The 72,089-nt window shown below is 47.5% G+C and overlaps 1 protein-coding gene across 1 annotated transcript; it reads left to right on the top strand.

Moving 5' to 3' along the window:
• Window positions 1-24,778: 24,778 nt before the first annotated feature.
• LOC138301636 (putative nuclease HARBI1) lies at window positions 24,779-57,261 on the top strand. Its single transcript, XM_069242150.1, has 3 exons — window positions 24,779-24,934; window positions 56,190-56,823; window positions 56,927-57,261. The coding sequence occupies exons 1-3, from the start codon at window positions 24,779-24,781 to the stop codon at window positions 57,259-57,261; spliced, it is 1,125 nt and encodes a 374-aa protein (XP_069098251.1).
• Window positions 57,262-72,089: the final 14,828 nt, after the last annotated feature.

The raw sequence follows: 72,089 nt of genomic DNA on the forward strand, positions 1-72,089 counted from the left end.
CCAGTGGAGAAAGGCATCCACTACCTCTGTCCTTGGCAGGATGAAGCACTCTGGGCACAAAGCCCCCTCCAGTACCAGTGGAGAAAGGCATCCACTACCTCTGTCCTTGGCAGGATGAAGCACTCTGGGAACAAAGTCCCCTCCAGAACCAGTGGAGAAAGGCAACCACTACTGCTGTCCTTGGCAGGATGAAGGACTCTGGGCACAAAGCCCCCTCCAGAACGAGTGGAGTATCACATCCAGTACCTCTATCCTTGGCAGGATGAAGCACTCTGGGCACAAAGCCCCCTCCAGAACCAGTGGAGAGATACATCCACTACCTCAGTCCTTGGCAGGATGAAGCACTCTGGGCACAAAGCCCCCTCCAGAACCAGTGGAGAAAGGCATCCACTACCTCTGTCCTTGGCAGGATGAAGCACTCTGGGCACAAAGCCCCCTCCAGAACCAGTGGAGTATCACATCCACTACCTTTGTCCTTGGCAGCATGAAGCACTCTGGGCACAAAGCCCCCTCCAGAACCAGTGGTGAAAGGCATCCACTACCTCTGTCCTTAGCAGGATGAAGCACTCTGGGCACAAAGCCCCCTCCAGAACCAGTGAAGTATCTCATCCACTTCCGCTGTCCTTGGCAGGATGAAGCACTTGGCCACCATATCCCCTCCAGAACCAGTGGAGAATGGCATCCACTTGAGAGACTGTGGCTTTGCACTCCCCAGGATAAAGCAGTGGGCAAACCACCCACTGGAGAGACTTGAGAGACTGTGGCTTTGCACTCCCCACGATACATCAATGGGCATGGAGCCCCCTCGTGGTGCAGTGGCGTCGTGCATTAATCTGGCTGAGGTGCCCCCCCTCCCCCTGAGGTTCCTGTTTCATTTCGATCTGATGCCCCTGCAGTGTTGTCTCCGTTTGAAGTCTGGTGTCATGTGTGGGCCTCGCCCATGCATTTTGGGCCCAGTGGTCCACGGACAATAATTGGTGTATTACCCGGACTTGTGTATTTGTTGTACATAATTATATGTACTGTATTTAGAGTTATTGAGTACTGGATTTTTATTGATTACAATCGTTCAAATAATTTCCTTTTGTCCTTGCTTTCTTCCAGTGGGGGTGGGGGTGTATATGTAATGTTGCAGCATGTATTTGTGTGTATGGTGTTGTGAGTGAGGGTGGGGGTGTTGTGATTGTTGCGTGTGTGTGTCACTCTCTTTTCCCTCCCCCTCCCCTGTGTTGTAGGTGCAGTACTCACTGTGGTCGTCGCCGCCGTCTTTGCAGCTCCTGATAGAGGAGCAGGAAGACTATCGCAGGGAGTATCTGGAGTTCTGGCTCCATGGTGTCCTGGTTCCTTGTGGGCTGTGGTGAGGTGAGTGTTTCCCTTCCAAGTCCTGTTTCCGCTATGTTTTTGATCGTGTTGGTTCCGCCCCGGAAAAGGTGGTGGATTGCCGTGTTATGATAGGGTGGGCGGTATATTGTCTTCCACCTGTCTGTTGGCTGTGTCCGCCGCGCTGTTTGTTTGGACCGCCGTGGCGGTCGGAGTGTTAAAGTGGCTGTCTATGTTGGCGGTTTCCACCATGGTCGTGATTCCATTTTTGTTTCCGCCAGCCTGTTGGCGGACTTAACACCGACCGCCAGGGTTGTAATGAGGGCCTTAATGCTTATTACCGTCTTCTAAGAGGATGGTATGGGACATGGTATTTGGGGATATTTTTCCCAAAGATTTATCAGATAGATGACTTAAAGAAGTTTCCGAAATTGACTGAATTACATCAGAAGGCGACAGAGGAGGGAAACCTCTTCTGCAATTGTGGGAGATATTTTTGGTGCGCTGATTCCTTAAGTGGTTGTCTTCCTGAATTCGATGAAGATACGAAAGTTATCTACTATTGTGGATAACATGCTGACTAATTTCTCAGGAGCAATACTCCTGATAGATACTGAATTAGCTGCGTATAGAGCTATGACGCTTCAGAATCGCCTTGCTTTAGACATCCTTTTAGCAAAGGACAGCGGAGTCTGTAAAATGAATAACTCTAGGCATTGTTGTTCTTACATTCCTAACAATAGTAAGGAGATAAGAGACTTAGGGCCTGATTCTAACTTTGGAGGACGGTGTTAAACCGTCCCAAAAGTGGCGGATATACCACCTACCGTATTACGAGTTCCATAGGATATAATGGACTCGTAATATGGTAGGTGGTATATCCGCCACTTTTGGGACGGTTTAACACCGTCCTCCAAAGTTAGAATCAGGCCCTTACTCACTAACCTGACTAACTCAAGTAAGGATTTTAAAAAATTGAAGGAACCAGGTGTTTGGGAAAAGGTTGGAAAGGGTTTGCTTCAGTGGGAAATTGGCTTTGTAATATTTAGAATGGGGTGTTATTAAAAATCATACATGGAATATTAATTGTGATCACTTGCATATTAGTATTATGGGGTTTATGTAAATTGTGTCAAAATATCCATTTGAGAAGATCTAAAAATAATCAGAGGAGGGAAGAACGAAACAGGGAAAGAGAAGATGTGAGAAGGAAACAAAATACAGAAGAGATGGAATTGTGAAATGATGGAAAAGATAGTGTGATGAAATATTTAGTCATCAGAGGAGGGACTGTTGAAGCGGATATGTTAATTAGAAATTATTGATGAGTTTATGAGTATTGATTAACAAGAAAATGATAGAAAAAGTAAACATAGAAAAATTAATGTGTACGTTTGAAAATATGCCCATGAAGAGTGACCACCAAAATACACGAGTTGTACTAAAATTATAAAAAATGTGTGAAATGTTGAAAATGTGTAATAATAATGCAGTAATATGTCATATTAAGATGTATAATGTATGTTTTGCAATATATTGTAGAGCTAACTTAGCCGAAGTTGTGGCCTAGTTTTGCCAGGCCTCATGCAGCAGCAGAATAATCATGTAATGTAGAGAAGCCAATGTGTCGAACTAACCCTGAACTACTAGCTGTTAATAAAGTCTGCTTAGCTAGAGTTTTCTAAAATGTACCAACGGACAGGAGATGAGGGAATCAAACTTGCAACATATACTGTGTAGAGCAGACAAGATATACTTTCTCAGGACTCGAACAATAGAGACACTGACTGGAGAAGAAGATGCAACATTTTCTTTTTTTTATTACTTTATTGCAAACACTGCAAAATGACACAGAACCCAAGAGGGACCAAAGTCCCAGCGTCTAGAAACAGTGATACATAATAGATCAGATAATATGGAAAATGAATAAGACATTAAGATATTGCCAATCGTATTTTGAAAACATAACACATTAATCAAAAAGAGAAGATAAAATATAAAAGATGGGGAATAAGCAGAGTATCATGTTATAGGGCATTTGAGAAGGGTGAAAAATGGGGGGAAGTAAACAGACTAACAGGGTGGTGAGGGCATAAATACAAGGTCATTTGGCCACCCGGAGGTAGAAAAAGTCACTCCTCAATGTGTTGAAACCTAAGTTGGGAGCAAGTTGCGGTGCATATGTACAGTAGGACACCAGTTTTAGGCCGGGTACTGTTACATCGGAGGTCAGAGTATCAGGGTAATAGGGTGCCGGGACAGTATACTGTCAAAATAGCAGACCAATCGGGGCATTGGGGCCTGGGTCTTCTGTCTTCACTCAGCGCAGTTCATGCTTAGTACTCTGTTTCACTTCAGTAACTCAGAAAGGTGGTACTATGAGAGGAGCATATTGAAAGAAATAGGAGAGACCAGGATCGAATCCAGGAGGAAACTGAGAGAGGAGGAAAAGAAAAAGAAGAAAAAGAAACTAGTGAAAAGAGAGAAAAGAAGAGGGGGTGATGGAAGGAGGGGGGAGGGGGAGAAGTGGGGAAGGGGCGAAAAGGCTGTTGGGAGCTACAGGAAAAGGGGTGAATGGGGGGCAGACAACTTCGGGGGGTCTACGGTCATCCTACGGTGAGGAAGGGGGCCCACACTTGATTGAATTACTGAGCTTGGTCTTGCAAGTTGTAGATAATTCTTTCATGCATGGCAATGCGGGTCATAGCTATGATCCATTCTTCCGGGGTTGGGGAGGTCGTCGACCGCCAATGACGGAGAATACAGATTTTTGCAGTGGCTAGCGCTGTGTGTAACAATTTTTTGTGTGGTCTAGAGAGGTCTGGGAGGGAGGTTGTATCTTGTAAGAGTATGAGAGAGGGGGGGAGTGGCGACGGAAGTAGCATGGATTCGACCAGAGTGGTGCCCACCACATCCCGCAGGGGTCGGACCATTGGGCAGTCAATTAAGATATGTTTCAGGTCACAGCATGTCTCTGAACATCCCCAACACTTCGCGTGCAGATGGAGTCCGTTTTTGTGTAGTTTTGCTGGGGACCATTACCAGTTGTGTAAAACCTTATAGAGGCAGAACTTTAAATGCGCCTCCCGGGTGCCTCTGTCCAAAGCCTCTAGAATGTCCTCCCAGTCTTTCGGGGCAAGTGTCTGTTGTAATCGGGCTTGCCATTGAAGGTGTAGCTTATCTAGGAGAGGTTGGGAGTAGAACTGTCGGGTAATTAGGTCGTAGAGACCCGCCATAACTCCCCTATGTTTGCCCCCACTTCTATAAGCAGGCCACCACGGGTGAAGACTGGAATCCCTGTCAGATAGTGTCGGTCTCCTGGCACATGCAGTGCTTGAGTTGCAAGTATCTCCACTCTTGGCTCGGCTGGAGATCAAATTCTTCCCTCAGCCTGAGGAAAGGTTTAAGCGTTTTCATTTTCCAGGATCTGAGAAAGAGTGTGAATGCCGGGCCTCTTCCACTGCGGCCAATTGAGCACATCACCGCCTATCCGTAGTCCGCTGTTGCGCCACAGAGGTGCCTGGGCGTGAAAGAGAGGGTGGACCCCGAGCAGACGGTGGGCCCTTTGCTAGGCTGCCCGAGTCTCCTTCAAAATCGGATTCACTGAGTTAGCGGATGGGAGGTCATCGCGGTAAGGCCCTCCTCGTCCCTCATTCGCGGAATGCAGTAGCCTTTCCAAAGCCACCCACTGTGGCGGATCCGACACTTCAGACAGAGTGTGGGACAGTTGGGACAGATGTAGTGCTAGGGAATAGTGCTCTACCGACGGAAGTCCCATGCCCCCATGGGAGCGGCAGGCTAGGAGCTTGGCGGGCGATAGGCGTGGTCGCATAGAGCCCCATACAAATGATCTGATGAGTGCATCTATACTTCGCAGAATAGAAAGGGACACGTGTAGGGGGAGGAGCCCCAAGATATAGGTGAAGCAGGGTACCGTGACCATCCTGACCGCCTGTACTCTACCCCACATGGAAAGGCCCAATTCATTCCATTTTGCAAAATCAAGTTTCGTCCGTGCAATGAGGGGATCTATATTGTCCGCCACCATATGCACCAGGCCCGGATTGACTAGCACTCCTAGGTATTTGAGGCGTTTTGGTGTCCAGCGAAATAGGAAGCCTAGGAGTGCTGCTCTTGTGGTCACCCGCGAAAGGGGGAGTGCCGCACTCTTATCCCAATTGATGCGGTAGCCGGAGAGGGGTGCGAATCTATCAATGACCTCCAGTAGAACTGGTATGGATCGTTCTAGGTCTGTGAGAGTTAATAGGACGTCATCTGCATATAAATAGATTTTAGAAATACCGTACGGTAGCATAAGGCCTGTTATGGAAAGGGAGGAGAGGATGGCTGAAGCAAGGGGCTCAATTGCTAGCAGGAACAAGAGGGGGCGAGAGGGGGCATCCCTGTCGTGTACCTTTGCGGATAGGAAAGAGGTCTGAGAGGAAGCCTCCACAATTAACTCTTGCCGTAGGCTGATCATATAGTAGCCGTGCCATTGAAATGAATCTGTTTCCCAGACCAAATGTCTCCAGTGTCGCAAACAGATAGGGCCACTGTATATGATCGAACGCCTTTTTGGCGTCCAAGGACAGAGCCAGTGCAGTCTCCGGTAAGTCCTTTGAGGTCCACAGAGTATGGCACAGGGTGTGCAAGTGGTTTCTAAAGATGCCGCCCGGTACAAACCCCACTTGTGTATGGTGGATCAGGGATGGTATAACTTTGCGTAGTCTATTTGCCTGGACACTTGCTAGGATTTTGATATCACCGTTTAGGAGAGATATGGGCCAGTAACTGCCACACAGCAAGGGATCTCTCCCAGGTTTTGGTATAATGGCTATTGTGGCATTGTTGGAGACGGCCCCTAGGGCTTGCACTGTGCAGGCTTCATTCAGGGCCGCGTGCATGATGTCAATCGCCTCTCTCCCTACCCATTTGTAGAATTCCACCGGGTGTCCGTCTTCCCTGGGTGATTTGTGGTAGGGGAGGTCGGAGATGACTCTTTCTATTTCCTGTCTGCTTATTTCCCCTTCCAGAAGGCTGCGTCCATCTTCTGACAGTGAGGGTAGGTCAAGGCCCGCCAGAAAAGCTGTAATCTGGGCAGGGCTGGACGTTGTCTCTGGTGTTTAAAGGCGCCTATAGAAAGACGCAAATTTGTTTGCTATTGCTTGCGGGTGTGTTAGTATTTCTCCGGAGGAAGCACGGATAGCTGGGATAGCAAGCGCAGCTGTCCTCTGGCGAAGCTGGGCTGCCAGCAGACACCCTGCTTTCTCGCCCTGATCATAATGTCTCCCTTGCAACCTCTGTAGGGCATACTCGGCCTGGGAGGTGTATAGCTCATTAAGGGCCATTTGGGCACGCTCTAGGTTCCTGCACCCTGAGAGAGAAGGGTGATTGGTGTATTGTGTAGTGAGCCGACGAATGTCAAGTTCCAGTGCCGCCTGTTGCTCTTTTCTGTCTCTGTTCGCCAGCGCAGCATCCCACATGAGCTGTCCCCGTATCGAATCCTTGGCTGCAGCCCACATTATTCGGCTTGAATCAACAGTGCCCAGGTTATCTTGGGCAAAGGCGGATGCATGGTCCTGTAGCTGTAGCTTACCCTAGGGGGAACAATAGCGGAGGACTGCAAATCCCAGGGCTTGCGCCCATGGATACTAGGCCCAGTTGGATAGCTACACTAATAGGGGAATGGTCTGAAAGGCCACATTCTAGTATGCAGTCGTCATGAGTATGGGCCACCAGGTTATGGGATAGGAGAAAGTAGTCAAGTCAGGACTGGGTTCCGTGTACCGGTGAGAGAAAGGTAAATTCTGTATCTTTTGGGTGTGTCAGCCTCCAATGGTCCACTAGGCCGTTGTCCGATAGTATGTCGGACTGTAGGGCTCTATCTGCATTATTGCTTACGTCCAGGGATCCCGTTCTGTCCAGTACTGCATCTCTGGCTATGTTCCAGTCACCCCCTATTGCATAGCGAGATGCCCCTATTTCAGTCAGAAGGCGGTTCATTTGTAAGAAAAAGAGGCATTTTGGGACAGTTGGTGCGTAGACAGAGCCCACACACAGTGAGGAGTCGTCTATCTTTAGTTTAGCGAATACGTAGCGACCCTCAGGGTCAGTTCATGATTTAATCACTGCATGGGGGAGAGTTTTACGTAGCAATAGTGCCACCCTACATTTTCTTGGAGTGTTCTCCATGCCAGGTGGGGTTGGGTTGCAACTGAACAGAGTGGTGCCCACCCAGTCTCGTCTTAGTTTATCAGATTCCAGTCCGTCTAAGTGCATCTCTTGTAATAGGGCAACATCAGCCTGTTTGGAATTGAGATAGGATAGGACTTTTTTCCGCTTTATGAAGTGGGTGAGGCCATTTACGTTCCATGATATAATCCGCAGAGGCGCTGCAGGTGATGTGTTCGGGCCAGACATCCCTGCGCCTTATGAAAGCCTGCAAGGGTGTGAGGACACTTGGGGGTGAGGCAGAGGGGGGGAGGAAAGGGGAGAGTAGGGACTTGGTGCTGACTCTAGGGGCGGGGAGGAGGGATGGGAAGAAAAGAAGGTGGGAAATAAGTAAGGAAAGAAGGAGAAAAGGAAGAAAAGGGGTAAGAAAAGAGAGGAAACAGATGGACAAGGCCAAAAAAGAAAAGGAAGATTAAGGGATTCGGGACAAAGGCCCCGGCGTTCTTGAGCTGTAACCTGAAGGTCTACACCCAGACCTAAAGAGCTCCTATGCCCGCCCAGTGTGCCCCAGGCCAAGGGAGGTGGCGCACGTGCGGCACCTCAGCCCCCCTAATCTGGTTCTCCTATCTGCGCACAGATCTAGGCGACATGAAGGGGAGGTGGGGGGTATGAGGAAGGGGCGACGCGGAGAGTATGTTTGACTCGCTTGGTAGCCTAGGTCCAAAAGCGGGTCGGTGCTGTACCGCAGGAAGGGGGGAGAGAGCAGAGGATGGGGGAAAAGTACTGCATGGTTCTTAAAGGGTTTGGGAAGTGAGGTCAGTACCTTGGTCACATCCAGGAGGACATAACTGCAGGGACAACGTGTGTCAAGTTTGACGAAATCAGAGGGAGAGGGGGGCGGGAGGAATGGGGAGGGGTGGATGGGCTGAATCAGTGAGGGTAGAGTGGAGTTCTGCACTACCGTTGTATGTTGGCCAATTGTGACAATACGTTACCGCATCTAGTGAGCATTGAACAGCAATCATTGAGAACCAACCAAAGTTAGGACAAATTGCTAACAAATGAGAACAATGCAGCAACTCTGAGGAGGTGTCTAGTATCTTTAGGCAGATATAATGAGAGTTAGGCTACTGAAAAAGGCATGTCGCAGAATCTCCCAAAAATATACGGAAACATGTGATAACAAGCAGAAACAGTAAAAAACAATCAAAGACAGTCAGGAGCAATGGCCCCCAATAGTAGTATGTCTATGAGGTCACAAAATCAGGTACTCATCTCTCCGCTTTGTCTTCTCCACAGCAGGGACCCTTTGGCTTTTCCGTGAGAGCCCGTGGCCAGCGATAGCGAGGGTCCGTAAGGGCACAGTGTTTTCCCGTCCTCAGGTGGGGGCCACCGTGGGCTTCAAAGGGGAGCGGGATTTGTCTCTGTCCGATAGCTGTATGTGCATTGCCACCGCCTGGAGTACTTGGCCCCTGTCGTCGTAGCTTTTTGTGAGCCTCTCTAGGTCTCTTTCCCTGGCCTGGGGATCTATAGTAAATCTTCCCCCAGATTCAGATGCGGATGCCGAGTGGGCGGCTCCCAAGGGTAGTCCCCGTAAGTCCTGGGGCATCCGGGCTGTCATTTCTATGGATTGGGTCTGGTCCTGGAGTCCCTCCAAGAATGTTCTCAGGTCCTCCAGGTCGTAAAAGTTCCTTGATTCTCCGTTCTTGGTGATCACCATCCTGGCTGGCTCGATAAGGCCGACTTTCATGTCTAGGTGACGAAGGTGAGTACGTAGAGATAGGAAGGCTTTCCTACGTTCGGCAGTCTCCTTGGAAAAATCAGCCGAGAGTCGGATTCCAGGGTGCCCGACCGAAATGGTCCCTGCATTCTGGCTGCCTGTAGCAGTTGGCGAGCCTGCATGTGGCGCAGCATACAAACTATAATTGGGTGGGACGGCCATTTCCGTCTTGTCTCTTGGGACCCAGTCTGTGCACCCATTGAAATTCCAAAGGAGGATCAAATGTTATATCCGTTAGTTTGGGTAACGTCTCCCGTAGAGAGGAGAATATGTCCGCACCCTCAATGCCTTCCGGGAACCCAAGGAGGCGAACATTGTTCCTGCTGCTCCTGTCCTCCAAGTCTATCAGTTTTCTACGAAGGTGCAGGAGTTCTTGGTCTCTGTCGGTCCAGGAGGCTACTTGAGTTTCCACTGTTGCCACTCATTGGTCTAGTCCAGAAATTTGCAACTGGAAGCCCGCTATGTCCAGGCACATAGATCTTGTCTCCGCCGTCAGCGCAACCATGGCACTGTCCATACCCTCCAGCTTGCGACTTACCGCCGATATCTCCTGTGATATGCGGTCCATTGTCGCACCTTGTGTGTCATCTGCCATGCTGGTACGGGGAGGGGGTGGAAGGTCCTCTGCGGGAGGGTGTTTCTGTTGACGCAGGGCTTTGGAGAAGAGTAGTTGGCAGGCTGGCTTACCCAGTGTTTTGCCTGCCGTCTTGCCCCTGGGCATTGCGGGTTCCCCCGTGTAGGGAGAGATCCGAGGGGTGCCTATCTTTAATGCAGCAGATGTATGGGGGGGACAGGTAGCCGATAGTTTCGAGTGGGTACTATGCTAGCACTCAGAAAAGTCCCCGCGCGCATCAGAGCATCCCGTGTGCCGCCGGTCATCGGCGCTTGCTCCGTGAATGGTAGGGGTGCCACCAGTGCGTCCCCGGTGCCGCCGCTCTCGACTCAAGACCCGCCGTCTAGCAGAGCTCGGCTCCTAGGCGGCCATCTCTATAAGTGGCCAGACCACGCCCCCCCAAGATGCAACATTTTCGATACCTGATGAGCCGGATGATGAGGATATCGTACCATGAACCAAACGACAACCTGAGAGCGATGAAATATTATAATTCAGAGATTTGTAGAATAAAAATTATTGGATAGAGTCATGTCGGGTGACTAATTGACCAATTAAAACAGTCATTAAAACTTCAGGTGTAGAGGGAGAACTGATGCAGATGTTAGATGTCAGAGGTTAGGCGTGGATATTCGAAGAGATTCAAGACTTTGTCATTGGGCTCAAGCTCTTGCTGATTGATTGATGACATGAAGGCGAAGACTAACTTTGTTGTTGATCCATTCCGAGGATAGGTAGCTATGACAATGTGACTGTTTGACTTTTGTTCCTTTTCTTTCTAGGTACCAACTGCGCTGTTTAAATAGTTTTTCTCCTAACTAGATGTTTTTCCAAATTCATGTTTTCACATGAAGTTCCTCATGCTAATGATAATCTGGGTTCGGTAAGGTTCTTTTGGGTGACAGTGACAATGATTGACAAACTGGTTGCTATTAATGTTGTTATATTAATCTTTGTTGGCTTATGCTGAAGCATTAGAACATATGTTTTATCAAGTTCTGATTAGATTATGTTATTGGCGGTCACTAATGAACTAATTCCGAGCTGATTGAATAAAGTTTGAATTAACCATATGGATTAGTATTGTAACTAACAGGGAAATAAACAAATTTAAAACGTATATTGAGTTGTGGTTATTCATGAAATGTTGACATTATTGAGTAATGATTAATGTTTCTCTTTGTGGTTATTGATTTGTATATTGATTATTGATGAACATTGGTTATTATATAGCTAGGGTACTCCATGCAAATCAAAAGGTTCATCTACCTATACGCGTCCCCTTGTAAGTTTACTTACTAAGGACCAGGCGCGCTAGCAAAATGTTGAAATTGGACATTAGGACATTAAAACTATACCAATTTACATATACAATCCTGCTTCATTGTGTTCAGTGGTGCTCTCAACATTTCAGTGTTCTAATATGTATCATTAGATTTGCAAATAGATCAAGAAGCCACATTGGAAACACAAAGAAACCTTAAAGTAATTTCACAATCATATCTCATTTTTAACATATTTGCTACCGTGTGTGAAGAACAGGTGTTATTATTCATCAATATAATGGTGCTCATTTTGAAGAAGCACAGGATGAACTGAGTTAAGCTGGGGCTCAAATCTGGCCCGGCTAGCTTCATGGATTGAAGTAACCTACAAAGCTATTTGGCGGAGTAGAAGAAATTAGTATATTTTCAAGGAATACTTCAATTGCAATGTGTATGTCTTAATAGGGAATCAGGAGGACACTCCTAGTTAATTAAAAGGTCGTAGTTCGAAGTCCACATTTGTCTAACAAAACACACCTTTTTTCTCAATGCTGGAGCTGCTCAGAGGGAAGGGCTGTGAGTTAGAGGGACAGTGGTTTTCAATGAATCCTTTCAGTTAGTTTGAAAGTCCTGGTCAAATATTAACCCACTACGTTCAATTCTCGCACCTCAGATTGCTGATAGATCTCACTTTCAAATGATTAGGAATGACCTGAACATGAATACAGTTGGCACCATATGAACCACTTTACTGAGAACCTTGGGATTAGAAAGCCTTTTTTTTTTTTTTTTTTAGTAAAGTTAATTCTGTTAATAGATTTAAAACAAGAAAGCCATTGGTGATATATTTAAAAATGAGTTATCAGTCTTGGAGGAAGCACCCCGACTGACTTGATGCGCACAATCTGTTTATGGCACATCACAGTTCTAAATAAAACTCTGCTTAAAGCCATGTACCTATGGCGCAGTCAGAAGTTAATAACCCGTATAAATGTGTGCTACATCGAACAGTACAAAACAAAATTAAGGGTGAGAACAAAGGCAAAATAACTTTTCTAAATAATTTAAAGCAAATAAAGGAATGAATAATGAGCACACAAAAAAACACTAACCTGGTTACACTCCCATTCGGGAGGTGGATTTTTAAAGTTGTATGGCAAAATGTGCAGAGAATACATAAAACGCCAATCAGACTCAATTTTTGTGAAAGACTAAAACATAAGCGTGATATCTGGCTGACCTCAATCAAGCGATGGTCAGGAAAGCCTAGTGGGCCACAGTATTTATAGTTTTTACTTCAGGAGTTCAATTTTGGTTTAAAAAATCATCCGGTGGGAGAGTGCAGGATGCTAAAACCGATGAAAATGCCTTAAGGATGGATACATCACTGCCAAGCTCCTTCAATGTTGGTGTCAAATGCCACGAGCGGCGCAATGTCAGATTTTGTATCCACCAAGATCACTTAATTTCTGGGAAAACTATGCTTCTAGTCTTGGTCCTAAGATTTATCTTTGGACTTGGTCAATGTTAAGTTGAAGACACCACACGGTACGAGTTCCCTTTGATGCTTCAAGTATATTTTTTTATTCGTAAATACGACCCTGGTCCGGCTGTCACCACTCCAACCGCTTCTCTTCCTCTGCCCACATTCCAGAACCCCACTGTTGCTGGGAGACGATCGGACGATCGGAATCCCGATGACATAACACCATAAGAATATAACACATCCCCAATCCTATAATAAATATATGCTAACTTTCACTAACAAGACTAATGCTAATATATATACATGAACATATTATCATTAATTTATCTATATATATATATTTTTTTTTTATGACGCAAAATATACCAACTATATTCAACAATATCACACTAACTGCACACAAAATCCTTAAGTAACCTTGACTGCTCCTTCACTCTAGCACTTGATCTTTTGAACACACTTTTTTCCTTCTCCGAACATGCCTCATTATCCATGTCACCCAATTGTGCCTCACTCCTCCTTTCTTTTCCCTTGAAAACATCCCTTTCATTCTCTTTCTTAAACCATTCATTTATTTCCACCTCCGAACACTTCACTACCCTCCTTGTATTCCACCAATTACCATCCGATAACTTGACGCAATTTCCTTTTACGTCTAATACACTCTTCGGCTCCGACAACTTGGATTCCCCTTTCCTTGCAGCATTCCCTACCTTCACTCTCACCCACACACCCTTCTCATACCTCTTCTGTTTTCTTATAACCTTACTGTTGTGTCTCGATACATATTGTTGCTGATACGTCCTTACCCTTTCCCTGACCTGTTCATGATTAACCACTGTTACTTTATGTCTTCCCATCCATGCCGGCACAGCCATAGTACATGGCCTCCTTCCCTTCAATAATAAAAATGGAGACTCGCCTGTCACACTATGTGGTGTTATTCTGTAATTCCACAGCATGTCCCTAATTTGAGACTTCCACGATAAATTGTTGTACAAAGCTAATTGAATATTTTCTCCCAATACTCGATTAAACCTTTCAACCATGCCATTTCCTCTCGGATGATAAACTGGTATCCTACACTGTTTGATTCCCCAAACCTTGAGGAAGTTCATAAATTCACCCGAAGTGAATTGTGGCCCATTATCACTAACCATTTCTCCGGGACACCCTTCCCTTCTAAAAATTTCTTCACAAAATGCAATAACATTACTTGTCTTCACCTCCCTTACAAATGCCACCTCAGGCCACTTTGACTAATAGTCCATCATGACAACGGCAAATCTTTCCTGGCCACCCAAATACTCAAACGGCGCACATATATCTACAGCTACCCGCTCCCATGCTCTCACCGGTATTTCTTGGGAATCAATCTTGGTTTCCGACAACACATGCGACTTGTCACTACACACGCATGCAACGCAATTCCTTACATATCTTTCCACACATTTATCCATACCGGCCACCAGTAATCTGCACAAACTTTTTTTTTCATTGCAGATATGCCCCCATGTCCTTAATGCATCAACTTTAGCACTCTCTCTTTCAACCCTTCTGGTACCACTAATCTGTCACCTCTCCTCAGCACACCATCCATAACAGATAATTCTTCCCACACCTGCTTAAATTCATTAATATCAGCATCTATATGTTTTTTTTCCACTTCACCCATCTTCTGTATAGCTTTCACAATCTTACTCAGCAACACATCCTGCCGAACAGCAGTTACCCACTCTTCTTGATCAATGGCACTCCAAGTTTCCGAGATATCCGCCACCACCCATTCATCCTCAATAAATTCATCCCCTTCATCCACAGGTAGTCTTCACATGCAATCAGCGTTAATATTTTTTATGCCCGGTACATATTTCATCCTAAATGTATATTCTTGTAATCTATACACCATTTTGCTACTCTTGGAGTTGCTTTTCCGGCCCCTTTGGTAGTGAATATGTTTATTAAGGGTTTATGATATGTCCTCAATTCAAATACTGTGCCCCACACATATGTTCGAAAATACTGTACACTTCACCAGCATGCTAATGCTTCCTTTTCCACTGTCGAATAAGTTGGCTCTGCTCCCTTCAATGTTCGTGACGCAAATGCCACCACTCTTTCTTTTCCTTTATGTTTTTGTAATAATGCTGCTCCCAAGCCGTAATTGCTAGCATCCGCTACAATTATCGTCTCATCCTCTGGATCGTATGGTTTAAGTGTAATGGCTTGAATTATGGCTTCCTTGATTACTTCAAATGCCTCCTGACACTCTTTGGACCATTGAAAATGGCATCCCTTCTTCATCAAATTTCTGAATACATGTACTTTCTCTGCAAAGTGTTCTACAAACTTCATGTAATATTCAGCTAATCCCAAGAATGATCTCAGCTGCTCTTTGTTCTGTGGTGTTGGAGCTTTCGCTATAGCATTCATTAACTTCAGCTTAGGTTTTACGCCTTGATGATTTAACGTATGTCCAAGGTATTCCACTTCTTCCACACCAAATTTGCACTTATTCCTGCTTATAGTAAGCCCAGCTTCCTGCAACTTCCTTAACACCACTGCTAGTATTTCATCATGTGCCTGCTCGCTCTCTCCCCATACCAGCACATTATCTTGGAACACCATCGTGTTCAGCACATTGTTCAGTATTCCTTGCATTACTCTTTGGAATACCGCAGAGACAGATGCCAGGCCAAAAGGCATCCTCACAAACTGAAATGCTCCCTCGGTTGTGATGAAGGATGTCAAATGTCGTGATTCTTCTGCCAGACACACCTGGTGATACGCACTCGATAAATCCAGCGTCGTGAAATACTTCCCTCCTCTCACGCTGGCTAACATTTCATGTATCCTTGGCAATGGGAACCGATCAATTAAAATACTGTCGTTCAGATCCCTCAAGTCCACGCACATGCGGATCCTGCCATCAGGTTTCTTCGCTATTACAATTGGACTCAGCCATTCGGACGCTTCTATTGGTTCGATTATACCCTCATCACACAACCTACGAAGTTCTTCCTTTAATTTGTTCCTCAGCGATATTGGTACCACTTGTGCCTTATGTACCTTAGGTACTGCATCCTTTTTCAACAGAATCTGGTTTTTAAAAATTTTGAGACAACCCAGTTCGTCTTTAAACACCTCAGGAAATTTAATCACCCACTTTTCTTCTATACCTCCTTTTGTTAAAAAAATGTGTTCTGGATGATTTCGATCTAACACCACCTTTAACGCACGTTGCTCCCTCCATCCGAGCAATGATCGTCCTTGTCTTACAACATATACTTTCTCTCGCACTTTCCGGCCTTTGAATCTTAAATCTGCCACAAAATATCCTAAAACAGGAATTTTTCCTCCACCATACCCTTCCGGTGACACATCAGTGGGAATCAGTTTGTTGTTTCCCAAATTTCCCCATTCTTGTTCATCAATTAGGGTAAATGGTGAACACGAATCCGCCCACATGTGTGTTTGATTTCCGTTCACATCAATAACACACTCTGGTGGATTATATTCTGTGGTCCAATGCTCCTGCTGAGTACACACCCATGTGGTTCCATCATCCACAGATAACACTTCTACTTCTTCTTCACTATTACTATTTTCCGTCTTTCCATTATTCTTTACTATATTCACTGCCTTTCTGAATTTGTGTTCACCTATCATCCTGCACACTCTTGCAAAATGCTCAATTTTCCCACACTTAAAACACTTAGGGGGTCATTCCAACCCTGGCGGTCATCGACCGCCAGGGTGGATGACCACGGAAGCACTGCCAACAGGCTGGCGGTGCTTCCCTGCCCATTCTGACCGCGGCGGTAAAGCCGCAGTCAGAAAAGGGGATCCGGCGGGAAATCCCCTGTCTGGGCTGAATCTCCATGGCGGCGCTGCAAGCAGAGCCGCCATGGAGATTCCGACCCCCTTCCCGCCACCCTGTTTCTGGCGGTTTTTACCGCCAGGAACAGGATGGCGGGAACGGGTGTTGTGGGGCCCCTGGGGGCCCCTGCACTGCCCATGCCACTGGCATGGGCAGTGCAGGGGCCCCCTAACAGGGCCCCAGCATGATTTTCACTGTCTGCTTAGCAGACAGTGAAAATCGCGACGGGTGCAACTGCACCCGTCGCACCCCTGCAACACCGCCGGCTCCATTCGAAGCCGGCCTCTGTGTTGCAGGGCCTTTCCCGCTGGGCCGGCGGGTGCTCCTTTGGCGGGCGCCCGCCGGCCCAGCGGGAAAGCCAGAATGGCCGCCGCGGTCTTTTGACAGCGGTGCGGCCAGATGGCGGTGACCGCACGGCGGGCGGCTACTGCCACCCGCCGCGGTCAGAATGACCGCCTTAGTATTTATAGCCGGGCAATTTTTTGCTTCTGCTAGATGTTTATTACTTCCACATCTAAAACACTCTTTTCTCTTCCCTTGGCCTTCATCCAATTTATTTGTGTTCTTTTTCTTAGGGTATCCTACCTCTCCCACTACACTCTGTTCTTTATTGTCATTTTGAGTATTGAGTTCTTTAACATATTGAGTTGTTCTTTCCATATGTCTCGCAACTTCTACTGTTTTATCCAAGGTGGGATTCCTTAAACTTAATAACTTCTCCTGTATTTTCGTGTCTTTCAATCTATTGATGAATTGATCCCGTATGATCTCATCATTTAAATCTCTGAATTTACAAGAAATGGCCAATCTACGTAGACTATTTACATATTGATCTATTGTCTCACTTGGTTTCTGAGTGTATGAAAAAAACCTGTGTCGCTCCACTACTATGTTTATTTTTTACCCATAGTTTTCTTCCAATGCCGTCATGGCACTCTCATAAACATCCTCCTCTTGATCCGAATCTCCTGCTTGTGTATTTTGTAATGGGAACGTTTTTAATACTTTTCTACCTTCTACTCCTAGACAATGCTTTAGAATTGCTAGCTTCCTCTTTTCCACGTACATTTCCCCACCAATAGCTTCCAAATATGTAACAAAAGCCTCTTTCCAATCCTCTCATGACATACAAGGTTCTCCTGGTAGTTCTAAAAACGCTGGTGGTGGAAATATAGATTGTGTCGCCATTGTTCGAATTTAAAATACTAATATTTCTATGTTATGTATCCTTTTGTGTACTTATAATATTACAGTCCACTGTACTTCCTTTGATGGTAGACACCTTCTCTCTTTGACACTGGTTTAATTTGTATCCGCTTGCTTGGCAATGTATATATTTTAAAAACAATTTGCCGCACACATGTTGCCAAGCACAGTCAGCTGTGTTGATTCTTTCTTCCCTTGTACGCATGTTGCTGAGCAACAGTACGCGTCAGCTGTATATTTCTAGTCACACGTGAACGTGCGTGCGTCTTCGTGCATACAGTTTAATACGGACGATGTTCAAACAACGCCGCTTTCCGATCCCATGGTCACCGCCCTTCGCTTCATTCCTTCGTGGCTCCGCCTTTGTTTCTCTGTCTCCGTCTTCGTTTCGTCGTCGTTGCCTTTCCTCCGTGCCACACCACAGCTGATGCCGCTTTCACCGATCCAGGGTCGCTTCTTTGCCGATCCCAAAGAAAAGGTTTAGACGTCACCCTCGTCGCCACTGTTAAGTGGAAGACACCACACAGTACGAGTTCCCTTTGATGCTTCAAGTATATTTTATTTTATTCGTAAATACGACCCTGGTCCGGCTGTCACCACTCCAACCGCTTCTCTTCCTCTGCCCACATTCCAGAACCCCACTGTTGATGGGAGATGATCGGACGATCGGAATCCCGATGACATAACACCATAAGAATATAACAGTCAATATGTTTTTTTTTCTCAAACACCTCCAGTGTACCAATGGCTGAACATTATAGATGAGCATGTCTAAACAAGTCTCGATATTTTCTCTGTGAGGTCTGGCTAAATATTCTTCTTTTGATATCTAAAGGTCAGAATTGGACACATCGTGAATTTTTGCCCATTGACGTTTTACCCTTCCTGGAGCAATCTAGCAAACTTGATCCAATCCTTCAGCCTTGGAAAAAATTACTATGGGCCGAAAATTGTTTGATGCTGGGAAAGTGATTTCTGATCTCTCCTACAGACTTCAAGGTCTACTGTAATCCACTCATAACTGCAAAGCTGGTTATTCTTCAAAACAGGAAATCAGCTAAATGATCCTTGTATAGTAATTCAATTCTCAGATTGCCACTGGAGATCAGAAATCCATGAGCAGTCAGTCATAGTATATTTTTTTCTCCAGATAGATGTTGTTCCAGATCCGGGTTTTCTGAGGAGATGGTGTTGTTGTGTTGTGCTTGTCCTGTGCGTTAGCTAGTGATCAGAGAATTTCTTACACCCATTCCTGGCAACCTGGCAACCTTCTAACAAAAACTATTGTTGTTCTTTAGCACTTGCCTCCCAACTTAACGTAAGCCCTTCTATGCGTTACTGCAGTGGTATAAACTGCGACCTAAACAAGGACACAATGATGCCAACTGGAGACAAAATACATTAGCTACATCTACAAGGATTGTATTTATACATTGTGCTTAACATATGACGGTTAACCTCTGCACTGCTGGTTTATGTGATGTGCCAAATAACCGGGCTTACCGGAAATATAAATAAATAAGACGATGCCAAAAGTTTAGGTACTGACCACATGCACTGTGGCACTGAATAGTGGTATCATAGTATACAAAGCTACAATATCACTAAATCAAAAATATGTTCATAATCTAGGAAAAACACTCAGGGCCTTATTATGAGTGTGGCAGTCTTGAGATGGCCTCATTTGCGGTGGTGGTCCAACTGCCACCAAAGTAGCTGTCCAACCGCCATATTATGACAGTGGTGGAGCCACAACAGTCAGACTGCTGGCACAACCAGGATGCCACCGGTCGACAGCCTGGCGGTGCCAGCGGTCTTGGATTATGAGTCCCCTCTCTGATGGCTTTTGCATGTCGGTTCCACTGCCTTGCAAAGGCTGGGGGAGACAAGGTGCCCTAAGGCGGTCCCTGCACTGCCCATGCACATGCCATGGGCAGTACAGGGGTCCCCATAGACAGCTCCTTCACGCTTTTCACTTGCTGAATTCCAGGCAGTGAAAAGCACGATGGGTGCTGTTGCACCTGATTCACCGTAACATCATCACCGGCTTAATTACAAGCCGGTGTCAATGTTGTGGCCTGTTTCCAGCTGGGCAAGTGGAAAACTCATAATAGGGCCAGCAGGTGGGAAACCAGAAGGCCCTCAGTGTTTTGTTACAGTAACTAAAACAATTTATGGTCCTTGTACAAAACAATTTGTCATAAGAAGCAGGCATAAGCCTATTTCACTTATGTTTTGCAGTAGATTTGCAATTGCGGGTCCATTTGTTTATTTAATGTAGACAGGATATTGTATATTTGGAGCAAGATTCAAGTGTTATCAAAGGGGAATTTTTAATATGGTTGTACATTGAAAGATAATTTTAAGAGGGGATGCAGTGCATATTACAGAATTCCCATGCCCTCTGCAAGTTACTATCATTGTATATATTGTGGGTGCTATAAGAAATGTCAGATATTGCAGAGTAGCTTCAATTTCAATCTGGGTCTCTTAGTGTTTATGTGACATGGAGCTGCTCAATTCTGACAGATCTAAACGTAGCCTATTTCACAGTCTGATGGAAGATGTTTATGGTCCGTAGTTTATCATTCTCAGTGTGCAAAAAAATCTTAGAACTGTTAATTATTGGCAAAATGATGTTTGAAAATACATTAATTGAATAGTAACAATGGACTCCCTAGCTCGGTACACAAAAACAAAAACAAAATGTGCTAACAAATTGCTAAAATGTCTCAGTTGACAAATTAATTTTCAACCAAAAATGCAAAGGCCTTCATTATGACATTGGCGGTAAATGCCTCTTACCGCCACAGTGACGGCCGCCAACATACCGACGTGAGGCAAATATCCGTTCGCCATATTATGACACACACACACCAATCTGACAGAATACAGCCACATACACAAATTCGCCAGCCCAAAGGTCAGTGAAAGCGGGACACCCAATACACATACCTTTAAGCCAACAAAGCAATGTCCATCACATTATGTACCTCGAATCACCACGACAGACATTCAACGGCGGTAAACCATTGGCGGTACATACAGCAGAGCTCAGAATGGAAACCAACATACAAAACAACACTGCATTTGCCAATACGAAAAATACACACCTGACACTCATACACACACCACACCCACACAACTATAAAACACACACCCACATTACTTACAACCCTTTACAAATACAAGTTATTGCCACCAGACAGACACCAAGACCACTGCGACAACTAGACACACACAACTTACACCCATACATTCCTCACGCACCTCACATCACACGTCCCACCACATTACTCAACACACTCTCACCAACACACACCACACAACACCCATGTCCCCACAAAGGCACCCCGTTAAACTGGTGAGGAGTTAAGGGTCATGGTGGAGGAAATTGTCAGGGTAGAGCCACAGCTCTTTGGAGCACAGGTACAGCAGATATCCATTGCAAGGAAGATGGAGCTGTGGCGGAGAATCATGGACAGGGTGAACGCCATGGGACAGCAACCAAGAACAAGAGATGACATCAGAAAGAGGTGGAATGACCTATATGAGAAGGTACGTTCCATAGCAGCAAGACACCAGCTCGCCAAACAGAGGACTGGCAGTGGACCCCTACCTCCTCCCCTACAGCTCACAGCATGGGAGGAGCAAGTATTGGCAATATTGCATCATGAGGGACATACAGGAATAGCCGGAGGACTGGATACTGGTAAGTCAACAATTACCACTTATCACCCCCCATACCAGCATGCCATCTCACACCCTCACTCCCATCACTCCACCCCATCCCACATACTGCACCTACACATATGACTAACCCAAATGCCAAGCCCTGCATGCTATACCAATGCAGGAACAGCCCTCCCAGCTTTGTATGGACACTCATCACAAAAGCATGCACAGCATAGGGACACTAACAATGCCACAATACCTCACCATACACAAGCAAAAGGTGGCAAGTAAACATCAACGATAGAGGGGAAGTCAGTGATGTACAATATGTCACACACATGAAGAATAATACATCACTTACATCCCCACAGGTACTTCAGCCAATGTCAGCGTTCATTAACTTCAGCTTAGGTTTTACGCCTTGATGATTTAACGTATGTCCAAGGTATTCCACTTCTTCCACACCAAATTTGCACTTATTCCTGCTTATAGTAAGCCCAGCTTCCTGCAACTTCCTTAACACCACTGCTAGTATTTCATCATGTGCCTGCTCGCTCTCTCCCCATACCAGCACATTATCTTGGAACACCATTGTGTTCAGCACATTGTTCAGTATTCCTTGCATTACTCTTTGGAATACCGCAGAGACAGATGCCAGGCCAAAAGGCATCCTCACAAACTGAAATGCTCCCTCGGTTGTGATGAAGGATGTCAAATGTCGTGATTCTTCTGCCAGACACACCTGGTGATACGCACTCGATAAATCCAGCGTCGTGAAATACTTCCCTCCTCTCACGCTGGCTAACATTTCATGTATCTTTGGCAATGGGAACCGATCAATTAAAATACTGTCGTTCAGATCCCTCAAGTCCACGCACATGCGGATCCTGCCATCAGGTTTCTTCGCTATTACAATTGGACTCAGCCATTCGGACGCTTCTATTGGTTCGATTATACCCTCATCACACAACCTACGAAGTTCTTCCTTTAATTTGTTCCTCAGCGATATTGGTACCACTCGTGCCTTATGTACCTTAGGTACTGCATCCTTTTTCAACAGAATCTGGTGTTTAAAATTTTTGAGACAACCCAGTTCGTCTTTAAACACCTCAGGAAATTTAATCACCCACTTTTCTTCTATACCTCCTTTTGTTAAAAAAATTTGTTCTGGATGATTTCGATCTAACACCACCTTTAACGCACGTAGCTCCCTCCATCCGAGCAATGATCGTCCTTGTCTTACAACATATACTTTCGCTCGCACTTTCCGGCCTTTGAATCTTAAATCTGCCACAAAATATCCTAAAACAGGAATTTTTCCTCCACCATACCCTTCCGGTGACACATCAGTGGGAATCAGTTTGTTGTTTCCCAAATTTCCCCATTCTTGTTCATCAATTAGGGTAAATGGTGAACACGAATCCGCCCACATGTGTGTTTGTTTTCCGTTCACATCAATAACACACTCTGGTGGATTATATTCTGTGGTCCAATGCTCCTGCTGAGTACACACCCATGTGGTTCCATCATCCACAGATAACACTTCTACTTCTTCTTCACTATTAGTTTTTTCCGTCTTTCCATTATTCTTTACTATATTCACTGCCTTTCTGAATTTGTGTTCACCTATCATCCTGCACACTCTTGCAAAATGCTCAATTTTCCCACACTTAAAACACTTAGGGGGTCATTCCAACCCTGGTGGTCATCGACCGCCAGGGTGGATGACCACGGGAGCACCGCCAACAGGCTGGCGGTGCTTCCCTGCCCATTCTGACCGCGGCGGTAAAGCCGCGGTCAGAAAAGGGGATCCGGCGGTTTCCCGCCGGATTTCCCCTGTCTGGGCTGAATCTCCATGGCGGCGCTGCAAGCAGAGCCGCCATGGAGATTCCGACCCCCTTCCCGCCACCCTGTTTCTGGCGGTTTTTACCGCCAGGAACAGGATGGCGGGAACGGGTGTTGTGGGGCCCCTGGGGGCCCCTGCACTGCCCATGCCACTTGCATGGGCAGTGCAGGGGCCCCCTAACAGGGCCCCAGCATGATTTTCACTGTCTGCTTAGCAGACAGTGAAAATCGCGACGGGTGCAACTGCACCCGTCGCACCCCTGCAACACCGCCGGCTCCATTCGAAGCCGGCCTCTGTGTTGCAGGGCCTTTCCCGCTGGGCCGGCGGGTGCTCCTTTGGCGTGCGCCCGCCGGCCCAGCGGGAAAGCCAGAATGGCCGCCGCAGTCTTTTGACCGCGGTGCGGCCAGATGGCGGTGACCGCACGGCGGGCGGCTACCGCCACCCGCCGCGGTCAGAATGACCGCCTTAGTATTTATAGCCGGGCAATTTTTTGCTTCTGCTAGATGTTTATTACTTCCACATCTAAAACACTCTTTTCTCTTCCCTTGGCCTTCATCCAATTTATTTGTGTTCTTTTTCTTAGGGTATCCTACCTCTCCCACTACACTCTGTTCTTTATTCTCATTTTGAGTATTGAGTTCTTTAACATATTGAGTTGTTCTTTCCATATGTCTCGCAACTTCTACTGTTTTATCCAAGGTGGGATTCCTTAAACTTAATAACTTCTCCTGTATTTTCGTGTCTTTCAATCTATTGATGAATTGATCCCGTATGATCTCATCATTTAAATCTCTGAATTTACAAGAAATGGCCAATCTACGTAGACTATTTACATATTGATCTATTGTCTCACTTGGTTTCTGAGTGTATGAAAAAAACCTGTGTCGCTCCACTACTATGTTTATTTTTTCCCCATAGTTTTCTTCCAATGCCGTCATGGCACTCTCATAAACATCCTCCTCTTGATCCGAATCTCCTGCTTGTGTATTTTGTAATGGGAACGTTTTTAATACTTTTCTACCTTCTACTCCTAGACAATGCTTTAGAATTGCTAGCTTCCTCTTTTCCACGTACATTTCCCCACCAATAGCTTCCAAATATGTAACAAAAGCCTCTTTCCAATCCTCTCATGACATACAAGGTTCTCCTGGTAGTTCTAAAAACGCTGGTGGTGGAAATATAGATTGTGTCGCCATTGTTCGAATTTAAAATACTAATATTTCTATGTTATGTATCCTTTTGTGTACTTATAATATTACAGTCCACTGTACTTCCTTTGATGGTAGACACCTTCTCTCTTTGACACTGGTTTAATTTGTATCCGCTTGCTTGGCAATGTATATATTTTAAAAACAATTTGCCGCACACACGTTGCCAAGCACAGTCAGCTGTGTTGATTCTTTCTTCCCTTGTACGCATGTTGCTGAGCAACAGTATGCGTCAGCCGTATATTTCTAGTCACACGTGAACGTGCGTGCGTCTTCGTGCATACAGTTTAATACGGACGATGTTCAAATAACGCCGCTTTCCGATCCCATGGTCACCGCCCTTCGCTTCATACCTTCGTGGCTCCGCCTTTGTTTCTCTGTCTCCGTCTTCGTTTCGTCGTCGTTGCCTTTCCTCCGTGCCACACCACAGCTGATGCCGCTTTCACCGATCCAGGGTCGCTTCTTTGCCAATCCCAAAGAAAAGGTTTAGACGTCACCCTCGTCGCCACTGTTAAGTGGAAGACACCACACGGTACGAGTTCCCTTTGATGCTTCAAGTATATTTTATTTTATTCGTAAATACGACCCTGGTCCGGCTGTCACCACTCCAACCGCTTCTCTTCCTCTGCCCACATTCCAGAACCCCACTGTTGCTGGGAGACGATCGGACGATCGGAATCCTGATGACATAACACCATAAGAATATAACAGTAAATATGTTTTTTTTTTCTCAAACACCTCCAGTGTACCAATGGCTGAACATTATAGATGAGCATGTCTAAACAAGTCTCGATATTTTCTCTGTGAGGTCTGGCTAAATATTCTTCTTTTGATATCTTATGGTCAGAATTGGACACATCGTGAATTTTTGCCCATTGACGTTTTACCCTTCCTGGAGCAATCTAGCAAACTTGATCCAATCCTTCAGCCTTGGAAAAAATTACTAAGGGCCGAAAATTGTTTGATGCTGGGAAAGTGATGTCTGATCTCTCCTACAGACTTCAAGGTCTACTGTAATCCACTCATAACTGCAAAGCTGGTTATTCTTCAAAACAGGAAATCAGCTAAATGATCCTTGTATAGTAATTCAATTCTCAGATTGCCACTGGAGATCAGAAATCCATGAGCAGTCAGTCATAGTATATTTTTTTCTCCAGATAGATGTTGTTCCAGATCCGGGTTTTCTGAGGAGATGGTGTTGTTGTGTTGTGCTTGTCCTGTGCGTTAGCTAGTGATCAGAGAATTTCTTACACCCATTCCTGACAACCTGGCAACCTTCTAACAAAAACTATTGTTGTTCTGTAGCACTTGCCTCCCAACTTAAAGTAAGCCCTTCTATGCGTTACTGCAGTGGTATAAACTGCGACCTAAACAAGGACACAATGAGGCCAACTGGAGACAAAATACATTAGCTACATCTACAAGGATTGTAATTATACATTGTGCTTAACATATGACGGTTAACCTCTGCACTGCTGGTTTATGTGATGTGCCAAATAACCGGGCTTACCGGAAATATAAATAAATAAGACGATGCCAAAAGTTTAGGTACTGACCACATGCACTGTGGCACTGAATAGTGGTATCATAGTATACAAAGCTACAATATCACTAAATCAAAAATATGTTCATAATCTAGGAAAAGCACTCAGGGCCTTATTATGAGTGTGGCAGTCTTGAGATGGCCTCATTTGCGGTGGTGGTCCAACTGCCACCAAAGTAGCTGTCCAACCGCCATATTATGACAGTGGTGGAGCCACCACTGTCAGACTGCTGGCACAACCAGGATGCCACCGGTCGACAGCCTGGCGGTGCCAGCGGTCTTGGATTATGAGTCCCCTCTCTGATGGCTTTTGCATGTCGGTTCCACTGCCTTGCAAAGGCTGGGGGAGACAAGGTGCCCTAAGGCGGTCCCTGCACTGACCATGCACATGCCATGGGCAGTACAGGGGTCCCCATAGACAGCCCCTTCACGCTTTTCACTTGCTGAATTCCAGGCAGTGAAAAGCACTTTGGGTGCTGTTGCACCTGATTCACCGTAACATCATCACCGGCTTAATTACAAGCCGGTGTCAATGTTGTGGCCTGTTTCCAGCTGGGCAAGTGGAAAACTCATAATAGGGCCAGCAGGTGGGAAACCGGAAGGCCCTCAGTGTTTTGTTACAGTAACTAAAACAATTTATGGTCCTTGTACAAAACAATTTGTCATAAGAAGCAGGCACAAGCCTATTTCACTTATGTTTTGCAGTAGATTTGCAATTGCGGGTCCATTTGTTTATTTAATGTAGACAGGATATTGTATATTTGGAGCAAGATTCAAGTGTTATCAAAGGGGAATTTTTAATATGGTTGTACATTGAAAGATAACTTTAAGAGGGGATGCAGTGCATATTACAGAATTCCCATGCCCTCTGCAAGTCACTATCATTGTATATATTGTGGGTGCTATAAGAAATGTCAGATATTGCAGAGTAGCTTCAATTTCAATCTGGGTCTCTTAGTGTTTATGTGACATGGAGCTGCTCAATTCTGACAGATCTAAACTCAGCCTATTTCACAGTCTGATGGAAGATGTTTATGGTCCGTAGTTTATCATTCTCAGTGTGCAAAAAAATCTTAGAACTGTTAATTATTGGCAAAATGATGTTTGAAATTCCATTAATTGAATAGTAACAATAGACACCCTAGCTCGGAACACAAAAACAAAAAAAAATGTGCTAACAAATTGCTAAAATGTCTCAGTTGACAAATTAATTTTCAACCAAAAATGCAAAGGCCCTCATTATGACATTGGCGGTAAATGCCTCTTACCGCCACAGTGACGGCCGCCAACATACCGACGTGAGGCAAATATCCGTTCGCCATATTATGACACACACACACCAATCTGACAAATACAGCCACATACACAAATTTGCCAGCCCAAAGGTCAGTGAAAGCGGGACACCCAATACCTATACCTTTAAGCCAACAAAGCAATGTCCATCACATTATGTACCTCGAATCACCACGACAGACATTCAACGGCGGTAAACCATTGGCGGTACATACCACAGAGCTCAGAATGGAAACCAACATACAAAACAACACTGCATTTGCCAATACGAAAAATACACACCTGACACTCATACACACACCACACCCACACAACTATAAAACACACACCCACATTACTTACAACCCTTTACAAATACAAGTTATTGCCACCAGACAGACACCAAGACCACTGCGACAACTAGACACACACAACTTACACCCATACATTCCTCACGCACCTCACATCACACGTCCCACCACATTACTCAACACACTCTCACCAACACACACCACACAACACCCATGTCCCCACAAAGGCACCCCGTTAAACTGGTGAGGAGTTAAGGGTCATGGTGGAGGAAATTGTCAGGGTAGAGCCACAGCTCTTTGGAGCACAGGTACAGCAGATATCCATTGCAAGGAAGATGGAGCTGTGGCGGAGAATCATGGACAGGGTGAACGCCATGGGACAGCAACCAAGAACAAGAGATGACATCAGAAAGAGGTGGAACGACCTATATGAGAAGGTACGTTCCATAGCAGCAAGACACCAGCTCGCCAAACAGAGGACTGGCAGTGGACCCCTACCTCCTCCCCTACAGCTCACAGCATGGGAGGAGCAAGTATTGGCAATATTGCAACATGAGGGACATACAGGAGTAGCCGGAGGACTGGATACTGGTAAGTCAACAATTACCACTTATCACCCCCCATACCAGCATGCCATCTCACACCCTCACTCCCATCACTCCACCCCATCCCACATACTGCACCTACACATATGACTAACCCAAATGCCAAGCCCTGCATGCTATACCAATGCAGGAACAGCCCTCCCAGCTTTGTATGGACACTCATCACAAAAGCATGCACAGCATAGGGACACTAACAATGCCACAATACCTCACCATACACAAGCAAAAGGTGGCAAGTAAACATCAACGATAGAGGGGAAGTCAGTGATGTACAATATGTCACACACATGAAGAATAATACATCACTTACATCCCCACAGGTACTTCAGCCAATGTCAGCGGAGAGGAGGCCCCATGTCTATCCAGTTCCCCAACAGAAAATGCCCCAGTGATGACAGTAAATCTGGACCTCAGGATCTGGATGACCTACCTGGCCCATCAGGGACCACTGGACAGCCGGTCACCCAAGCCCACTCACAGATCACCACAGAGCCTCCCCCTTCAGTATCCAACACCACAGCACCCACCCAGACTACCCACACCTCCGTCCCCAGGACACGTCATTCAGCAGTGTGCCCACCTGTACAGGGACCCCAGACCACACCTCGTCCCCAAGACAATCAGGGACCTGGGGTCAGTGGCAGTGGGAACATCGTTCAGGGGACAGAGGCACAGGCCAACAGGGACACTGGGAGGACTGCTGTGCACCAGGGGGAGGACAGGTCCAGGGAACCAACTCTCCAGGAGGCACTCTTCGAGATCCTGGGAGCATACCAACATTCCCAGGACATGATGGGCCAAATCCTTGACACTGTGCAGGAGAACAGGCGGCTGCAGGAGGGACAGTATCAGGGGAACAGGGAGGACTTGCAGGCCATTAACATCACCCTGATCTCCATAGCAGGGTTGCAGACAGACATGGCCAACATCATGAAAGAAGCAACAGGACAGCAGCGGGCCTCTACACTAGCCAGTCCATTGACCAGCCCTCCACTTCCACTGCAGCTAGTGGGCAGATGGCCCCACCACAGGATCCACAGGCCACCAGCATCTCTTCCCCTGCAGAAGGTGAACCACCACGCAAACTTTCCCTGCGACCCAGACAGAAGCCAAAGACACTTGTCAAGAAACCTGCCAGGAAATGAGACTCTCCTGATTGTCCTCCTTGTGTCCCACTCAGTCACCTTGTCCACTTTGAACTGCAGTTGCTCCCCTTCCAATGGCCACTTGGACACTGCACCTGTGCTACAAACAGACTGGAACAATAACCTGGACCTTCCTCCATCATCACCCCATTCCATTGCACTTCCCCTCAATTTCTTAGCACTACAATAAACACATTTGAACACAACTTGACTACTAGTATTTTACGTTCTGAAAATGTGTATTTATGGAACCAGTCACATCCATTGCAAATTAACTGTACAATGTGAGAGCATAGAAATAATGAACTGTAGCTGGCTGTAGTCAGCACATCAGTACACAGTTGTTACATCACTAACATCTTTAAAATGACAAACCATAGGTGACAGTAAGTTGAGATAAAAAGGAAGTAAATGACATCATGCTACAGCCACACAGAATACACCAATAGTCATAGAAATGGTCAGTTGCACTGTCTCACCTGTGTCATTGGAAGTACTGACGGACAACTGATGTTCTGTTGTCCTCATCCTCATCCTCAGCCTCTTCTTCCTCACTGTCCTCAGGGTCTACTGCTGCCACAGGGGCATCTCCAGTCTCCTCCTCCTGCAGAAAAGATACATGGCGTCTGAGAGACAGGTTGTGCAACATGCAGCATGCCACTACTATCTGGCAGACCTTCTTGATGATCCATCTGGTTCACCCATGTGCCTCATTATAACGTTCCACAGCCCCTGTCCTGGCATTCCTCACAGGGGTTAGCAGCCACAACGGTTGGGTAGCCAGAGTCACTTGCAAATATTGAGGGAGCACATTTAGTCTCACACAATCCCATGGTGTTAACACCAGGAGGCATACACTAACATACAGTGGGTGGGGACTAAGGCTCACCTATTAGCCACACCCTGTCTCTCTTTAGCTGGGCTATCACATTTGGGATGCTGCTATTCCTTAGAACAAAGGCATCATGCATGACCCAGGATACTTGTCATTGATGTGGGAGATGTACTGGTCCGCCAGGCTCACCATCAGCACATTCAGTGAGTGGAAACTCTCACGATTCCTGAACACCTGTTCATTCTGGCGGGGGGACAAACGCAATATGTGTAATGTCAGTCGCCCCAATAATATTGGGGATATGTCCCATTGCATAGAATCCGGTCTTCACAGTGGCCAACTCTTCCACCTGGGGGAAGAAATGTAGCTGCACATGTGTTTCACAAGGGCAGACAACACTCTTGCCAGGACGATTGAGAACACTGGCTGAGACATTCCTGCTGCGAAGACCACTGTCACTTGGAACAAACCAGTAGCCAAGAAATGGAGCACTGATAGCACTTGCACAAGAGGTGGTATCCCAGTTGGATGATGGATAGATGAGATTAGGTCTGGCTCCGAGTGGGCACACAGCTCTGTGATTGTGTCACTGTCCAGTCTATAGGTGAAGATAATGTGCCTGTCCTCCAGTGTAGCTAAGTCCACCGGGTGTCTGTACACGGGTGTATGTCTCCACCTCCTATTCATCCGCAGTAGTAGGTATCTAAGGGGCACAAGAGTGAGTAGGCTGTCACAATTTGAACAATGGAACCACAACTGCAGGCTACATGGTGCACTTATGTAATGGGACAGTGTTAATGGCGAGGTATGTACCATTCTAATCAGTGACACAGTTATTGTCAATAGTACTGTCCCCCCTTAAATGGCAACCGCCTGTCCTACATGTAGGGACAGGTGGAAGTGGGGTATTTCCGCAGACGTTGGGCGTCATGGAGGAAGGCGGTCTTACACCGCCGTGCAATTCCTCATTGGATAATATGGGGCTCTGTAAAGTACAGTGGCCAATGTGGATCTGCGTCAGTGGTGACGGTGTACACCACCATGGACGTGACTGCCATTTTCTATCTGATTCCTCACTTGTTTCCTGACCTTCAACAGGAGAACACTTACACTGTGTGTGCTGCTGTGGCCTGTGTCTGCAAACTACCATGGCCCGTGTGACCGGGGAAAGGGCCTCTGCATTCACTTTTGGAGGAGTTGGAGCGACTGGTGTCCTACCCCAGTACGGACTCCTGTATGGGCCCCCAGACCAACAGGTGAGTACACTTTGGGCACAATGCATGTGGGAAGGATGCATAGGGAAGTCTGTGTAAGCATTGTGTAAGGGGGTAGGAGGAATGTAATGTGGCAGTGTTCATGGTTTGTGCTGGGGGATGTGTCTGCCATTGGTGATAGAAATGGGTATGGTGGGCCATTTGTGTGACAGGCTGGACTGTTTTTTTAATGGTGTTCTGTCTGTAGTGCATCTGCAGGTCAGCATCCATCAAAAGAAGGGAATATGGTGTGCCATCGCCAAGGACTTGTGGACCCTGGGGGTATATGGCGGGCAGAGCACCCACTGTCGAAAACCGTGGGAGGACCTAAGACGCTGGCCACAGAAGACCGTTGAGGCCCAGCTGGGGATGGCCTCCCAATGAGGAAGGGGTGCCCGTTGGACCCTGACCCCCCCTGATGGCCTGCATACTGGCGGTGGCCTAGCAGGAGCTGGATGGGCACTTGAGGGAATCACAGCAGCCACAAGGGGATGAGTACAGTGGGTATCATTACATATTTTGGCAGGTGGGGTGGTATCCGGGTGGTGGATGTGTGTTAGTTGGTGCCCCTAAGGACAGGCCAGGCATTGCAGCGTGGGTCATCTCAAGGGTAATGGGTGTATGGCAAATACAAGTAGCCTAGCTTGTTAGATGTCCATTTCAGGCAGGGAATCGTGGGTCCCAGCAGTGCTGCAGTTGGCAGTGCTTAAGCCTATTCGCTGTGTTTGACGGTGATGTGTATGCCAACTGTGGTGCAGTCGTTGACCCAGTGTATCCTTTGTCTCTCTCCCCCCTTTCTTGTTTTCTCATCCTGTCCTTGTGTGCATTAGAATTATCTGGAGGAGAAGCAGGGGCACCGGCGACAGAACGAACTGTATCCCGCAGGACCCAGGAGGCAGAGTCCACCAACGTCGAGGGAACAAGTGGGATGGAAGGCGAGGGGTGCACAGCGGGCGAAGACAGGGGGTGACAACACAGACTCTGAAACCTCCTCCGATGGAAGCTCCCTGGTGGTGGCAGACATCTCTGTGACCACCCCAGCTACCGGTACAGCCGCCACCCCCATACCAGCACCGCCCTCCCAGTAGCCCCTCAGCGAATTGCCCTTGCCCGCTCACCCAGGAGGGTGGGCATCTCCTTCGACCAGGGCACCTAAGGCCCTGACCCAGTGAGCCTTGCTGCCCTAAGTGAGGAGGCTTTTGACCTCCTGGGATCCATCTCTGTAGGGCAGTCAACCATTGTGAATGCCATCCAGGGGCTGGCATCCCAGATGCAGCAATGCAATGCATTCCTGGAGGGCATTCAAGGTGGATTGGTGGCCCAACAGAGATCGATTCAGGCTGTGGCCTCCTCTCTGATGGCAGCCATTGTCCCTATTTCTACTGTCCCCTCTCCAACTACTATTTCCCAGTCCCATTCTCCTCAATCCCAACCCACCCCAGGCACACATAAAGACGGGTATGCACACAAGACATCACCTAAGAGTGGCACAGGCAAACACAAGCACAACACTTCATCACACAAGCACTCATGAAAACACCATACAATTGCAGAGACGACAACATCCACTGCCGCCACTGCCTCCCCATCCTCCTCCTCCAACTCCCTCCCAGTCATATCCACACTCACACCTGCATGCACTACATCAACAACCACCACCAGCATCACCACACCAAGCAGTACACACACCCCACTAGCAGACACCTCCACAACAGCCATGCACGTGTCCCCTCTGCCCTCTCCCACCCTGTCTGTCCCCCCCAAAGGGCACAAATGCGAGCACTTACACTCCCAACAGCCATCCACCTCACATCTGCATACAGCCCATGCACCTGCACCCAAATCCAGCAGACATATACCTCCTACAACCACTCCCTCTACCTCCACTCCCATCAGTCCTCCCTCCTCCTGCCCCACCATCCCTAAAGAACATTTCCTTGCCCAACTTGACCTCTTCCCTCCCCCTCCTCCTTGTCCTGCCCATACGATCAGGGTACCAAAGACCCAGCCCAGCACCTCAGCCAAACAGTACACATGGAGAGTGGTGGCACCACCTACTAGTGGTGGCATGGATACCGCACCTCCAGGCAGGAAGGGGTAGGAGCCTGCACCTCCAGGCAAGAAGGGGAAGGAGCCTCCACCTCCATCCAACTAGAGGAAGGAGCATGCACCTCCATCCAAGAAGGGGAAAAAGCCATCCACCCTTACCAGGAAGGATAAGGAATCCACACCCATGTAATGGAGGAGAGGAAGCCCTCTACTCCAGCAGAGATTGTCAGGGTAACATCTCCACCACCACCAGCGGTCACAGGGCCCCCACCGCCAGCTGAGGAAGGGCAAGCATCACCGCCTGCAGAGGCTGACCCAGAGGCACCTCCATCCACCACCACACTGCAGCCATCACCAACTGCAGAGGATGCCCAGGAGGTACCTCCATCCACCACCACACTGAAGCCATCACACCAGCGGACGCCATGTAGACCACCCTCCAGGGGCTGCTGTACGAGAACTAGTGGGCAAGTCACTCACCTGAGAGACTATGGTCTTGCACTCCCCAGGACAGAGAAATGGGCATGTTGCCCCATCCAGAACCACTGGGCTTGTTCCCGAATCTGGCTGAGGTGCCTCCCCCCCCTTCCCCTGAGGTGCCTGCCCACTTGCAAACTGATGCCCCTGCAGAGTTCTATCCAGATGAAGTCAGGATTCGAGTTGGGCCTTAGACTGTGCTCTGTGGCCATGTGGGCCCTTTTAACTTTGGACTGGGCAGTGTCCCTTTGTGTACATGTGTACATATCTGTTTCATTGTCAGTCCAATATTTATTAGCTGTTGATATGAATACATTCACTTTGGTCAATTCCTGTTGTCCTTGCATTATTCTGCCGTGTATCGGGTGCCATTGTTTTTCGTGTGCAGCTGGTTGTGTGTATGGTGTGTGTGTCGGGTGTGTGTGTTGTGCCTGTGTGTGTCACTCTTGTTTTCCTCTCTCCCTCCCTTGTGTGCTAGGTGGCTGCACTCACCGTCGACGTCTTTGTCGGCGTTGATTTTCCAGGTGGAGCATAACGTAGAAGATCATCCGGAAGACTTGCAGTTCAGGTTCCATGGTGGCGTTGTTCTTCCCTGTGTCTCCGATGTTGAGTCAGTTCTCTTCAGTGATGTGTTTCCACCGCCCCGGAAAAGGTGGTGGTATGCAGTGTCATAATATTGTGGGCAGTACTTTGTCTCCCCCTGGCTGTTGCCAGCTACCGCCATGCTGAGTGTTGTTTCTGCCCTGGCAGTTGGGGGGTCATTCTGACCCCCGCCGGCGGTGGATGCCGCCGGCCTGGCGGGAACTGCCAGAAGACCGTACGGCGGTCATTCTGAGTTTCCCGCTGGGCTGGCGGGCGACCGCCAGAAGGCCGCCCGCCCGCCCAGCGGGAAACCCCCTTCCACGAGGATGCCGGCTCCGGATGGATCCTCCGAAGGGGTGCGACGGGTGCAGTTGCACCTGTCGCGATTTTCAGTGTCTGCCACGCAGACACTGAAAATCTATGTGGGGCCCTGTTAGGGGGCCCCACAACACCCGTTCCCGCCAGCCAGGTTCTGGAGGTGGAAACCGCCAGAACCAGGCTGGCGGGAAGGGGGTCGGAATCCGCCGCCGTGGAGGATTCCCAGGGGCAGCGGGAAACCGGCGGGACACCGCCGGTTTCCCGTTTCTGACCGCGGCTGTACCGCTGCGGTCAGAATGCCCATGGAAGCACCGCCAGCCTGTTGGCGGTGCTTCCGCGGTCGTTGGCCCTGGCGGTCCATGACCGCCAGGGTCAGAATGACCCCCTTGGTGTGGTACATAGGCTGTCTATGGGAGTTGTCACCGGTGTGGTCATAATTTGGCAGTAGTTACCGCCAGCTTGTTGGCGGTATTACCGCCACTTTATTACTCACCGCCAGGGTCGTAATGAGGGCCAAAATATTTTAAACTATACCTAACACATTATTAATAGTAACATATAACATATACATTTCATGCTCTGAAGAACTGGGATCCTTAATTAGCTTTTCGTAGCTACTCAATGGGTAATAATATGATAAAATGTTGTAAAATGGACTTAAAGTGAAAACATGGTGTTCAAATAGAATTAAAACTAGACTACTGCTGCATTGGAGTTGATTATTTATTTTCATGTGGACTTAAAAATATATTACATTGTAAAAAACTGAGCACAGACTATTTACCTTTTAAACATATAAAATATGTAGAAAATGTTTGTTTGCAAATACTTGTAATAAAACACTGCAACTTAGTCCATAATTTGTTATTGTAAAAAATGTTAATCTGTTTTTTTTTTCTTACTTATTTTAATTTTTCTAACCATTAAAATGTTTCTGAGCTTGAACTATATGTTTTCATAGTCTACGGTTAGCACTCTGTATTGTGAAGAAACAACCTACTATGTCTATTTAAATGTTTCTGTTTGTACTGCATTCAATACCCTTGTATCTGTGTTGCTGCATCTGTTTTGTAATATAATGTTCATACATGATTACAGAGTTAGGCAACATATAATGCTTTTTTGTTTCTAAGGTTTCTAAGAAATGCCATTTCTTGTAATAAGACAATTATTAATGCATTTTATTTACATTTAATATGATACAAATTATATCGAAACAGGTCCTCATTATTTTATATGTATATTGTGTTAATGTAAAATAACGTATTATTGAGTAGCTGTTTTAAGATATAACATTTTTAATAATAATTGATCTATTGTCCAAATCTATATATGTTAAAAAATTACAATATTATACATGATAAATATAACTGTATTAAACACATTCGAACCTGCTTACCAAAACATTCACAATTTATGTGTATGACTAAAGTCAAACATTTAATCAAATGCATGTTTAGGTGGTATAGCATTCAAACTCAACTTCCATAAACTTTGGTGAAAGGGCAAACTAGTCAATAATTTTGTGAAAAAGTAACTTTTTACCATAAACACCGCCATTTTCTTTGAACAAACTTACTGAAAACTTGACTTTGCACTTGGACAATGCTATTCAGGCAGGTGAATGTGCTCTGACCCTTAAAATCCGATAAAATTGTCCAACTCATAATGAATACCTCCATGGCATGGAAACGCAAATATCACCTCTAAACTGCAGCACTTATTTTTCCATCCACTAGTGTGACAAAGGAAAACATGGCTTTAGGCCATTGTAGCCTAACTGCTGCAGTTTAAATCTGCAGCGTGGCATGTCAAAATAACTCTCTTGACATGGGAAAAAACCTTCTTTTTTAATAATAATAAGTCACCCCTAAGTAGGCTTTGTAGCCACAAGATTTGGACACACAGGTGGTCATTATAACGCTGGCGGTCGGTGTTAAAGCAGCGGTAAAACCGCCAACAGACTGGTGGCAAAAATGTTTTAATTACGACCATGGCGGAAACCACCAACATAGACAGCCACTTTAACACTCCGACCGCCAAGGCGGTACAAACACCGCGGCGGTAACCGCAAACAGACAGGCGGAAGACAATGTACCACCCACAGAATTACAACAGGCCAATCCGCCACCTTTTCCGGGGCGGATTCACCGCGAACAAAAACACAGCGGAAACAGGACTTAGAAGGCTAAACGCTCACCTCTACACATCCCACGAGGAACCAGGACACAATGGAACCGGAACTTCAAATTCTTCCTGCCTTTATCTTCCTGCTCCTCTGCCTGGAGCCCGAACGCCGGCGGAAAGGCCACGGTGAGTACTGCACCTATGACACAGGGGAGGGGGAGCGAAAAAACAGTGACACACACATGCAACACGCAACACTCCCACCCCCACCCTCACCCACGACAACACACACTAATACATCATGATAAATTACAGTTACACCCCCCAAACCCCCCTGGAAGAATACATGGACAAAGGGAAATGAGTTGAATGATTGCAATATATCCAAAGACAGTAATCAAAAATATATGCATATATAAAGATATTCACACTATAAACAAATATATATGCCAAGAATAAAAGTCCAAGGTATTCCACTATCGTAGTCTGTGGTCCACTGGGCCCAAAAGGCATGGGCGAGGCCCACACTAAATACCCGAACAAGACGGAGAGAACACTGCTGGGGCATCAGATAGAAATAAAACAGGCAACTCAGGGGGAAGGGAAGGGGGGGCACCTCAGCTGGATGAGTGCAAAACGCCAGATCCACGAGGGGGCTCCATGCCCACTGTTCAATCCTGGGAAGTGCAAAGCCACAGTCTCTCAGGTCTCTACAGTGGGTGGTTTGCCCACTGTTCAATCCTGGGGAGTGCAAAGCCACAGTCTCTCAAGTCTCTACTTTGGGTGGTTTGCCCACTGCTTTATCTTGGGGAGTGCAAAGCCACAGTCTCTCAAGTGGATGCCTTTCTCCACTGGTTCTGGAGGGGGTTTTGTGCCCAGAGTGCTTCATCCTGCCAATGACTGAGGTAATGGATGTCTTTCTCCACTGGTTCTGGAGGGGGCTTTGTGCCCAGAGTGCTTCATCCTGCCAAGGACTGAGGTAGTGGATGTCTTTCTCCACTGGTTCTGGAGCGGGCTTTGTGCCCAGAGTGCTTCATCCAGCTTGTGGTGGCCGCAGTAGCGTCGGAATCTTTGGCACTCACTTGCCTCGGTGCTGGTGGCTGCGGTGTCCTGGGAAGCGGCGCTGGTGGCGGTGGTGTCCTGGGCAGCAGTGCTGGTGGCGGCGGTGTCCTGAGCAGTGGTGCTGGTGGCAGCAGTGCCATGGGCAGCGGTGCTGGAGGCTGCGGTGTCTTGGGCATCGGTGCTGGTGGTGGTCTTTTTCACCGTGCAGTTTTTCCCAGACCTGCCGGTTTTAACGTGCCCCTTCCCCACCTTGGATGGTGGTGCTGCTGTCTCCACACTCCCAACTGTACCCCTGGGAGCGGCTTTGGTGGCTGATTTCTTTCTTCTCTCCTGCTTGGCACTGGCCATTTTTTTGTGCTTTACAGGTGGGGGACTGTCCGTACTCTGGCTCCTTGCCACACTGTCTGCCCTGCTGCCTGGCACACTCAAGAAGCCAGTTACTACTGGCACCACTGGTCCAGCAGATGATGTGGCTGAGGTGCTGGGTTGGGACCTTGAGAGGCGGGCCCTGGGAGACTGAAGGGGTGGGGGAGGTGAGGGGAAGAGGTCAAGGTTGGACCGGAAATGTTTTTGGAGAACACTGGGACGGGTAGATGGAGGGGGTTTGGGAGTGGAGGAAGAGGTAGTGGTCGTAGGAGGTGTACGTTTGCTGACTTTGGGTGAAGGTGCAGGGGCTGGAGGCTGTCGTGAGGTGGATGGCCGTTGGGTGGGTGCGTGGCTGCATTTGTGTAGTTTGGGATGAGGGCTCACAGACACACTGGTACAGGACACGGAGGATGTGTGAATGTTAGTGGGGGTGGTGAGTGCACGTGAGCGTGGTGTGGTGGTGGGTGTGCTGGTGATGGACATAGTGGATGAAGATGTAGTGCATGCAGGTGTGAGTGGAGACGAGACAGGGAGGGAGACGTGGAGGAGGGGGACACAGTGGAGGCAGTGGATGTTGGTGTGTCTGCATGTGTATGATGCATGCGTGAGTGTCTGTGGGATGTGTGGTGCTTATGTTTGCCAGAGCTTCCCTTGTGTTGTGAGATGTGTGCATGCTGGTCTGATGGTGTGTTTGGGATAGGCTGAGGTACAGGGGTTTAGGTCTGGGTGGAGGAAGTTGGAGGGGGGAGGATAGAGACAGGGACAATGGCTGCCATCAGTGCTGAAGCCAGAGTCTGAAAAGCTCTCTAATGGGCTGCCTGACCAGAATGAATGCCGTCCAGGTATGCATTGGTTTGTTGAAACTGCCTCTCTACACCCTGGATGGCATTCAAAATGGTAGACTTCCCAACAGTGAGGGACCTCACTGAGGGCAGCAGGGGTAACAGGGGCAAGGGCTGAGGTGCCTGGGGTGAAGGAGATGCCCACCCTCCTGGGTGAGCGGGCACAGGACACACGCTGAGGGGCTGCTGGGAGGGCGGTGCTGGTAAGGGGGGTGGCGGCTGTACCTGTAGATGCGGTGGGCACAGAGGCCATCAGAAGAGGAGTCTGTATCGCTGGTCTCAGCTCCTGTCCCCGCCGTGGAGTTCCCCTCGCCCTCCATCCCACTGGTGAATTCAGACTCTGTTGTGTCAGCCTCCAGGGCAGGTGGGATGCAGCTCCCTCCTGCTCCGGTGCCACTGCTCCTCCGCCTGATGATGCTAATGCATACAAGAACAGGGAGACCACAAAAAGGGGGGGGGAGACAGAAGAAAGACATGTTGGGTGCATGCAATACCGCTACCGTTGGCGGACACTACAGACACAGAAGCCCCCTGCACTACACCGTGCACTTGGAGTTCCCTAATCAATCACAGGGACATGGGTTACAAGGCTATGCCCGATTGCTGCACACATGGATGTCACAGGAGCCTGACTAGGTGTAGTTGGCACTGTACACAGGTGGGGTGGGGTGCCACAGGGCCTGCCTTAAGAAGGGACCTTGCATACTAAACTCACCCTGGCCTAGGGGAACCCACAGCCCACCTCCCCCACCCAGACACCTCCAATGCATGCTGAATCAGCTGAATGAGAGTGTACTCACCCCCTTGTGGCTCATGCGATGCCCTCAAGCGCCCATCCAACTCCGGGTATGCCACCGCCAGGTTCCTGAACATCAGGGGGGTCATGGTGAGACGGGCACCCCTCCCACGTTGGGAGGCCATCCCCAGCTGGGCCTCCGCTGTCTTCTTGCTCCAGCGGCGAATGTCCTCCCATCTTTTCTGGCAGTGGGTGCTCTGTCTGTGGTAGACCCCCAAGGGTCCGGACTTCCTTGGCGATGGCACGCCAAATGTCCTTCTTCTGGTGGGCGCTGACCTACAGGAATAGTACAGGAGAAAAGGAGAAGATATTACCGTCTGCACCGTCACAGTCATTGGCCCGCATCCCTACCCTTGCCATGACGCACATGCACTCACCGTCGTTTCATGCACGCCTCATTCTCACTCCCCCCATCTTTTATCCACACCACTCCACAGAGGCATTGCTCATACAGCATGCTCACAGTGTACTTACCTGTTTGTCTGAAGGACCTTAGAGTAGCGTGTACTGGGTAAGGAACCCTTCCACTAGTTTGTCCAACTCCTCCGTGCTGAAGGCAGGGGCCCTTTCCCCAGACGCACGAGCCATTGTCTCTTCCAGACTGAGGTCACAGCAGCACTTGCAGTGCAGGTCCTCTCCTGTAGAAGATCAGGTATCAAGTGATTGAACAGAGAGAAAATGGAGGTCACGTCCGCGGCGGTGCGTACTGTAACCGCCGGCGTACATCATCGTTGGCTCCTGGGACCCATAGGGTCCAATGTTAACCAATATAGGATTGCGCCGCGGTCTTCGACCGCCTACCACGATGGTGTACAACGCCAGCGCAGTTACCTCATATCCCCTTGTCCCACTTTACAGGTCAGGCAGCCGCCATTTCAGGGGGCCACATGGCATTATTTTGGACTGCATCACACATATCTATGCCTTGCTTAAACACTAATACAGGCATATGTGGATTTGCTAATATTTTCCAATAAAGCTGTGTTTACGTACCTCGGAGTTGGTTGACTGTCTGCTCGCTGTTCTCCTCATTAAGCACCGTCCGCTGGGGCATGTGAGGAGATGGCGGCATCCTCCGGTGTACAGACCTGTCGACAATGGAGGAGTGACATGTGATCATCACCTATAGACTTGATCGTACCACAATCCTGGAACTGTGTGCCCAGTTTGACCGAGACCTGATGTCAGCTATCCGCCATCCCACAGGAATCCCCCCTCAAGTGCAGGTGCTGTCAGTACTCCATTTCCTAGCAAGTGGGTCTTTTCACACTACAGTGGCCATGGCATCAGGGATGTCCCAGCCTATGTTTTCCAACGTGTTGTCCAGAGTGTTGTCTGCGCTGCTGAAACACATGCGGAGCTTCATCGTTTTCCCTCAGGTGGAGGATTTGCCTACAGTGAAAGGTGATTTCTATGCCCTGGGACATATCCCCAACATCATAGGTGCCATTGATGGGACACATGTGGCATTGGTACCCCCACGCAGGAGCGAACAGGTGTAAAGAAACCAGAAGAGTTACCATTCGGTGAATGTGCAGATGGTGTGTTTGGCAGACCAGTACATCTCCCATGTGAATGCCAAATTTCCTGGCTCAGTGCATGATGCTTACATTGTGAGGAATAGCAGCATCCCTTATGTGATGGGGCAACTCCAGAGGCACTGTGTGCGGCTATTAGGTGAGGACATGGACCCAATACAGTGTGACTAGGTGTCTGGGTCTGGGGATGTCCCTTTGAGTTAGTGTGTGTCTAACAGTTGTCCCTCGACATTTGCAGGTGACTCTGGTTACCCCAACCTGTCATGGCTATTGACCCCAGAGAGGAATCCCAGGACAAAGGCAGAGGAATGCTACAATGAGGCCCATGGGCGAACTAGGAGGATTATAGAGCGGACATTCGGCCTCTTGAAGGCCAGGTTCCGGTGCCTCCATATGACAGGTGGTTCCCTATTCTACTCACCAAAGAAGGTGTGCCAGATCATCGTGGCCTGCTGTATGCTTCACAACTTGGCTTTGCGACGTCAGGTGCCTTTACTGCAGGGGGATGGTCCAGATGGAGGTGTTGTGGCAGCTGTGGAGCCTGTGGTCAGTGAAGATGAGAAAGCAGAAGAAGAGGGCATAGACAACAGGAACACGATGATCCTGCAATACTTCCAGTAAGACACAGGTAAGAAGACAACACTGCCTGCTACATCTGATTTAATTCTACTACCTCTCATCTGTCTGTCATTTTCACCCAGTGTATGGTCACTGAGTTGTCACTTTCCCTTACAATTTCACAGATGTGTGTCCCACTGTGTGACATCTGCTTTGTTTCCGCATGGACTAGAGCTGTGTGACATAGGTATGTTGACATTACAATTTGATATAGCATTTTGCCACTGTATTGCTAATACACATTTTCGAGAGCACAGACAGGCTCCTGATTGTTTTGTGATTTAAGGGTGTTTATGTAAGTGCTCAATAGTGGAGGGGGTTGTAAAATGGTCAGGGGTGATGGTGGAGGAATGTCCATGGCAGGGTCCAGTCTATTAGTCTCACAGGTGCATTGTCCAAAGGTGCATAGGAAGTGGAGCTGGGGCAGTTTAAGTATGGACAGGGTGACAAAGTGGGATAGAAGGATGACAATCAGGGTGGTCTCATTTCTTGGCGGGGGTCTTGGCATTGTTCTCTGTCTTTGTCATGGATCTTAAGGACCGCTTGAGGGGTGGTTCTCCATCTGCAGGGGGTGGCGTGCTGGTGTGGTGGTCCTGTGGCGGTGCCTCCTGTCCACTAGCGCCAGCGGAGGTGGTGGGCAGTTCATCGTCCAGGCTAGTGTCAGGGGCCCCTTGTTGTGCCACAGTGTCCCTCCTGGTGTTGATGAGTCCCTTCAGCACCCCTACAATGGTGCCAAGGGTGGAATTGATGGATTTGAGTTCCTCCCTGAAGCCAAAATACTGTTCCTCCTGCAGCCACTGGGTCTCCTGAAACTTGGCCAGTACCGTTGCCATCGTCTACTGGGAATGGTTGTAGGCTCCCATGATGTTAGAGAGGGCCTCGTGGAGAGTGGGTTCCCTGGGCCTGTCCTCCCCCTGTCACAAAGCAGCCCTCCCAGTTCCCCTGTGTTCCTGTGCCTCTGTCCCCTGAACCGTGTGCCCACTACCACTGCCCCCAGGTCCCTGATGTTGTTGGGGTGGTGGGTTAGCCTGGGTTCCCTGTAGTGGTGGACACACTGCTGCTTTACGTGTCCTGGGGACAGAGGTATGTGCCCGCTGGGTGGGTGACGTGCTGGTGTTTCCAGAGGGGGGAAGCTCTGTAGTGGCCTGTGCCAGTTTGAGGGGAACCGACTGTCCCGAGGTCCCAGATGGGCCGGGCTGGTCATCTTGATCCAGTTGGACAGAGCTACTGTCATCACTGTGGGCCTCTTCTGTGGGTGGAGTGGACATATCTGGACCTTCCTGTCCAGTGACGTTGGGTAGGGGTCCTGTAGGGGTGTGAAGGCATGATTATTGCATCTGTGTGTGCCATGGTGTGCAATGGGTGGGTGACCCTGTACCCCAGTGCTTGCATTCCTGTGTAGGACCTTGTGTGATAATGGTTTAGGGGAGTGCATGGGTATGTGCAGTGGCCATACTTTGGTGATGGGTGTCCATGCTTTGGTGTTACATGCAGGGCTTGGGTTTGGGATGTGTGGTTTGTGATTTTGGGACATACATGAGGAGTTGGAGTGATGGGGTGAGGGCGAGGGTGGGGGTATATGATAGCATGCAGGTGGGTGGGGGATGAAGTAGTTAAAGGTTTGACCTACCAGAGTCCATTCCTCCTGCTACTCCTGCGAGGCCCTCAGGATGCAGTATAGCCAAGACCTGCTCCTCCCATGTTGTTAGTTGTGGGGGAGGAGGTGGGGGTCCGCCACCAGTCCTCTGAACCGCAAGGTGGTGTCTTGAGACCACGGAACAAACCTTCCCCCGTAGGTCGTTCCACCTCTTCCTGATGTCATCCCTAGTTCTTGGGTGCTGTCCCACTGCGTTGACCCTGTCCACGATTCTTCACCAAAGCTCCATCTTCCTAACTATGGTGGTGTGCTGCACCTGTGATCCGAATAGCTGTGGCTCTACCTGGATGATTTCCTCCACCATGACCCTGAGCTCCTCCTCAGAGAACCTGGGGTGTCTTTGCGGTGCCATGGGGTGGTGTGGGTAATGTGTGGGGTGGTGTGTGTTGTAATGTGTGGGGTGATATTTAGAGGTGTGTTGTGTGAGGTGCTTGGATGTTGTGTGAGTGATGGTGTTGAGTGGCTGTGGATGCTAGTTTGTAGATGGTGGTGTCTCTCTCTGGCCTTCAGTCGCAATTGTTGACCTAAGGGTTTGTGGGTGATGTGGTTGTGTGTTTTATATTGAATTGGGTGTGTGGGAGTGATGTGTGTATGTGTATTAGGTGTGTGTATTTTGATTTGAGTTTTGTAAATGTGTGTGTATTTTGAGCACGACGGTGTGTACCGCCAACGGAATACCGTGGTTGAAAGACCGGCGCGTGGATTCGTGGGTCGTGATAGTGTGGGCGTATTCCTGTTGGCGTGACGGTGGAGGTTTTGTTATCACCAGTTTATCACTGACCTTTGGTGTGGCGGACTTGTGTGGGTGTCTGGATTTTGGAGGATTCCGAGCTGTGGGTCATAATGACCGTGGCAGAATTCTGCGGCCACGGCGGTTGGTTGGCAGTCTTCTGCACGGCGGTTAGCGGCTTTTACCGCCAATGTTGTAATGACCCCCACAGTATTTAAAAAAGCCCCCAAACCCTATTGTCAATGTTATTGTAGTAGACTCTGGCTCTCATATTAGATGGTTAGAGAACATTTTAAAATATTACTTCTGAGACCTCAGATTTCAGGCCGACCAGAACTGATTCACACACTACTGATAATTTATATTAAAATCCTATTTCATTGTAAAATTAGATTCTTAACAAATACTTAGGAAAAATAACTTTTAGAAAGTTACCTTTTAACTATCTGAAGTTTCTTGAGCATAATGTACATTGATGCTTCATCCTAATAAGGTGTGAAAACTCCTCACAGACCCGAACAATGACTTATGTCTGATGATAGGATAATCTGGGCATGGGAGAGGAGATCTCCTAAAGCTCAGTATGTGCACCTGGAGAACCTCCAGTAACTTCATTAACTTGAACAAAGGAACCCTGTATATTCACATTTTTTGTCTAAGGGGAAAACTAAGGAATGGGAATTCTTTGCTCTGTGTCTTGGGTAGCCAATTGGGCACCAGCCCAGAGGGAAGGAGAGCTGGTCCCAAAGCCAGTGAGGTGTAGCTTGTGATGAGGCGACTGCTCATTTTCCTAAACACACCCTTGCCTGGCACAAAAGTTATTTCCAAGGGCAGAAAGCTTATGTCATATTGGAAAATCCTTAGTCTAGTTCACTCTGAGACAGTTTGTAGTAAGGGAAACAGGATGTGCGGTAGAAGTGAGCAGGGTTGCTCAAGGGAACTTTTTCCCTATTGGTTAAGGAATGTTCAGGAGTCACCTCCACCTGCTGGTAGTAAAGCATACAAAATTGGCACCTCCCCCACAACCTTTCACAGCACTTTCTGCAGAACAGAAGAAGGATTGCACCTGCTGTCTGAAGCTTGAGGGGGCCTGAAGAGCTGGACCTCCTCCCATGTGTACCCGAGACAGACAAGTGGACTCCAAAGGTCAGTTGGTTGACTTCCTGTGTGGCTACAGGCACACAAGAAACACAAAAGTCCTTTTTCTTGGAGTAGCCAGTTGCAACTAGATGATGACTGGGCCCTGCTGTGGCCTCTATTGGAGTTAGTTCGGACCCGTAAGTGCTGTCTCTGAGGCCCTGGACCAGTCATTGTGCCCAGTTTGATTTTTCCAACAATCTCTAAAAAAGGGGACTTAAAAATTTCAAGACTTCCAGAGGACAAATGACCCAAGTCCATTCCACCAAGTCTCAACCTTACTGAAAACCAAGTTGATCTCTCGTGAAAAATTTTGCCAATCAAAAAAGTAGATCAGTCGACCTTCACTGCAGTCTTTTGAGTTTCGTTGTCATCCCCGTGGATACAGACTGCAGTTTTGCCCAGCTGAACAATTCTGAGCTTCTAAAAAGAAACCAGTTTAGAATGAAGAAATCTTGACCAGTCAAAGGAGCGAACAGTATCCGACTGGCAAGAGGACTTCCCTATGTGCAATCATTTGAACTTTTCCTGCTCTGAGCTTTTCCCGCCAAAAACAATAGCTTCAGTGGGCCTTCATTCAACAGCCATCCTGCTTTGCAAGGTTTTCCTCTGATGCAGACTACAACTTTGCCCCGCTGAAGATGTTTGACTTCCATTTCAGAGACGAAAGGCCTAATTTAGATCTTGGTGAGACTCTTGTCATCCCTCCATGGCGGCTGTTTCATGTACTCCATTGAGCTGACAGAGTTCAGCCCGTCCTATTCAGATGTGTGGTAGCTGAACCTCCATCTGCATTGTCAGAGTGTTTTCCGTCATATCTGCGGCACACAGCCGATGCTGTGGTGGGCTTCTCTGTCACCTTCAGGGTGGCAGGATTGAGCAGAGCATATTAATATTTCACAGATGTATTGGCATTGTTCTAGCTGCGGATTTCTGAAAGCAGGATACTGTTGTGGAATGTGTTCAACATTGGACAATGCCTGTGACTACTGATGGATGACTGTATCACACACTTGATGTGTTTTGGCTAATTGTTTTCTCCTGTATACCACACTATAAAGCACACTCTATTTCAGGGCATGATCCTTTGCCAATGCACTGCAACAGAACAACTTGATGCAGAACTGTTGACACAGAATTAGGGTTTTATTTTGTTTTGTGTTCTCTTGTCTCCTCTCTTTTAATTTAACTTCTGCATCCCCTGCGGCCCCTCCTGCCTCCCCCTCCTTCTCACCTCTTCGTTTTAGCATTTTCCCCGCCGCTGTGTCCCCTGCGGCCCCTCCCGCCTCCCTCTTCCTTTCTCACCTCTTTGTTTAGCTTTTTCCCCGCCACTGCGTCCCGTGCGGCCCCCCCGCCTCCCCCCTCCTTTCTCACCTCTTCGTTTAGCCTTTTCCCCACCGCTGCGTCCCCTGCAGCCCCTCCCACCTCACCCCTCCTTCTCACCTCTTGTTTTAGCCTTTTCCCCTCCGCTGCATCCCCTGCGGCCCCTCCCGCCTCCCCCCTTCTCACCTCTTCGTTTAGCATTTTCCCCGCCGCTGCGTCCTCTGCGGCCCCTCTGGCCTCCCCCCTCCTTTCTCACCTCTTCGCAGCCCCACCCCTAGCCCTCTCATTGGACAGGCCCTCCCACCTCCCAGCTGCCACTCCCACCCTCCCCTTCTCTTATGGTAGCCGCGGCGCGCTAGCAGGGAGCAACCTTTGATCCCGCTTGCAGGTAGGTCGCTCCCCGCTCCACCTTCCGCTCTACCTCCTTTCCCATTTCCTTTGTGCACTTGTCCCCGCCGCTGCATCCCCTGCGGCCCCTCCCGCCTCCCCCTCCTTCTCACCTCTCTCTTCGTTTTAGCCTTTTATCTGCCGCTGCATCCCCTGCTGCCCCTCCCGCCTCCCACCTCCTTCTCACCTCTTCGTTTTAGCCTTTTCCCCGCTGCTGCGTCCCCTGCAGCCCCTCCCGCCTCCCCCTCCTTTCTCACCTCTTCGTTTAGCCTTTTCCCCTCCGATGCATCCCCTGCAGCCCCTCCCACCTCCCTCCCTCCTTTCTCACCTCTTCGTTTAGCCTTTTCCTCGCCGCTGGGTCCGCTGCGGCCCCTCCCGCCTCCCCCCTCCTTCTCACCTTTTAGTTTTAGCCTTTTCCCCGCTGCTGCTTCCCCTGCGGCCCCTCCCACCCCCCTCTCCTTCTCACCTCTTAGTTTTAGCCTTTTCCCCGCCGCTGCGTCCCCTGCGGCCCCTCCCGCCTCCCCCCTCCTTCTCACCTCTTTGTTTTAGCCTTTTCCCCACCACTGCGTCCCCTGCGGCCCCTCCCACCTCCCCCCTCCTTTCTCCCCTCTTTGTTTAGCCTTTTCCCCACCGCTGTGTCCCCTGCGGCCCCTTCCCCTCCTTTCTCACCTCTTCGTTTAGCCTTTTCCCCGCCGCTGCATCCCCTGCGGCCCCTCCCACCTCCCCCCTCCTTTCTCACCTCTTTGTTTAGCCTTGTCACCGCCGCTGCGTCCTCTGCGGCCCCTCCCGCCTCCTTTTTTCGCCTCTTCGTTTAGCCTTTTCCCCGCCGCTGCGTCCCCTGCGTCCCTGCCCCCCAGCCCTCTCATTAGACAGGCCCTCCCACCTCCCAGCTTCCACTCGCACCATCCCCTCCTCTTATGGCAGCCGCGGTGCGCTAGTAGGGAGCAACCTTTGACCCTGCTTGCAGGTAGGTCGCTCCCGCTCCACCTTCCACGCTACCTCCTTTCCCATTTCCTCTGTGCACTTTTCCCAGCCGCTGCGTCCCCTGCAGCCCCTTCCGCCTCCCCCCTCCTTCTCACCTCTTCGTTTTAGCCTTTTCCCCGCGGTTGCGTCCCGTGTGGCCCCTCCCACCTCCCCCCTCCTTCTCTCCTCTTGGTTTTAGCCTTTTCCCCGCTGCTGCGTCCCCTGCGGCCCCTCCCATCTCCCACCTCCTTCTCACCTCTTTGTTTTAGCCTTTTCACGGCTCTGCGTCCCCTGCGGCCCCTCCCGCCTTCCCCCTCCTTTCTCACCTCTTCGTTTAGCCGTTTCCCCACCTCTGCGTCATCTGCGGCCTCTCCTGCCTCCCCCCTCCTTTCTCACCTCTTCGTTTAGCCATTTCCCTGCCGCTGCGTCCCCTGCGGCCCCGCCCCCCAGCCCTCTCTTTGGACAGGCCCTCCCACCTCCCAGCTGCCACTCCCACCCTCCCCTCCTCTTATGGCAGCCGCGGCGCGCTAGCAGGGAGCAACCTTTGACCCCGCTTGCAGGTAGGTCGCTCCCCGCTGCACCTTCCGCTCTACCTCCTTTCCCATTTCCTTTGTGCACTTTTCCCCGCCGCTGCATCCCCTGCGGCCCCTCCTGCCTCCCCCTCCTTCTCACCTCTCTCTTCGTTTTAGCCTTTTACCTGCCACTGCATCCCCTGCGGCCCCTCCCGCCTCCCACCTCCCACCTCCTTCTCACCTCTTCGTTTTAGCCTTTTCCCCGCTGCTGCGTCCCCTGCAGCCCCTCCCGCCTCCCCCTCCTTTCTCACCTCTTCGTTTAGCCTTTTCCCCTCCAATGCATCCCCTGCAGCCCCTCCCACCTCCCCCCCTCCTTTCTCACCTCTTCGTTTAGCCTTTTCCTCGCCGCTGGGTCCGCTGCGGCCCCTCCCGCCTCCCCCCTCCTTCTCACCTTTTAGTTTTAGCCTTTTCCCCGCTGCTGCTTCCCCTGTGGCCCCTCCCACCTCCCCCCTCCTTCTCACCTCTTAGTTTTAGCCTTTTCCCCGCTGCTGCGTCCCATGCGGCCCCTCCTGCCTCCCCCCTCCTTCTCACCTCTTTGTTTCAGCCTTTTCCCCACCACTGTGTCCCCTGTGGCCCCTCCCACCTCCCTCCTCCTTTCTCCCCTCTTCGTTTAGCCTTTTCCCCACCGCTGCGTCCCCTGCGGCCCCTCCCCCTCCTTTCTCACCTCTTCGTTTAGCCTTTTCCCCGCCGCTGCATCCCCTGCGGCCCCTCCCACCTCCCCCCTCCTTTCTCACCTCTTCGTTTAGCCTTGTCACCGCCGCTGCGTCCCCTGCGGCCCCTCCCGCCTCCCCCCTCCTTTTTTCGCCTCTTTGTTTAGCCTTTTTCCCGCCGCTGCGTCCCCTGCGTCCCTGCCCCCCAGCCCTCTCATTAGACAGGCCCTCCCACCTCCCAGCTTCCACTCGCACCATCCCTTCCTCTTATGGCAGCCGCGGTGCGCTAATAGGGAGCAACCTTTGACCCTGCTTGCAGGTAGGTCGCTCCCGCTCCACCTTCCACGCTACCTCCTTTCCCATTTCCTCTGTGCACTTTTCCCAGCCGCTGCGTCCCCTGCAGCCCCTCCCACCTCCCCCCTCCTTCTCTCCTCTTGGTTTTAGCCTTTTCCCCGCTGCTGCGTCCCCTGCGGCCCCTCCCGTCTCCCACCTCCTTCTCACCTCTTCGTTTTAGCCTTTTCACGGCTCTGCATCCCCTGCGGCCCCTCCCGCCTCCCCCCTCCTTTCTCACCTCTTCGTTTAGCCGTTTCCCCACCTCTGCGTCATCTGCGGCCTCTCCTGCCTCCCCCCTCCTTTTTCACCTCTTCGTTTAGCCTTTTCCCTGCCGCTGCGTCCCCTGCGGCCCCGCCCCCCAGCCCTCTCATTGGACAGGCCCTCCCGCCTCCCAGCTGCCACTCCCACCCTCCCCTCCTCTTATGGCAGCCGCGGCGTCTGCGCCCGTCCGCGCCTGGACCGCGCCCAGCGCCAGAACCCCTGGCCCTCTCAGACACACCTACTCCCCCCTCACCCTCCACTCTCTCAACCCAGACCCCGCCCCACATGCACCACATCTAGCCCCACACACACTCATGGCCCCTTCACCTGCCACACCTGCCACTTCTCCTGCTCGTCATCCCTCACACCACACACCAACCATAGCGACCCCGAAAACAGCAGCTCCAAAAATGGAAGGGCCCTAGAACCACTAGTATCCTGTATAGATGCCTGTTTTGTGGAGTAGGGGACTTAACCAGAGGACAAGGACCCACGTCCTCTAAGTCAAAACAGTATGCAAAGAAGGTGAAGTCCCACTTGGAAAATTATTGTTTTTATTGTTATGCCGACATTGCAGGCCCAGTTATACAATCAGTCACTGGTTAACAAAACACGAAGTGCGGTCCAAGGTCCAAAAATTATATAGTAACCAAGGAAAAAGGAGAATCAGCCAACACGTGTTTCGCCCCCTATGGCAACCATAGCGACCCCACCTTCAACAAACACAACACCCCCAACACAAGACTCACCCACCCTGCCCCCACCATCCAACCCCGCAGCACACCAGCCCACAATCAGAACACACCCCGCAACAACACCCTCACGCACCACACCAATGCCACCCACCACAACCACCTGAACTGCCTGCTTCTCAACATCCGCTCCCTTCACAAACATGCCATAGAACTCTGGGACCTCATCAAATCACACTCACCTGACATCGCCTTCCTCACGGAAACCTGGACAAACCCCTCCTCAGAACTCCATCATCAATGAACTTGCCAAACCCAAAGCCAGCAACATAGACCTCACACACACACAGCCCCTATGTGACGCCCTTTCCAACCACTTCCTCTTCAAAATCCTGGACATCCACAACAGCTTCATACCACAGACCCACCACACATACTCCTCACTCACCCAACTCGACCCCGACTCAAGACCCCCCACCACACCATCCACATGGACCCCCACCATACACGAAGAAACCGAAAAAACCATGAACACCATCCACTCCGGTTCCCCCTCCGACCCCTGTCCACACCGCATCTACAACAAAGCTAGCCCTACCATCGCCCCCATACTCTACAACATAATCAACTCCTCTTTCGACTCCGCCACCTACCCAGACCCCTGGAAGCACGCGGAAATTACTGCTCTCCTAAAAAAAAAAAGCCGACACGGAGATCCTCTCCAACTACCGCCCCATCTCCCTCCTCCCTTTCCCCGCCAAGGTTACAGAGAAATTAGTCAACACCCACCTATCCCACTTCCTCGAAGCAACTAACACCCTTGACCCCTCACAATCTGGGTTCCGCAAGAACCACAGCACAGAAACCGCCCTCATGGCATGCACTGACGATATCAGGACCAAAGTCGACAAAGGCGAGTCCGTCGCACTCATCCTCCTAGACCTCTCCGCATCTTTTGACACCGTCTGCCACCACACACTCCGCACACGCCTCCACAACATAGGAATCCGCCACAAAGCCTTAGACTGGCTCACATCCTTCCTCACCGACCGGACCCAGAGAGTCCGCCTCCCGCCCTTCCACTCCAACACTACCAAGATCACCTGCGGAGTCCCCCAAGGGTCCTCCCTCAGCCCCACACTCTTCAACATCTACATGATCCCCTTGGCCAACATCCTCCGAGCACACTTAATCACTATCCTCTCCTATGCGGATGACACCCAACTCATCCTCACCCGCAACCCCACCACCGCCAAACCAACCTACATGCCGCTCTCCTCGACACCGCCAACTCGATAACCACTAACCACCTCAAGCTCAACTCAAACAAAACCGAGATCATCATCTTCGGCCCCAACAAAACCGCATGGGATGACTCCTGGTGGCCCACCGCCCTAGGCCCCGCACCCACCCCCGCAACCCACGCACGCAACCTCGGCATCATCCTCAACCCCTCCCTCTCCATGACACAGCAAATCAATGCTCTAATCTCCTCCTGCTTCCACACACTCCGCACTCTAAAAAAATCCTTCAAATGGATCCCCCCAGAAACCAGAAAGACAGTCACCCACGCACTCATCAGCAGCAGACTGGACTACGGTAATGCCCTCTACGCCCGCACCACACTCAAACTCAAATGCAAACTCCAAAGAATCCAGAACACAGCCGCGTGCCTTGTCCTTGGCCTCCCCCGCCATGAACGAATATCACCACACCTCAAATCCCTTCACTGGCTCCCCATAGACAAGAGAATCACATTCAAGATCCTCATGTCTTTCTCCTACCTCGCCCCCAAAACCTGGAACTCCCTCCCCACCGACGTTCACAAAACCAAAGACCTACTGGTCTTCAGAAAGAACCTCAAGACATGGCTGTTCGATCAGTAACCCTCCCTGCCTCCCCCCTTGTTCCCCACCCCAGCGCCTTGAGACCCTCACGGGTGAGTAGCACGCTCTACAATTTTTTTTTATTGATTGATTGATATTTCATTTAGTTTAATTTCCTTAAAATGGCAGAGAGAAGAATCCCCTGTTTCACAGGGCAAGGCTTGCCAGTCATGGTAGATAAAATCATTAGAGTAGAGCCACAATTCTTCGGAGTACAAGTACACAATACAACTACATCACTGAAAAGGCAAATGTGGACCAGAATAGTTGACAAAGTGAATGCTGTAGCAAACAACCTGTGCACACAGGAGAAAATTAGGAAGGGTTGGAACCACCTGCAAGGAAGAGTGTGTTCCATGGCCTCAAAGCATCACCTAAACTGGTGGCGATTCTCCTAGCCCTTCCCCCTACAACTATGGCCCTCATTATGAGTCTGGAGGTCAGAGTACCGCTGCGGTGGACTTGGTGGATGCCCCGCCAAGGGCCCAGAGGTGAAGACCACCATATCACAAGTACTGTGATGGCACCTGCAGAACACAGACAAGTCACTGATTGGCCCTCCACAGCAAAAGGGCTGGTGCATCAGGCAGCAGCCATTTTCAGCCTGGCGGTCAGGCAGTAGGCCACTACCACATTATAAGGTTGCACAACCCCAGGATTTCCGGGCTGGAACCACCACCACCAAAAGCCTGGAGGAAATGAACAATATAAAAGTGAACACCTACCTTCAGTAACACATGTACATCCATAGGCGCCATGGCAAGCAAATTGCAACTCCTCCCAATCTTCTACCTGGTCCTGCTACTCCCGGACCAGCGACAGCGATCACAACACCAACTGTAAGTACACCAGCCTAACACACACTGGAGGGAGCGATGTTAGTATACACACACACACACAACACACACACAGCACACATACAACATGGGAAGCCGAGCCCACACACACATGGAAATAAACACCCGTACCTACATACACACACACACATACACAAACGCATGCATGCTAATATGCACAACCACCACACATGGATGTGGAAGGAAATCCAGGACAAGGAGATTCCATCGACACCAACAGTGGGGTGGCGTAGATATATTAGAAAAGTGATAATTCTGAATGAAACTATGAATACACATCCAATCCAATAGTCCACAGTGCCCCAAGCACACTGGACACAAGATGACACCCCAACTTGACTCCTGACTGCAAACTGTAGGCCTCCACAGGGCAGGGGCATCAATGGGGTATGCAGGTACCTCAGGGGTGAGGTGAGGGGATTGGGGCTTGTGGGACTTGGTTGGGGGGTCCTTTTGTCTGGGCTTGGAGGGGGGTCCATAGGGGAGGACTTGGATGGGGGGTGCTTGGGCTTTCCCTTGGGAGGGGTGGGTTTAGCCAGGAAGAGGGGTTTTGGTTTGGCCTTGGAAGTGGAGGGAGTGGGCTTGGCCTGGGAAGTGGAGAGAGTGGGCTTGGCCTTGGAAGTGGAGGGAGTGGGCTTGGGCTTGGGTTTGGCAGCAGGAGCAGTAGACGTGACAGGGGCGGAAGTGGCAGGTGGCGGAGGTGCATGGACAGGGACAGTGGCAGGCTAGTAGGCGGAAGGCAGGGGCATTGGGAGGGTAGCAGGGTGCTTTGGGGGAACAGGAACTGGGTCAGAGGTGGGGAACAGGGAAATCCCATGAAGGAAAAGTTTTTTGGGGACACATGGGAAGTCAAGGAAAGGACGTATGGGAGTGGAGGGTGTGGGTATGGTTGTGAGGTGTGTACGTGTGGGTACCTTGGGTGCAGGTTTGTGGGTGGATGATATGTGTGCGCTGGGGGACTGTTGGGTGGGTGATTACGGGCGTTGAGATGTACTGGGAGGAGGTGCTGAGGAGATGCAGGGAGATGGCAGGTGGGACATGTGAGTGTATGTTGGGGTGGTGTCTACAGGTAAGGAGAATGTGCTGCATGTGGTTGTGTTGGCAGTTGTGGTGTCTGTGCCAGTGGTATATGGGGTGCATGAATGTGGGTCAGAGGAAGTGGTGATGGTGGCAGTGACCAAACATGTGGCAGGATCAGTGACTGATGTAGTGCTGACTGCAGGTGTAAGTGGTGTGTTGACTGTGAGTGGGGAGGTGGTGGGGGAGTCAATGCAGAGTGTGGATGTTGTCATGTCTGTATTTGTTTGGTGAGTGTGTGCATGGTGGTGGTGGCGTCTGTGATGCTTATGTCTGTCCTTGTGTACCGTGTCTGTTGATGTGTATGCATGTGTGTCAGTAGGTGTGCCTTGGATGAGTGGAGTGGGATGTGGGTATGGAAACAGGTAGCTGGAGGGGGGATGGAAGTAGAAGGGACCCTGGCTGCCATCAAGGAGGAGGCCAGAGCCTGAAACAATCTTTGTAGTCCAGACAAGGCACTTGGAATGTCTTCCAAGAATTCATTGAACTGTTGTATCTGGAATGCCAGTCCCTGGATGGCATTCACAATAGTTGTCTGCCCCACAGAGATGGACCTCAGTAGGTCAATAGCCTCCCCATTGAGTGCAGCAGGGCTGACTGGTGCAGAGATAGAGGTGCCAGCATCTCAGGTCCTCCCACCGATTTCTGCAATGGGTGGTCCGACGGGCATGGACCCCCAGGGTCCGCACTTGCTTGGCGATGGCACACCAAATCCCCTTCTTCTGATGGGTGCTGACCTGCATGGGAGACACAACACAGTCATGTAGAGTGTCATCCATGGGACAGCAGTGGATAGCACACAACACACTTCCACACCCACACGTCGTCAGCCAACATAGTCTTAGGCCCCTCACACATGTCCATGCTCCATACACACTGCCACCTACCAAGGCCCACATCCCCATGCACACAAATCACATACAGGAAAATGACATTGGGCACACCTGCTTCTCTATTGCCCCATACAACTGTCCATCCAGGGGCAGGACCCCGCCCACAAGCCTCTCCAACTCTCCCTGGGTGAAGGCTGGGGCCCTGTCTCCTGCAGGACGTGGCATCTTGGCTACCAGAATCAGAACACAGCAGCACACACAGTGGAGGTCTTCAGTGCACAAGGTTCAGGAGTCAAGTGAGCATGAGGACATGAAATGGCTGTTACGATCACCACAGACATAACTGTCACAGCCGGCAGCGATCAACATTGGCTCCTGCCTCCCAGATGCAACAGTTTTAACCAATGGTGAGTTGCACAGTGGTTGTAACCGCCTACAGCCATCATATGTTATGCTAGCAGGATGATCTCACTTTCCCCTGTCCCATGCATTCATACAGGTGGCTACCATTTTACATATCCAATGTGTAAAGTGCATGAAAGTTAGGTCGTTCTGGGTGACTTATGCTGGGCTGCAGCCACATCAACACTGTTGACACAGTCTATGATGCACAACATTAAACCAACTCTCTCCTATTGCCAGGTACAAGGGGTGGGTGAGGATGAGGATGCACTGGTATATAGGCCCCTAGTAGACCTTGCCACCCCAGAGGAGTGTCACATCATCCAGACCTATCGCCTTAACCGTGTGACCATAATGGAACTATTGGCCCAGTTAGAGCCAGATCTGTTGCCTTCCATTCGCTATCCGAATGTCATCCCTCCTACAGTACAGGTGTTGTCTGTCCTCCACTACCTTGCCTCAGGCTCCTTCCAGGTCACAGTGGCCCTCGCAAGTGGGATGTCACAGCCCATGTTCAGCAACGTCCTGAGGAATGTACTGTGTCCCCTGTTAAAACATATGGCCAGCTACATCTGGTTCCCCCGACGTGCAGAATTGCCCACTGTCAAGGCAGCGTTCTATGCTGTGGCACATGTCATTGAGGCCTTTGATGGCACCCAAATTGCCCTGGTGCCACCCAGGAGGAATGAAAAGGTGTACAGAAACTGCAAAAACCTTCATTCCGTCAATGTGCAGGTGGTGTGTCTCGCGGGCCAGTATATTTCCCAGGTCACAGGCAGGTACCCAGGCTCTGTGCATGATTCCTACACCCTGCGGAACAGCAGTGTCCCACACAAGATGGCACCACTCCAGAGGGACCGGGCCTGTCTCATCGGTATGTACCTCTGCATATATGTGCCCTTTAGCTCACTGCACCCTTGTGTCTCTGCCCTCTTGCCCTCCCGGTCTTGACATGCCTCTTCCCTCTATGCACACAGGTGACTCTGACTATCCCAACCTGCCCTGGCTCCTGACACCCGTGAGGTGTCCAACCTCAGCTGCAGAGGACCGTTACAATGAGGCCCACAGTCGTACCAGACGGGTCATTGAGCGATGTTTCGGCCTGCTGAAGGCCAGGTTCCTCTGTTTGCATGTCTCCAGGGGTGCCGTGCTCTACAACCCACAGAAGGTGTGCCAGATCATTGTGGCCTGCGTCTTGCTGCACAATCTGCCCCTGAGGCATCGCATCAAATTGCTGGATGCAGAGGAGGGGGTAACTGTGCTAGTGGCTGATGAAGGGGACATGGGGAGTGATGAAGAGGAGGAAGAATGAGGAGGCAGGTGACTCCAAGGCGGAGGTGATTCAACATTACTTCGACTCAGATGCAGGTATGTGTAAACTGTGTGGTATGTGTTCTCTACAACTGTCTGCCTGGTCCCTGATGCCACCTGTTGTCTGTCACCACTGCCGGTATTGGTTGCAGCTCTGACTCTGGGTGGGTTGGGGTGGGTGTCACATGTGCTCTTGACTGAGGTAGTCACAGTGTACAGGTCAGACTTATAGTCAGGCAGGTGTTTTGCTGGTGTACTTGTGTCATCAATGTGAATGTACAATGTCCCCTGAGTTGCCAGTCCAAGTGCTATGTGTGTGCCACACGGCATCTGTGCAGCATCTATCTTGGAAGCTGACATTGGCTGGGAGTGCTACATTGTTGTTGGTGGCAGTGAGTATGGGTTCAGGTCTGGCGCTAGGTGCTGTGAGGGTGGGACCTTTGGGCTGGTATTTGTTGTTTTTGTTTGTTGGTATTGGCCATATGGTTGTGGACCTGACGGGCATATTTTCTTGGATAACTCTTCCTACAGTGCATTTGTGTGGAGTTGGCATCTATGACTCCTACATTGTTGTCCCTGTTTTGATCTACTTTCAGGACAATGTTGTGGTGTTCTGTGCTCCCTGCCTGGGCTGTTGCCTCCATTGACACATGTCTCCAGCCACTGCCTGCTCCATGATCGACCTCCTGGCATTTTGCTCCACCCTCTGTCACCCTCTCATGAATGTGCTGGGTGATGGGTTGCCACTTGTGCACGTATTGGCAGTTCCATGCGTACTCATGGCAAATAAATAGGTAGACATGGACTGTGCTCAACTGTCGTTTATTTGGGATATACAAGTGCAAGGGGTGATCAGTGGGGTCATGGTGGCAGAGGTCATCAGAGTGGTGAGGCCAGCTGTAGGTAGTCCAGGTCCACTCTGCTGGCCATGGGTAGATGGAGATATACGAGTGGACAGTCAACAGGGTGTCACACACAAGGGAGAATGTTCAGGAGAGGATCACTTACTGGTGGTGGTCATGGTCTGGTCATCATATCCAACTGGATGTCTACTTGAATGTCCTCACTTGCGTGGGGGTTCCTCAGCTACAGGGGTCGGGGTGCTGGTATCCTGCGAGTCCTGTGGCGGGGCCTCCATGCCAGTGGCTGCCACTGGCGTGGAAGGCAGTGATGGGATGTGGCCAGTGGTAGGGGCCTGCTGGTGGGTGGTAGACTCATGCATGACAGTGGTCAGGTCCTTGAGCACCCCTACTATGGAGGCTGTGGTCGTATTGTGAGCCTCCCACTGTTGCATGGTCTCCTGATGGTATTGACCCTGCAGCCGCTGGGTCTCCTGCACTGTAGCAAGGATCTGGGCCACTGTGTCCTGGGTATGCTGGTATACACCCAGATCTTGGTTCAGGCCGTCAGTTGGTGTGGCTCTCCAGACCTTTGGGCCACGGTTCCCCTCCCACTGCCCCTGGCCCACTGTGCCTGTGCCCTTGGCACAGTGTGTCCACTCCCAGTAGCAGCAGGGCCTTCATTGTATGGGGTGGGTGCCCTTGACTCTGGCACCTGTACCATGGGGCACACCCCTGATTTATGGGTCCTGAGGCACAGGTTTGGGGTTCAGGGTCTGGCTGTGGTGTGGTTGCCACATGGGTAGGGGTGTCCAGTGTGTCCAGGGTGGGTGTGCAGTTGGTGAACTGTCCAGTGGCCCCAGATGGTCCAGGCTATTCGTCCTCATCCAGACATCCAGTGAGGCCTTTATCCTGGGGAGGGCTGTCTGAACCTAGCATCCTCTGCAGGTGTCAGTAGCAGGGGTACCTGTGGATGGATACAGTAGATGTTAGTTGTGTGACTGTAGTTGTTGTGTCCCTGTTGTGATGCATGCTCGACTTGCTCCCCAGTAATAACATGGATGGAATGGTGTTGGTGTGGCGGGGCCGGCAGTTGATCAGTCATTCTTTTGCCATGGGTTGGCCTGGTGGTGTTGGTTTTGTATCTGTATTTGGGCTGTTTACGTTTTGTGACTCGTAATGCAGCGATCGCTATACCGTCACCACTGCCGGTATGGTGGTGCCATTTTGCACGGTGGTCCTGCCCGAACACCGCCAAACTCCTAATGAAGACCTATATGCGTCGGAGGAGAAGATCTTGCAGATCTTACATCTTGAAGGCATGACAGGAATCTCTGGTGGAGTGGAAACTGCTAATGCATTCTTTTGAATGTCTCACTAAACCTAAATGTCATTTTTGCTTTTAATTTAGTTGTAGATAATGTGTTTTCCACCTTAATCATATAAATAAACCTAGAATTTAGTATTTAATTTTGCTTTATAGTGGAAATGTCTAGCTTTTTTGTTGTTTCTCTTGTTTAACTAATAGTAACAATGGTTTGTCAAAATGTTATTCACCATGTTTTACATTTATGTCCCCCTTGTTTGTGTATTTCCATAAATGTATTCTGTTTAATTTAAGTTTACAGGTTTCAATTATCCTCAATTTTACAATATTTTATGTTGCAAGTAAGTGCTTCAACACCTTTGAACCCATTTCTGATCAGCGTTCAACATTAGAAAAGTCAGTTTATTTCTACTTCACATTTTTACTATGCATGTTTCACTTACTAATTTGCAAGTGTTTTCAAAGTTGAATTCAAATGACTACAACTACCATGATGCCTTGTTTTTAGTTTGTTCAAATAATATTGGAATGTTACATTGATCAATCTCTCTTATCTTACATATTGTTACATAGGTTAAAATGTAATTTTTTAATATCTTTATATTGTGCTATGTTGTAAAATATGATGTTTAATTTTGTATCTTCTCATTTGCATAATATCTACTTGATTTGATGCTTTCTGTCTCACTAATCAATTTATTTGCTCTTAAAATGTTTAATGTATATTAATACATATGCTGAATAGAAGAGCCTTTTAAAATAAATGTACTTTGCAATCTTAATATGACGAATAATGCAAAATGTGTTTAATTTTCAGCTCCTTACCTTGCTAGATCTTAGAATGGTTTCTTCACATTCCTCCACTCTATTGTATTGTGCAGAAAGATTAGTATATTTCATGTTGATTTCCTATTGTTTTTTACATTTCATTACATAATCCTACCTGTTATTCTGAAGACCTTTTGTGTGCATATTAAACTGTTATGTAACATATTAACAACTGAAAGCTATAATAATGATATCAATTGCCTTTCACCTTTTATCTTGCTTCATTTATTCCCTCAAACCCATTTGATGTACAGTTCACACTTCTAAAATATTTTTTTATTTTTAATTAGTCATAGGTCCAATACAAATAGCACATGGACCAACATCTGTCTTAACAACAGATGATACCTCAATTCCAGACCCGGAACAAGCCTTCAGTGAGGATTCTACTCCTACAATTCCATATGATGAGGAGAAGCCCTGTCCATCTGGTCTGCCTTGGCAGACAGCTGTAGTGAATCTTACTCCGCACACACCTACATCTCCTACCCCAGCTGTTACATCTCAATCAAGGACACTGCCACTTCCTGTGTCCAAAGGGCCACCACACGAATCATATGCCCCCCCAATCCTGCCTGCTGTTGAGCCCACACCACAAATATCACCTCCAGTTCAGCTGGACCCACTGAGATAGGGTACACTGGGTCAAGGTCACAGGGTAGAATCAATGGAAGGGAATCTGTGGGACAGCAAAGTGAGGCTACTGTGTTCACTGTCACCCATGCCATCATCAGCTAAGTCTTGGGAGCTATCAATCAGTCTCAATATATTATGGGCCAGGTCCTCACAGAGCTCTGGGAGATGAAGTAGTTGCAGAGGGAGCACGATTATCAGATGGAAAACGTGAACTCCAATTTGGGTTTCCTGACTGGGATGTTGCACAATTGTTTTAACCATACATAGAGGGCTTTCCAGTACCATCTTCCCCTGTCTATGGTTAATCAATATCTGCCCAAACTACATCTGCCTCAGCCACAGACAGGGAGGCCATACTAAAAAGAGGGAACACCTGCACCCAACTCAGTCCCTGCAACTGTGGATCCACCAGTCCACCTCAGGAGGTAACATTCATCCGGACCACCAGGAGAGGATGGCAAGACCTCCACCACCATCAGCAAGAGACACAGAACCTAATTTTTTCCAGTGTGTGACTACCATTCACGCTGTGGACCATTTTCTGGACACATTTACCTTTTTCACCCCAGTTGTATTTTGTACATTGGACTTCAAACAATTTCGGCTCTACATTAATTGTTTCATCCACCATGATTGATGTTATGATTTGTTTGTTCTGTTTTTTTCATATTTTTTCCATCTTGCATATTGTGTGGTTCACTAAAACTAAAACATCAAACATTCAAGGACTGGTGCTGTATTTCTTGGCTGGATTTGTTCCATTTGCATGTTTCAGCACCTATTTTGAAAAGGTACTATCAAAAAGATTGTTAATGCATCATTAAATAACATGTAGGTAATGCTTTACTCGATGATAAATCTCAAACTAATAGAAAAATCACATATCAAAGTGAATTATTTTATTAAACTGGAATTAATAACTGTTTTTTATATTTTTTAAATACATTAGTGTCCATGCATTATCACAATACTTCAAGCTATATTTACATGTGAAGTTCCATACCTTGACACCACAGAAGAACAGGACATGTTCTAAAACACATAATAAATAGGCAACCCATTATTGATTTATGTTGTCAGCTGGAGCCAGATCTTGTGCCTTACAATATGAATCCCAAATCAACAACATCCAATAGTGAAACTAAGGGCAGGCCTCGATTTTGTGGCCACAGGATCATTCCGATACAGTGTTGCACTATCTGGTTGAATGTCGCCACCAACTTTTAATTGTGTGCTACAAGAAATACTTCCTTCAATGACAAGACACACCAATAGTTTCATACAGTTTCCTAGAAATGAAGATTTTGCCAATGTGAATGGAGATTTTTATGCTTTGACTTACCTACCACATGTGATTGTAGCAATTGATGGCAAACATATTGCTTTGGTGCCATCATACAACACAGAAAATGGAGTACTGCCCTTAAGGGGAAACGCCCTCTACGCCGACTCCAAAACAATGAAGTCCTGGTTAACGAAAGCGGAACAATGCTTTCCTTAACCACAACTTTGTTGTTTTGTGCCTTAACCACGCATTTGCTGAACAACGAACATGCTTGGTTAAGGCACAAACAAGGGAGTCGGCTGAGGACGACGATGCGGACGACAAGGCGACGACTCAGGTAAGTGGGGGGTCGGGGTTTTAGGTTTTGGGGTGGGGTGGGGGTCGGGGGTTTTAGGTTTTGAGGCGGGGGTGGGGGGTCAGGGGGATTTATGTTTTGGGGCAGGGTCGGAGGTTTTAGGTTTTGGGGCAGGGTAGGGGTTTGGGGGGTTTTAGGTTTTGATGCGGGGGCGGGGGTCAGGGGGTTTTAGGTTTTGATGTGGGGATGAGGGGTCGGGGGGTTTTGGGGGGGTGGGGGGTCGGGGTTTTAGGTATTGGGGTGGGGGGTTTTAGGTTTTGATGCGGGGTGGGTGGTCGGGGGGTTTCAGGTTTTGATGCGGGGGTGAGGGGTCGGGGGTTTTAGGGCGGGTGGGGGGTTGGGGGTTTTAGGTTTTGGGGCGGGGGTGGGGGGTCAGGGGGTTTTAGGTTTTGCTGTGGGTGTGGGGGTTGGGTGATTTTAGGTTTTGGGGTGGGGTGGGGGGCAGGGGGTTAGGTTTTGGGGCAGGGTGGGTGTCGGGGAGTTTTAGGGGGATGGGGGGGTCAGGGTTTCAGGTTTTGGGGCGGTGGTGGGGGTTCGGGGGTTTTTAGGTTTTGGGGTGGTGTGGGGGGTCGGGGTTTTTTAGGATTTGGGGCGGGGTGGGGGGTCGGGGTGACGCATGCAGGAACAATGCATGCCTATTACTAATGCCTTTACCAGGAATGCCTTTACCACGAAATATCGTTGTTAAGTCATTCGTGGTAAAGGCATTAGTGGTAACAACAAGGTTGATGATCCGACCTCGTTGTTCAGGCACTCGTTGTTCCGGCAGGCAGCGTTCCGACATACAACCCCCTTAAGTGCACTAATGGTGTTATTGATGTGAGATTCCTATTGTGAAGCAGAGGATCTAGCTCCAGTTGATGATGTAATTCAATATTAGTTTGCCTACTTATTTTGAGATTTTTAAATATATCCTGTTCTTCCATGACAAAAATAAAAACAAATAGAAAATCTGCTGGTTTAATGTTTAGTAAAGTTTGTAACTAATTTCTCCAATTTGTGTGACATGAAAACATAAATAAATCGAAGTCACTAAACTTGTTTGCTCTTTCCACTTTTTGTAACCATAGAAGTCAACTCCCATCACAGGCCATTGTCAGAAGGTGCTAACCCTGAGTTCTACAAGTGGTGCAGCATTCACTATTGAATGGGAACTGGGAGGACCAGCGAAGCTGGACCAGAAAGTCAGTGGAAGTCCAGCTCACCCAATCCTCCCAACATGGGAAGCATGTGCGCCACACCATGATCTCCCCTAATGGCACCCATACTTGTGGCCTGTCCCCACCTTGATGAGCGGTTGAAGGCCAGATGGCAGTATGGAGGGGGTAAGTTACTTTTTATATTTACACAGATACAATAACACTATTGTAAATGTCTTTGAAGCATCTTCAAGAGCAGGTGAAGGGCGCATTGGCCAAGAAGGCATGGAAGCAGCTGGGCACTTTTTTAGAGTGGTGAAACATCTGACACTGATGGACACAGTGGTATGGAGGGTGAGGGGACTGTAACGGAGGCCACCAGGACCCTACAGGTACTGTTCCAACTTTATCCTTGCCCACCTCCCAGAAACCCATCTCTACCCTCCTTTTTGCTACCCCAGAGTTTCCCAACACTGACCTCCTAAAAAGGCTGGGATCTTTTTCACCACAAGGACCTCAACCCCTACCCCTGTCACCCCAGCTGTGCTGAATGAGTATGCTATTGACCTCTTACGCAGCATCTCTGTAGGCCAGACTGTGACAGTGAATGGCATCTAGGGTCTTGGTTGTTAAATGCAACAAATGGTTGCATTTCTGGATGACATTCAAAGTTCAATATCTGGCATGCAGAGATCGCTTGCTAAAATTGCCTCCTCACTGACCACAGCCGCCCAACCATCCTAACCTTGTGCCCCAACTCAGGCCCCTTACTCAACTCAAATCTCAACCCGCACCCCAATCCAAGAACACTCACATCTTTGCAGGCACCCTCTCCAACAGAAACAAGCAACACAATCACACACACACATACTGTACTCCATTGTGGTCAGACGGAAATTGCTCCTAGGTTCTGGTGATCCATGAATAAGGATTACTGATTGGAACTTAACATTTTTTTAAAATCTCATTTAGAATCCTTTAAAATTAACATCTCCAGTCCCCTCTGTTTGATTTTTGTAGTTTTAGTGTCATTTTACTTACTATATTTGATTCCATAGTTATAAATTGAAGTGGGAGTTTTACTCTGTTTTGTTTTAAACTTTCTAATTGTTTTTGTACTTCTAAATGCTTTACAGATTTTCATTAGGTTGAGTTTGTCTGTTCTGAGAAATAGCTACCATAAATTGAGGTCAGGTTCAAATTATTGCAACATTTGCCTGAATCTAACAGATTAGTGGATGTATTACTTTTGGTTGACTGCCATAATAACCCAATAAATTGCATTTCCTTTTACTAATCTTATTGCAATCGACAAAACACTATAGAAAATGTATATTTTAAAGGAATCTATATACTGATCTAACTGATCTAACTAAAATGCCAGAAACATTATTGAAAATGTATATATTTTAGGGTTGTTATGTTTACTATTGGTCCAATTCCAAACAAACAAACATTTGAGAAAGACCATATGTTTGGAGGGGGGAGATAGCATACATGGTGCAAGGTCATATTTGCTTTTCTAATTGTAATCCCAAATAATATATATATATATATATATATATATATATATATATATATATATATGTTCTCAAATAAAGCAGTTTCCTCACTCTAGGAAAAGGAATCCGAACACCATGACAATGCAATCATATTTTATTGACGCGTTTTGGCCGTAGCCTTGTTCACAATACCATTCCAAATCATTCTAACCACATAAATTTAAAAAAAACATAAAAAATAGACAAAAGGACCAATTTCGAGAGCAAATTCCCCGGGACAGACTACTGCGGCAGCCATTTTGGAGTGTACCTTATCACATAACAAGCCCAACAGAAATAACATATTGTTACCAACATCTCATCATGAAATGCTGTACTATTGCATTCATATCATATTATTCGTTTGAAAATTATTCATTTTTAGAATCCACATGCAATACTATACTTTCAATAATATTTCTAAACTTTATGTTAGAAAAAATCCTAGTTAGCTTGATTATTTATTGTAATTATTTGTTTTAAACTAACAACTCCTCCACTACGCCTGTTTTTTAATATTACCCCCCCGAAAAAAATGTCTCCTAATATGGTCACAAGACATCTGCTCATACTAAAATTCTTAAACAATGTAAACAAACCCATAGTGTAAAATTACCAAAATACTATAACCTTAAAAAACTTGCTAGATAAAGACCCATATATATCTTTCCTATCTATTTCAATATTCTATTAATCCATTGATTCAACATCATGTCTCAACAATCTACTATTGGTGTGTTATCCAAATTCCTTATAAATATCAGCACATAGAAAAATATATGTATATAAATATATAAATATATAAATAAATATAGGAATACATAGGAATATAAATAGATCGATTATATCATAAAACACCAGTGCTATAAATACTTTAAAAAATAATAAATAATAAATCTCAATATTGATTAATTCTCCCACCGTCCTACAATGAGATACTGGTAAAGACTTATATACACTTAATATTCTAAAGTCGTATCAAGCTAGAATATGATTTAAACTTGTCTTATTCTCTAAAATGTACAGCTTATTCCTCACTCAAGTTCAATCCTTGTGGAGCAAGGGTTTCAAAATCAATAATGTATTTTGACTCCAAGATGCTCAATTTTACAACTCTATGGATCTCTTTTGACTTGATCAATCACTAAGAATTGTAACTTTTTGTCATCTCCATTATGCACAATATGTTGATGTTGAGAGAGTTCCAAGGGGTCTCAGAATTTCCACTATACCTACTTCTGATGAACCAGATCCGACAATGTTAGAAGAATGGGCAAGTAATTCTAATTGTTGCTCACTGAATATGATGAAAATCTTGATAAAATATGCTATTAAAGACAGAGAGAAAAGTTTGTATGAGATTGAAAAATTAACAGCAGAATTAGTAGCTAAAACATCAAAAGAGATATATGAAGATTTTATGAAGAAACTGGAGATCAGACTGGTGAAATTAGAAGAAGAGATTACCATGAAGAAACAACAGAAATTTATAAGAGATTTTAAAGATTACAACTCAGGAAGAATTTTGACTTTTCATCGTAAATTTGATCACATGTATAATGAGGATTTGAACTCGCAGATAGAAGTGCAAGAGGGATATAAATCTTTGGTTTTGCGCGATACTAGTGAGAGTGATATCTCGGATAGTAATTTGTCAGATGTGTCTGAAACCATGCTGTTTACCATTAATCAAGGAGGACAACATTTGGATAAATCCAATTTTGTAAAACAATTTTAAGTGTTACACAAAGGCAGGACAGAAAAACAAGGATTTCAGCCCTCCCAGAGAGGAAGAGGGAGGGGAATGAGAGGAAGAGGGAGAGGAACAGACAAGCAAAGATGAGAAGTAAGAAAAGAAGAACAAAAGCCAATGGGAATGATAACCAGAGCCAAAAAGACAACATCATGAATGTAGTAAACTTGTCTAAAAGAGTGCTAACTGATACCAAGCATAAACTTCTCTCTTTAGGTCTTTCTTTTTGTCCTTCAAGTAATTTTGATTACACTCAGACGAGAATAGATTTATTCAAATTTGTGGGAAAACTAAAACTAAAAAAATGGTTCAGCAATACAATTCGATCAAGTGAACCTGTGAGTACTTTTAAACCCAGCAATTTATATATTAGTGATGTTGAAATCTTGCATACTTTGACTTATTTAGATGAAGATGTAGTAGCTCATCAGGATCCTTTGATTAATCTTGACATTCTAGGGGTGGAAGTAGATAGATCATGTTCTGGACCATTTAAAGCAAAATCCCGGTTTTTACCTACAATTCAATGTGATTCTATAGAAGTATTTGAAAAAGATGTTCTTAAACAATTGAGACAGTTGAAAGGTAAACAGGATGGCAGTATAAGAAATAATTTGAGTACAGCAGAGTTTCGAGCACTTAAAGAATTGAAAATGGATAACGACATTGTCATCAGACAGTCTGATAAAGGAGGCAATGTCGTTATCATGGATAAGAGCTGGTCTATCAAGGAAGGTTTAAGGCAGATGGGGGACCCCAACTGCTATGTTAGATCCAACTATGAGTTGGTGAGACAATCTGACAATCCCTTTAGAGATATGTTACAAAATTGGAGAGAGCAAGGCCACTTGGAATGGGATGAATATTGTTTTCTCTTATGTGAACATCCCAAAATTCTGGTTCTTTATCTTTTGCCTAAGTTGCATAAGGATGAGATTAATCCTCCTGGAAGACCAATTGTGTCAGCTATAAAGTCCTTACTGAAGAATATGTCCAAATATATTGACTTTTTTATTCACACTTTTGTGGAGGGGTTACCCTCCTATATAAAAGACACAATACATTTTCTTAAGATCATAGAAGGAATACACTGGGAACGAGATTTTTTATTAATGACATTAGATGTGGCCAGCATTTATACATGTATTAAACATGATGCGGGTTTGGCCGCTACAAGACATCACATGAGGGCAAGACCGATCTCCTATCTATTACACACAGAGATGATATTAGATATGATTGATTTTTGTCTCAAGAATATTTTCTTTCTGTTTGACAATAATGTTTACAGACAGCTACAAGGGACAGCGATGGGCACCTGTTTCTCCCCCAGTTACGGGTATTTATTCATGGGCTGGTGGGAGGAGCAGATGTCCATTAGTCTGCCCGACTTTGAGAAAGATGTAGTCCTATGGTGTAGGTATATTGATGACGTATTTGTCATTTGGAGGGGTGATAAGATCTCAGCAGACAATTTTATATTGAAGTTGAATGTAAACAATTGTAATTTGGTTTTTAATGTGGTGGAGATAGAGTTGTAAAATTGAGGATGTTGGAGTCAAAATACATTATTGATTTTGAAACCCTTGCTCCACAAGGATTGAACTTGAGTGAGGAATTAGCTGTCCATTTGAAAGAATAAGACAAGTTTAAATCATATTCCAGCTTGATACGACTTTAGAATATTAAGTGTATATAAGTCTTTACCAGTATCTCATTGTAGGACGGTGGGAGAATTAATTAATATTGAGGTTTATTATTGATTATTTTTTAAAGTATTTATAGCACTGGTGTTTTATGATATAATAGATCTATTTATATTCCTATTTATTCCTATATTTATTTATATATTTATATATATATATTTTTCTATGTGCTGATATTTATAAGGAATTTGGATAGCACAACAATAGTAGACTGTTGAGACATGATGTTGAATCAGTGGAATAATAGAATATTGAAATAGATAGGGAAGATATATATGGGTCTTTATCTAGCAAGTTTTTTAAGGTTATAGTATTTTGGTAGTTTTACACTATGGGTTTGTTTACATTGTTTAAGAATTTTAGTATCAGCAGATGTCTTGTGACCACATTAGAAGACATTTTTTTCAGGGGGTAATATTAAAAAACAGGCGTAGTGGAGGAGTTGTTAGTTTAAAACAAATAATTACAATAAATAATCAAGCTAACAAGAATTTGTTCTAACATGCATTTTAGAAATATTATTGAAAGTATAGTATTGCATGTGGATTCTAAAAATGAATACTTTTCAAATGAATAATATGATATGAATGCAATAGTACAGAATTTCATGATGAGATGTTGGTAACAATATGTTATTTCTGTTGGGCTTGTTATGTGATAAGGTACATTCCAAAATGGCTGCCACAGTAGTCTGCCCTGGGGAATTTACTCTCGAAATTGGTCCTTTGTCTATTTTTTATATTTTATTGTTTTGTATTTATGTGGTTAGAATGATTTGGAATGGTATTGTGAACAAGGCTACGGCCGAAACGCGTCAATAAAATATGATTGCATTGCCATGGTGTTCGGATTCCTTTTCCTAGAGCGAGGAAACTGCTTTATTTGAGAATATTTGGGTTTCTGCGACCCGTACCGGACCCCTCAAGAATCTGCCTCAGCATTCTACCAGAACAGTGTTCATTTGTTTGGATTTATATATATATATATATATATATATATAGAGATAGATATACATTTGCCACTTGCCTCCAGGGTTCGCAGAAAGGAAACAGCACTCCGAGAATCCTGCAAATCAGTTTTTTGACGGGAGCACGTTTTGGCATTTTCCACCTTTGTCATCCTTGCGGTCGCCATATTGAAACATCTATTTGTACCTCATATTGGTTCTCATGGTATAGAACATTTGCCAAACAGAAATATTCTTAAGCATCTTGATAATATTGATTAATTCTATACCATGTATCGCGTAATTATACATTTTAATCAATTTTTGTCCATTTTTTGTACGCTGATACACATTACCCTGAATATTTATAAAAATCCCCACAAAACCAACATAACGATTTCAATCGGTTAAACAATGGAATAGACTAGAATAAACATAACACGGTAAAATGTTTGCCATATTTGTGCTCATTTTTCTTGCAAACAATAATCATGTCCTGAATCTCCACAAAAACAATAAAACCACTTTGATAAGTTTAAGCAATAAAATAAAGAAATAGTACAATAACATAATATTGCCATATTGGTGCTTATAATTCCTGCTCTCACTAATTACCTACATGATTCATACTGTTTGGTCATTTAACTATTTTTTACAAACATTTCAACGATGATGGCAAAAACATTATAGTCACTTAATCTAAAGCAGATCGATCAATTTCATACCATTGTTTGTACCTATATAGACAAATGGTTTTATCATCTCATGAAATATCCTTTTAAGTCTAGTTAATTAACCATGTAATACAAAACATATAAGGCTTCAATGTCAATTTGGCCATCATGGCAATTCTCATTCATTATGTTAAATGCTCCATTACTTCTATACAAATCCATATAATAGATCTTATCCAACTAGTGTATTTTAAACATCAATAAATAATGTATCTAGTGAATATGTATTGATAATTCTTAATTTATGTTTAATCCATTAGGTTCCTTAGTATCCAGCTTGATTATATACCTGGACTCTAAACTTCTTAATTTCAATTCTCTGTTGCCACCTCTAATGTCTTTCAAAATACCGTCTATGATACTATATTTTATTTCTTGAATATTACCTTTATGTTTCTGCTGCATATGATGTGCAACCGTATATGTATCGTCATTGTTCAGTATAGCTCTTAGATGTTGTAAAATACGTTTGTATGCATCAAAGGAAGGTCATATTTAGTATGGCCAGAATGGTAATACTAAATCCTGCTGACTAGTGAAGTTGTATTTAATATTATTACTTTAGAAAATGCCACTTTCAGAAAGTGAGCATTTCTCTGCACTTAAATCCTTCTGTGCCTCACAATCCATATCTGGCTAGGTTTAGTTGACAGCTCCCTTATGTGAATTCATTCAGACACACCCCAAACACAGGATGCTCAGCCTCACTTGCATACATCTGCATTTTGAATGGGTCTTCCTGGAATGGGAGGTTAGAGGGCCTGACACTTGCATGTCAAAGTACAGTAGCCTGCCCTGATGGAATGCCACACCCCCTACTGGGACCCTGGCAGACAGGATTGAACTGGAAGGGGACCTGGTGCACTTCTAAGCCACTCTTTGAAGTCTCCCCCACTTCAAAGGCACATTTGGGTATATGTACAGGCCTCTGCCCCTACCAACTCAGACACTTCCTGGAGAAGAAACTTGAACCAGAACCTACATCTTGCCAAGAAGAACTGCCTGGCTGCCCAAAGGACTCACCTGTCTGTGTTCTGTGAAGGACTGCTGCCTTGCTGTTGCCCTGCTGCCCTGCTGCTCTCTGGCTGTGGTGAAGAAGTGCTCTTCAAAGGCTTGGATAGAGCTTGCCTCCTGTTCCCTGAAGTCTCAGGACCAAAAAGACTTCATCTCTTCAAGAAGGACTCCTTGTGCGGCAAAATTCGACACACAGCCTGCCAGAAACGACACACAGCCTGCACCGCGGTGAAAATTTCACTGCACGCCGAACCGGAAGGACGCAGCCCGACTTCGCAATGAGAAGATCGATGCAACGCTAGCATAGCGACCACAAATTTGACGCATGGCCCACCGAATCGACGCGCGGCTGAGCCGGAATGATGCAGCCCGACTTCCAGAGAGGAATCAATGCAGCACCTGCCGTGTGGTAGAAAATTTGATGCAACGGCCACTGGATCGACGCAGCTCCTACGACTTTGTCCTACCAGCGCAGGAAATCCACGCATCGTCCGCAGAGCATCCAAAAACCACGCAACCCAAAGAGGATCCACGACTAAGCACCAGAAATCAGCGCACAGCTGTCCCTGTGTGAAAACTAAACAACGCATCACTGTGTGGGGCCCAATAAATCGATGCACGCCCCTTTGTTTCCACGCTTCTCCTCCTATGCGGTTCTTTGTGGAGATTTTTCTCGTGAACCAGGTACTTTGTGCTTAAAAAGAGACTTTGTTTGCTTTCAAAAGA

Source organism: Pleurodeles waltl, chromosome 6, assembly GCF_031143425.1.
Source record: "Pleurodeles waltl isolate 20211129_DDA chromosome 6, aPleWal1.hap1.20221129, whole genome shotgun sequence".
NCBI classification, from domain to species: Eukaryota; Metazoa; Chordata; class Amphibia; order Caudata; family Salamandridae; genus Pleurodeles; species Pleurodeles waltl.

Bases quoted from the DNA above. Each gene is read 5' to 3' on its own strand.
- LOC138301636 (XM_069242150.1), top strand. From the start codon at position 24,779: ATGGTCACCGCCCTTCGCTTCATACCTTCGTGGCTCCGCCTTTGTTTC. The intron at 24,935-56,189 runs GTTTAGACGTCA...TCCTATTGCCAG, and splicing joins TTGCCAATCCCAAAGAAAAG to GTACAAGGGGTGGGTGAGGA. The intron at 56,824-56,926 runs GTATGTACCTCT...CTATGCACACAG, and splicing joins GGACCGGGCCTGTCTCATCG to GTGACTCTGACTATCCCAAC.